Source organism: Elephas maximus, chromosome 3 (genome assembly GCF_024166365.1).
Source record: "Elephas maximus indicus isolate mEleMax1 chromosome 3, mEleMax1 primary haplotype, whole genome shotgun sequence".
Classification (NCBI taxonomy): domain Eukaryota; kingdom Metazoa; phylum Chordata; class Mammalia; order Proboscidea; family Elephantidae; genus Elephas; species Elephas maximus.
In genome coordinates, this window is record NC_064821.1 from 33,505,666 (window position 1) to 33,577,754 (window position 72,089).

Here is a 72,089-nt window from a genome sequence, read left to right on the forward strand (position 1 = left end):
GGAGAATCCATTCTATGCCTCTCTCTCAGCTTCTGGTGGTTGCTGCCAGTCCTTGGTGTTCCTTGTCTTGTAGCTGCATCACTCCAATCTCTGCCTCTATCTTCACATCACCTTTTCTTTGTCTGACCTGTGTCTCAAATGTCCTCTGCCTTTCTCTTATAAGGACACTTATAATTGTATTTAGGGCCCACCTTAAATCCAAGATGATATCAAGATCCTTAATTACTTCTGCAAAGACCTTTTTTCCAGCAAGGCCATGTTCAAAGGTTCTGAGGGTTAGGACATGGACAGATCATTTTGGAGGGAACCATTCAACCCACTTTGGAGACCCACAAATTCCAGGTTCCAAGAAAGTAGTCTGGGAGCCTATAATCGACTCGACGGTGCTGGGTTTGTTTTTTTTTGGTTTAGTCTGGGAGCCTAGCACCTTGTGCTCTGGCTGTATGACCTCAGGCAAGACTCTTGACCTCCCTGGACCTCAGTTTCTGCATCTATAAAATGACCACATGGCCATTTACAGGATCAGGGTAAATAATGTGAAAACTATGCATGGTTCATAGGCTAGGAAGATGCCTGTAATGGCCATCAGCTTCACAAAGGAGTTAAGCAGCCCCTGGAGTCCTCAGTAGGACATTTCAGAGACACAGATCTCCTCATTCATAGCTGAGGAGAGTCTCAATTGGGTTGCTGCAGCCCCACAGGATCCCAATCACTCTGGCCCAGGGTAGTAAATGCCCTCCCCATACTCCCCAACAACGAGTGATTTATAATCAGTATTTAAAAGGGAATAATTGTATGTATGTGACTGTTAAGGAGCCCTGGTGGTGCAGAGGTTAGGTGCTCGGCTGCTAACTGAAAGTTTGGTGGTTCAAACCCACCAGCCGCTCCATGGGAAAAAGATGTGCAGTCTGCTTCTGTAATGATTTACAGCCTCGGAAACCCTATGGGTAGGTTCTACTCTGTCCTGTAGGGTCACTATGAGTCAGAATCAAGTGGAGGGGACAAAAAACAACAACATGTGACCGTTGTGTATTTGAGGGAAGGAGAGGGGGTACACTGCTTCTTAAATTTTAATTTACTACACACAAATCCACTGGTTATCTTGTAAATATATATATTCAGATTCAGAAGAAGGAGGAGGAGGAGAAGTAGAGGAAGAATTTGTAATTTTCTAAGCACACCTTACAGCTTAATGAGTTTCAACAGTTACTCCCCTGTGCCTCTTCCTGGAGGTCTCTTACACCTTCTCCACCCAGAAGAGGCTCAGTAAAATCATAAGCTTTGCTGTGAAGCTATCACTAACCTTCCCAGAAAGAGCTGATTACTTTTTGGATCCACTTCACCAGAATGGCATTGCCATCAAGATATTGCGTTTATTTATTTCCTTGTCTCTTTTCCTGTTTCTGAGACAGACAGGCTTAACTGTGCTGGCGGAACAAAAGAGCTGTTAAAAGATTACCATCTAGAATTTGGGCAAACAGGAACCACACCCTGTCAACATGAGATAAGGCTGAAGCAACCCACTATCTCCTTCTTAGTGTTTTTCTAGTCCCTTCCCCCTTTATAGGCTCCTGCGTGCGCAGGAGAACAAAGTGTGACTGCTGTTTAACCTTCCTTAGCCCTCTGAAGATGGTGATGTAGAGCCAAAGATCAGTGCGTTTGCGCTATATCCCATAATAAGTGATGCCAAGGACTGCCGAGAGGACTCCATCTTGAATATCAGCAGGTTCCATCTTGGATTCCAGATGCACTCAACCTAATTAACATGAGCCACCATTCTGAGAAGTAGCCACCCCTTGAAAGAAGCCCACTAAATATTCACTACTGTATTGTTTCCACCAAACCCATATAAGCCCTAGCCTTGCTTCCCTTTTTGAGTCAGTCTTTCAGAGAGGTTTATATCCCTGCTGACTCCTTTTGCTTGACTCAAGCAAAATAAAGCTTGCTGAAGATAAAGTTTTTCTTTTGTATGTATTCTTACTCAGGACAAGACAAGGACCCTTTGTGTCAGATTGGGGGTTGGTGACATTTAGACTGTGAGCTGCTTGAGAGATGGAACGATGTCTCTCTTTTCTTCATCCCCGGAAAAGAGTTTAGTGCCTACCATACAGAAATTGTTGAATAAATATTTGTTGAATGGCTAAAAGCACAAATGGTTGACTGAGGTTAAAATTTTTTTTTTTTTTTTAACAATGAAAGACAAAGGAGAAGCAGTGAAACAAGGTGAAATGCTCTTTAGAGAGGGAGGACCCATGGTTGAGAGCCAACATCAGAGGAGACGGACTGGAAAAAGATATTTTACTGGATCCAGAATCCTTTTGCAGAATCAGAGACTTTAACTTGGCAGACTTTTGTATATTTAACTTTCCTTAACTTTTATCTTTGTTGTTGTCCCTAAGTTACTACCAGTGAAAGGATACTTACTTGTACCACATATCCCCAGCACCAAAGAACACAACAGGGCATCATTAACTGAGGCCTCAGGGCATTGTAAAAATACTCCTGAGTACACAAAACTCAACACAGGCATGCCTCTATATGTATGTATCATGACTTCCATTCCAATTAATTGACAGTGCACCTGTAGATAGGAAAATTCATCTCAAGTAAGAGGGAAGAGAGATAAAGGCTCTGAGGATGCCCCCAAAGGCATGGTGTCTGTGATTGTCTACATATTTTGGGATCACAACAGATGCAGAGACTTGTCATCATGTTTTCTAGGTTTTGGGAATACTGGCAACCTATCCTGAGGCTAAGGTCCCTGGGTGGTGCAAATAGCTTGTGCTTGACTCTAACGTAAAGGTTAACTGTTCTAACCCACCCAGTGGTGCTATGAAAAAAGGTCTGGTGATCGTCTTTCATAAGGTTACAGCTGAGGAAACCCTGTGGAGAAGTTCTATTCTGTAACACATGGGGTCACTATGAGTTGGAATCAACTCAATGGCAACAGGTTTGGTTTTTGGTTTTTATGAAATACGATATTGTGAGAATTATATTACTAGTTATAAAGACAAATTAATAAAACAATAAGTGACAAAAGTGGCTTGCTCAGTGTTTGCAGGAAAAGGACTAAGTCCATTTGATAGATTTCAATGTGATAGATTTCTATACAATGATTGGGAAGTACAGAGAGCTATGTATGCATGTTGTAGAAGAATCCAATCTAGTTGAGGACATCAGAAGAGGAAAGAGAAAAACTTTTGGTGGGAGAGACAATTAAGCCACAATCTAAAGGATGAGATGTTAGCTAGATAAAGGGGCTAGGAGAAGATGTGAAAATTGTGCAGAAACCTCATTCCTGTGTGCATTTTCTCTTCCTTCTGTTTTGCTCAGCCTCGCCAAAACTGACAAGTAGAAACCTGCCAGTCTGGGATGCTAGATTATAAAATTCACTTCCAAAAAATAGAAGGAAACTCAAGATTGTCTGGACAGAGGTAGCTGGATAATATCGTTCTCAAAGACTTAAGATCATCATGAATAAAGTCGATTATGAATAAAGCTCATATAAACATTTACATTCAGATTTTTTCATGAATGAATTTTTTTTTTTTTCATTTCTCTTGGATTCCCTAGGAGTAGGAATTGCTGGGTAATACGGTAACTTTGGCAAACCCTGGTGGTGTAGTGGTTAACCAAAACGTCGGCAGTTCAAATCCACTAGCCACTCCTTAGAAATTCTACTTGGTCCTGTAGGGTCATTATGAGTCAGAATCAACTTGACTGCAACAGGTTTTGTTTCGATTTATACTATTTTGTATTCCCACCAGCAATGTATGAGTGTCTCAGCTTTTCCATATCCCTTTCTGCACTTGGTATTGTCAGACTTTTTAAAAATTATTTTAGCCACTCTAATAGATGTGTAGTGGTATCTCATTGTGGTTCTAATATGCATTTCCCTAATGATTAATGACAATGAGCATTTTTCATGTGTTCGTTTGCCATTCATAGGTTTTCTTGGTAACGTGTGTTTGTTCAAACCATTAACTGGGTTGTTTGTCATCTCATTGTTGCATTTTGAAAGTTCTTCATATATTCTGAATATAAGCTATTTTTCAGATATGTGGTTCATATTTTATCCTAGTTAATGACTTATATTTTTTTTCTCTTAGCAGTGTCTTTTGCAGAGCAATAGGTTTTAATTTTGGTTAAGTCCAGTTTATCTGATTTGTAATGGTTCAAAGGATGTGCTCTGCTCCCAGTGCTTCTTTCTTGATGGTATGATGTTCCCAACTCTCTGCTGGCATCCCTTTCCTTTTATCTCTTGTAAGATAAAGGGTTTTGCAGGCCACACCCCAGGAAAACTTCCTTTATATTGGATCAGGGATGCGACCTTAGTAAGGGTGTTACAAAAAAAACCCCACTAAGGGTGTTACAACCCTACCCTAATTCTCTTTAACATAAAATTACAATCACGAAATAGAGGACAACCACACAATACTGGGAATCAGGGCCTAACCAAGCTGACACATATTTTGGGGGGACACAATTCAATCCATGACAACTACTCACAGGCATATTGAATATCACAACTATTTGATCAACTTAAAATTGTGTGTTGTTTATATGAGAGAATAATATTACATAAATGGTTTATTGGAAGTTTTATTATACAGAAATTTAATTTTCTTTTGCAGCTCTGTTCTATTACTTTTCAATTCTAGAACTGCTCATCACATTTTCCTTATGATAGAAGAAATGTCTCTGCAAAATTTGTCTAATAACTTGTTCATTATGCAAATATTGTAAAACATAAATTCACTTAACTGTGATTTTCTGTCACAGACTTTGTATGCATGGTTTGTATTGATAAGACATTTTGTAGTATTCTTATGTTTAATAAAAAAAAGTTATAGAAAAATACAGCAGTGTACCTTATCACTTTTATAAAACAGATACAACGATAACATTTTGACTTTAAAAAGAAGAAATCTTGGCATATCAGGTAGGAAGAAAGAGCAACAGAAAGAGTGTAAATATAATTTGAACTGTGTCTGAAGGAATATTCACTGTTTCTATTTTATCTGTGTCTTCTGATTCGGTCTCTCCAGAGAATGCTCATCTCTTATCCTCAGCTTTGGCTGAGTCTTCCTCTTGGATTTTATCCCATTAGCTATCTTCTTCTGCTTCCTTTAAAGATAAAGATAAGACATTCAGGGATTATCACCCCTTTGCTCCTAAGGGTCTAGTGTTTTCCGATGAAGACAAATGACAACCTCAATCCACTAGAAGTTCTTCTAGATAACTGTGATTCTACTAAAAATAAGACCACTTCTAGCGGTAACTGGGTAGAGTTTTCCACCCAATTTGTAGACCACTTCACCTCTACTTCCTGTTCTAATTTAAAAAGAAAACGAAGGCCCACCTTTGGTGGCTGAGGCAAACAATTGCGTTAAAGTGGTCTTAGGAGATACTTTTAAAAGGAAATGGAGCCCTGGTGGTGCAGTGGTTAAGAGCTATGATGAGCTATAGCTGCTAAACAAAAGGTTGGCAGTTCGAATCCACCAGCCACTCCTTGGAAACCATATGGAACAGTTCTACTCTGTCCTATAGGGTCGCTGTGAGTCGGAATTGACTCAATGGCAACGGGTATTGAAAAAATATATTGGGACTTAGCCCACAGGCTGTAGTTTTCTGGTCTTTGATTTAGAATTCTGTATAGGAACATGGATGAATCTTGAAACAATTGTGAGTGAAAAAATTTGCCCAAAAATATATGCAGGATGATGCCGTATATATATTTTTTGTTGAGGTGAAATTTACATAACATCAAATTAATCATTTTAAAATGTATAATTCAGTGGCATTTAGTACATCTACAATATTGTGCTACCATCACCTCTATCTAGTTCCAAAACATTTTCATCACCCTCAGAGGTAACCCTGGGTAACTCTGTATTGCCCTTTTTCCCCAAGCCCTTGGCAACCACTAATCTGCTTTATGTCTCTATGGATTTATCTCTTCTGTATATTTCATACAAATGGGAGCATAAAATATGTGACCTTTTGTGCTTGTTTTTTCAAAGTAGTCCCGGTGGCACAGTGGTTAAACACTCAGCTGCTAACCAAAAGGCCTGCATTTCAAAGTCCAAACCCACCTGCTTCTCCACAGGAGAAAGGTGTGTATTCTGCTTTTGTAAAGATTACAGCCTTGGAAATTCTACGGGGAAGTTCTACTCTGTCCTAAAGGGTCAGTATGAGTAGGAATCGACTCAATGGCAGTGGGTTTGGTTGTGTTTTTTTCATTAGGCATAATGGTCTTGAGATTCATCCGTGTTGTAGCATGTATAATTGCTTCACTCTTTTTTAATGACTGAATAATATTCCTTTGTATGTAAATACTACATTTAGTTCGTCCATCCATCTGCTGATGACATTTGGGTTGTTTTTACCTTTTAGCATTTGAGAAAAGTGCTTCTGTGAACATTCATGTACAAATATTTGTTTAAATACCTATTTTTACCTCCTTTTGGTATATACCTAGAAGTTTAACTGCTGGGTCACTGGCTAAATCTATCTTTAGCATTTTGAGGAACTGCCAAACTGTTTTCCACAGTGGCTGCACCATTTTCTTTTCCCAGCACCAATGTATGAGGGTCATATATTTATTAAAGTATAAAATCATACAAAACAAACACACAAAATACAGAAAATAAAAGCAACACAGGATGCAATGCACTGGGTATTCATTCACAGTTACTGGATATCTAATGTTGAGTCCTTAAGACATACTGAACGTGGGTTCTGGGGTGGACTCTGCTCACATGTGTTTCTCAGTCCATGGCCTGATCAGAAAGGTGTGACTTACATGCATGGTACTTGGCCATAGGAGAAAAGTGAGTTCTAGAGTTCAGCTGCAAAGATTCCAAAAAGCCCTCTGAAGCAGATCACAATTAAACCAGAGCCTATGACCCTGTGATACCTTTTCCTCACACCATATCTGTGTCTCCAACAAAAGGCTGAGGATTCTCTTCCTGGACTGTGCTTTATGGAAAGTTCAGTTGCTTGGACATTGAGCAACAGTTGGATACTTAGTCTAAGGAACTTTAATGTTTTATTTAACAAATATGTGTTGCAAACCTGAGATGTGCCAAACACTTTTCTAGATACAGAACAATCAAAATTTTGTTCCCACCCATTTGTTGGCAACATGAGGGCCCATAGAAAGCAAGCTGCCAATATTATACCTCACTATGCATTACTAGGAACCCTGGTAGCACAGTGGTTAAGAACTCTGCTGCTAACCAAAAGGTCAGCAGTTCAATCCACCAACTGCTCCTTAGAAATCCTATGGGACAGTTCTACTCTGTCTTTTAGGGTCGCTATGAGTCAGAATAGACTCAATGGCAACAAGTTTGGATTTTAAAGCACTGATTTTCCTATTTATCTCTTAGCGACAACCTTTTCCCTCCGTTAAAGCTTCCGGAGCACCAGCTCACTCTAGTCCCAGTGTCTCAACAATATCACATCATTGTTACTATTTTTTATTTGAAAGGGACTGGGTGCCCTTTCTAGGCAGACTGGGTTAGGGAATGGATTTGAATTCTTGAGGCTGATCACAACCAGTTACCTGTGTCCAAACAAGCCTGGTTTCTTCTTATTTGTTTCAAGGGAGATTTGCAGTCTAGCATCCCAGATTGGCAGGTTTCAACCTTGTCCGTTTTGGTAAAGCGAAAAGAAATAGATTCAAGAATGAGAATTTTCCCCAAATTTCACATTTTCTCCCACCCTGTTCTTCTGGCTAACATTGCCCCATCCTTTAGCTCTTGGCTTAAATGGCTTCTCCTCAGAAAGGTTTTCCCTCTCCTCTCCTAATATCTTCAAGTAGATTGGATACTTCTGCAATATGCATACACAGCTCTCTGTACTTTCCATTCATAGTGTAGAAATCTGCCAAATGGACAATTCCCTTTCTGTAAATCCTTAACATGTCACAAGTATCTCTAATTTGAATCATCAAGTCATCCTTATAACTAATAATAATTTGAACATATTAATACTTTGTTATATGAAATGTTATATTTTTAGCATATTATGTTATATGATGATATTATGAAATAAACTTTGAGCACTATGTATGAACCAGTCTTATAGCAGAACCTATTCCCTTCTAGATAGAAATCTAAAATTGTGACAACCAGTTTCTTCATCTGTTATGACCTGTAGATGTGCAGATGCTCTCTGAAACCGTCCTGTAATCCTCTCCCCCAGTACCCTACCGACAGGAATGGACTTTTTTTTTTAATTCAGGGTCTACTGTCAATTAATTGAAACTGAAGTCGTGGTAAAAATACATTGGTGAGCCTGTGTGAGGTTATACCTGGTCAGAAGTATTTTCATAAAACCCTGGTACCTCAGTGAATGATGTTCAGCTGTGTTCTTCAGCTCTTTGATGAAGGAAATGCTCCCAGAGAGAGGGATGAAGCAATCATTATGGGTTACCCTGTATGCTAGAGACACACCGAAACTGAGGTAACCACCTCCTGGGATGAAGGGGTCCAATAGGGTAAGAGATCTAAGGGAGCTGCAAGCTGTATCCCAAGGGTCAAAACTGGAAAAAGTTTGCATTTTGTTCTCTCCTAACTCTAGAGAAATAAATGTCTCAGCGAGTGAAAAACAAAAGAATACTTCATTAATGAGGCACATGGGAATTCATCCCTTAAAGCCATGGAATTGTGAATACCTCCACTACACTGTCTAAACTCTACTTGACTAATTTCAGACGATGAGAAAACATCATGTCTCTTCTAAAGGCCTCATGAGTTGTTCCATCTCCCTGGCCATCCTGGGGGCACAGCTTCTAACTTTAGCATTGGGGACAAGGAAGAAACAGCATTGGTGACTTCAGACTCTTCCCTGATATTACCTGCAGGAGCTGCAGCATCTTCACAGGTGCTGGGGAATGGGGTATGAGTGAGGGCGCTCTCTCTTATTGGTAGTAACTGTAGGGGTTTCAACAGGAATAGCAAATAAATAACAAAAGTTGTGCCAAGTTAAAGCCCCTGATTCTGGAGGGTGATTCTGGATATATTAAAATGTCTTCTCTTTCTAATCTGTCTCCCCTAGTGTTGGCTCTCATTCATGGGACCTCCTTCTTTCAACAGCACTTGTCCCTGTTTCACCGCATCTCCCTTCCCCACCATTTTTGGAAGTATCTGTTTAACCTCATTCAACTCTTTGTTCATTTGAGTAACTCACAAAACATTTATTCAGCACTGAATTATATTCTGGAAACAAAGAAATAGGTAGACATTGTTCCTTCTCTCAAGGATCTTGCAGTCTACACAGGGGAACAGCCACATAAATAAAGACATGCTGTATCCTGAGGGGGCACTACAATCCTGGTGAAGATGATCATACGGTTGCCCTTTTCCTGGGGAGTTTAGCGAAGGCTTCACAGAAGAGCTTAAAATCTACTAAGCTTTGGAGGAGAAGTTGGAATTTTTTTCAGGTGAAGGAGGTTTAAGAATACTCCAGGAAGAGGCAGCAGGGGAGTAAATGTTGTGATTAATTAAACTGTAAGGTATACTTAGGAAATTACACATAGTAGTTGATATCTGGAGCTCTGGTGGCGAAGAGTTTGGTTAATGTCTGATGAGCAATGAGGGCAGGGAATGAAAAGGGGAGCATGAGCCTGACCAGGTAGGCAGCAGCCAGATAACAGGGAGCCTTATATTTTGGCTGCAGTGTTGACAATTCTGAAATGAGTGGGGAGTCAGTGCAGAGTTCATGGCAGAGGATGTCCACGATCAGGTTTGCACTGTGGTGCCGTTGCCCTGGTCAATGTGAAGAACAGACTATTGCTGTTGTCAAAAGCACAGAGAGATGAGCAGTGGAAACAGGACAGTGGAAGTGGGAATGGAGAGGTAGGGAAGGGATCTGTGAGAGCTTGAATCATAATGCATCCAAAAATCCACTGATTAATAGGAGGCACGATGCTGGACATTTTATATTCATTGTTTTATTCAATTCTTTAATTCTTCTATGAAATTGGCATCACTATTCTGATTTTAGGGATGAAGAATATGAGACTTACAGCAGTGATTTTGCTTGTCCAAGGTGTGTAATGGAGTCTGGGTGAAGCCCACAGTTTGCTGTTTCCTAGGTGTTTGCATTTGACTAATACTTTTGATTTCCAATGTACTTTAATTTTTGAACTGTTTTATAGTTACGGAAAAATTATTAATATAGTACAGGCAGTTCCCATAAACCCCATATCCAGTCCCCTATCATTAACATCTCCCACATTACAGTTAGTTGTCATATCTCCTTAGACACCCCTTCCCTTTGACAGTTTTTCAGATTTTCCTTGTTTTTGGTGACCTTGATAGTTTTGAGGAGTACTTGTCAAGAATTTTGTAAAATGTCTCTCAGTTGATATTTGTCTGATATTTTTCCTCATGATTAGATCGAAGTTATGGGCTTTTTTGGGGAGGAAGACCACAGAAGTAAAGTGCCATTTTCTTCATATCATATCAAGCATAGCTACTATCAATGTGACTTGTCACTGTTGCTAATGATCTTGTTCACCAAGCTGAGGTAGTGTTCATCCGGTTCTCTCCATTGTAAAGTACTCTATCTCCCCCTTTCCATATTGTACTCTTTGTAAGGAAGTCACTAAACGAAGCCTACTCTTCAGAAATGAGGAATTATACTCCATTTCTTTGACAGCAGAATATCTTCATAAATTGTTGCAATTTCTTCGCAAAGGAGATTTGTTTCTTTATATTCACTCATTCATTTATTCAATCTTTTTTTTATAACAGTATGGGCTCGTGGATATTTACTTTATACTTGGGTTGTAATCCAATTCTCTTTTTGTTTAAATTGTTCCAACTTTGGCCATTGGGAGGTCCTTTAGTCGACTCCTGTGTCCCTTTGGTATATCTCCATCATGGACTTTTTTTTTTAAGCTTTTCATTACTTTCTGGCATTACACAGTGCTCTGGCTCTTCTGATGTATATTGTCTATATACCACCCCAGTTCTAAATCAGACATTTCTTCAAGAAGGCCTGGTTCCTATTGTTGGAGAATGGTATTAGAAAACAAAATACGGGCTCTATGTGTTTTTTTTGCTACTGCCACCTGTAGGGCCTGTCAGCTAATGGAACAAGAAAATATACGTCTATGTATTCACTTGTGTATATACTTGTTGTCATTAAGGCAGTTCTGACTCATAGTGACCCCACAGCAAGTCTATAGGGCAGGGTTGAACTGCCCTTTAGGGTTTCCAAGGTTGGAAGCAGAGTGCCACATCTTTCTCCTGTGGAGGGGCTGGTGGGTTCGAACCACCAGCTTTTCAGTTAGGAGCCAAGAGCTTAACTGCGGGGCCACTAGGGCTCCTTTGTGTATATACACATACCTATAAATATTTCTGTATATAGCCATCTGTATCTATACTAAGATAAATATGGGTTCATACCGATGTATCCAACTCTAATTTATTGCCACCTCGATTACCCCAGCTTCTTCCGCTTGGTTATCTGTAAACTCCCACTCTGAAAGTGAGAAACCTCGATCCCATCATCTGCCATGCATTTACTCAATTGTTCAATTTCAGTATACACGTACAGAAGTATCAGAATTGTTAACTCACAGCATTTGTGTACAATATTTTTTTGCCTTTAGTTTTACGGACTCCACTCAGTTTCAAAATTATTTAGTTCAAACCCTGTTACCTGACTGTCTTCATTGACATCGTTTCATATATTTTTTTATAATTTTTATTGTGCTTTAAGTGAAAGTATGCAAATCAAGTCAGTCTCTCACACAAAAACCCATATACACCTTGCTACACACTCCCAATTTTTTTTTAATAATGAGGCAGCCCGCTCTCTCCCTCCACTCTCTCTTTTTGTGTCCATTTTGCCAGCTTCTAACCCCCTCCGCCCTCTCATCTCCCCTCCAGGCAGGAGATGCCAACATACTCTCAAGTGTCCACCTGATCCAAGAAGCTCACTCCTCACCAGCATCCCTCTCCAACTCATTGTCCAGACCAATTCATGTCTGAAATGCTGGCTTCAGGAATGGTTCCTGTGCTGGGGCAACAGAAGGTCTGGGGGCCATGACCACCGGGGTCCTTCTAGTCTCAGTCAGACCATTAAGTCTGGTCTTTTTAAGAGAATTTGGGGTCTGCATCCCACTGTTCTCCTGCTCCCTCAGGGATTCTCTGTTGTGTTCCCTGTCAGGGCATTCATTGGTTGTAGCCAGGCACCATCTAGTTCTTCTGGTCTCAGGATGATGTAGTCTCTAGTTCATGTGACATTTTCTGTCTCTTGGGCTTGTAATCGCCTTGTGTTCTTGGTGTTCTTCATTCTCCTTTGATCCAGGTGGGTTGAGACCAATTGATGCATCTTAGACGGCTGCTTGCTGGCATTTAAGACCCCAGATGCCACTCTTCAAAGTGGGATGCAGAATGTTTTGGTAATAGATTTTATTATGCCAATTGACTTAGAACCCAAAAATCCCAAACCCAGTGCCGTCGAGTCGATTCCGACTCATAGCGACCCTATAGGACAGAGTAGAATTGCCCCATAGAGTTTCCAGGAGTGCCTGTTGGATTCGAACTGCCAACCCTCTGGTTAGCAGCCGTAGCACTTAACCACTATGCCACAAGGGTTTCCAATTGACTTAGATGTCCCCTGAAACCATGGTCCCCAGACCCCTGCCCTCGCTAGGCTGGCTTTTGAAGCATTCAGTTTATTCAGGAAACTTCTTTGCTTTTGGTTTAGCCCAATTGTGCTGACCTCCCCTGTATTGTATGCTGTCTTTCCCTTCACCTAAAGTAGATCTTATCTACTATCTAATTAATGGATGCCCCCTCCTACCCTTCCTCCCTCCCTCCTCTCGTAACCACTAAAGAATGTTTTCTTCTCAGTTTAAACTATTTCTCAAGTTCTTATAATAGTGGTCTTATGCAATATTTGTCCTTTTGGAACTGACTAATTTCACTCAGCGTAATGGCTTCCAGGTTCCTCCATGTTATGAAATGTTTCACAGGTTCCTCACTGTTCTTTATCGATGTGTAGTATTCCATTGTGTGAATATACCATATTTATCCATTCATCCGTTGATGGGCACCTTGGTTGCTTCCATCTTTTTGCTATTGTAAACAGTGCTGCAATATACATGGGTGTGCATATGTCTGTTCGTGTAAAGGCTCTTATTTCTCTAGGATATATTCCCAGGAATGGGATTGCTGGATCGTATGGTAGTTCTATTTCAGGCTTGTTAAGGAAGCGCCAAATCGATTTCCAAAGTGGTTGTACCATTTGACATTCCCACCAGCAGTGTCTAAGTGTTCCAATCTCTCCGCAGCCTCTCCAACATTTATTATTTTGTGTTTTTTGGATTAATGCCAGCCTTGTTGGCGTGAGATGAAATCTCATGTTTCATATGTTTTTAATGCAGTTAGGTTGTTTTGTCACATTCTGCATTCTATTCTGGATTCCCTTACCTCCTGAATGGTTATTTTTATTTTTATGCACTAAATTTGACGTTTAATGGGTCTTGACAAGTGCGTAATGTTATGTGTCCACAATTACAGTATCACATAGAGTAGTTTCACTCCTCTAAAAACTCACCTGTGCTTCATCTATACAACCTTCACTTTCCTGCCTTTTTCAGAATGCCATATAATTGGAATCATACAATATGCAGTCACACAATATGTAACCATTTCAGATTGGCTTCTCTCTCTTAGCAATAAGCATTTAAGATGCATCTTTTTTTGTGGCTTAATAGCTCATTTCTTCTGATTGCTGGATAAAATTCTATTGTATAAAAAAAATTAAAAAAACTAGTGCCATAGAGCTGTACCATATTTTGTTTACCCATTCACACTACTACAGGACGTCTTGCTTACTTCCAATTTTTGCAGGTTATGAATAAAGGTGCTATAAAAACCTGCATAAAAGTTTTTGTGTGAATGCAAGTTTTCAACTCACTTGAGTAAATATTTAGGAATGCAATTATTGGGTTAAACGGTAAGACTATGTTTAGCTTTGTAAGAAACTGCAACTCTCTTCCAATTGGCTGTACCATTTTGTGTTCCCAATAGCAATGAATGAGAGTCCATTTTGATCCACATTCTTGCCAGCATATGATGCTGTCTGTGTTTTGGATTTTAGCCATTGTTATGGCACTAGTTTTTTTTTTTTTTTTTTTTTAATAGGTGTGTAGTGATATTTCATTAGATTTTAAATTTGCAACTCCCTAATTACAAATGATGTTAAACATATTTCCAGAAGCTTATTTGCCACCCTTATATCTTCTTGGATGAGGTGTCTGTTTGGATCATTTACTCATTTTTAATTGGTTTCTTTGTTTTCTTATGGTTGAGTTTTAAATGCTTCGTCTGTGTTGGATACAAGTCCTTTATCAGATGTGTGTTTTGCAAATATTTTCTCCCAATTGTGGGTTGTCTTTTGATTCTTAACGTTGCACAGCAGAAGTTTTTAATATTGATATAGTCAAACTTTCATGGATCATGCTTTCAGTGTTGTATCTAAAATCTCATTTTCCAACTTAGGGCTACTTAGATTTTTTTCCTGGAAGTTTTCTTGTTTTGCATTTTTACATTTTGATCTATGATCCATTTTGAGTTAATTTTTGTGAAAGTTGTAATGTCTGTTTTTTGATTAATTTTTTGCATATGAAAATCTAATGGTTGCAGTACCATTTGATAAAAAGCGTGTGCCTTTTCCATGGAATATCCTTTGTTCTTTTACCAAAAGATCTGTTTGCTATATTTGTATGGGTTTATTTCTGTTCTTTCTACTCTCTTCCATTGATCTGTGTGTCTGTTCTTTCTCCAATATAATACTGTCTCGATTATTGTAGCTTTATGGTTTTTTTTATCTTGAAATCAGGTAATGTGAGTTCTTATATTTTGTTCTCCTTCATCAGTATTGTGTTGGCTCTTCTAGATATTTTGCCTTTCCATACAAATTTTGGAGTCATTTTGTCCATATCTATAAAATTGCTCACTTGGATTTTGAGAAGGGTTTGCTTAAATGTGTAGATGAAGTTGGGAAGGATTGATATCTTCATGATATTGTTTATTCTTCCAATTCATAAACACAAAATATCTCTCCATTTATTTAGTTCTTCTTTGATTTGTTTCATCAGTGTTTTGTAATTTTCAGCCTATAGATTTACGTATTTTGTCAGATGTATGCCTAAGTATTTTTATTTTTGAGTGTTATTGTAAATTTTATAAAGATATATATACACACACACACACATATATATATACATATATACACATATGTATACATATATACACACACACATATATATATGAAAAGCCTGGTGGTGTAATGGTTAAGTGCTACGGCTGCTAACCAAAAGGTCAGCAGTTCAAATCTACCAGGTGCTGCTTGGAAACACTATGAGGCAGTTCTACTCTGAACCATAGGGTTGCTATGAGTTGGAATTGACTTGATGGCAAAGGGTTTCTATGTGTATATACACATACACGTATATTTTATGTATATGTGTATATATATATGTATTTAAAATTCAAATCCTAATTGTTCATTCCTGGTATGCACAAAATCATTGTCTTTTGGATATTTACCGCGTATACTGTCATCTTGCTCTCCTTTCTTACTAGTTTCAGGAGTTTTCTTTTCTTTTGTTGTGGTTGTTGATTCTTTGGGATTTTCTACATACACAATGATGTCTTCTGTGAACAAGACAGTTTTATTTCTTCCTTCCCAATCTGTAAACCTTTTGTTACTTTTGCTTAACTTGTTGCACTGTTAGCATTTGCAGTACCATGTTAAGTAGAGGTGATAAGAAGGAGCATCCTTGCTTTGTTCCTGATCTAAAGGGGAAAGTGCTCAGTTTTTAACCATTGAGTGTGTTGCTATCTGACCCTATAGGACAAAGTATAACTGCCCGTAGGGTTTCCAGAGAGTGGTTGGTGGATTCTAACTGCTGACTTTTTGGTTAACAGCTGAGCTCTTAATCACTGTTCCACCAGGGCTCCGAGTTTTTTGAATTTTATCAGATGCTCTTGTGCTTCAATTGATATGGCTGTATGATTTTTTTTTTCTTTAGTCAGTCGATATAGGGTATTGCCTTAATTGATTCTCAAATTTCAAACCAGTCTTTCATACCTGGGATAAACCCCACTTGATTGTGTTGTATAATTCATTTTACGAATTGTTGAATTCAATATGCTAATATTTGATTGAGGATTTTTGCATCTATGTTCATGAGAGATATTTGTGTGTAGTTTTCCTTTGTTATAATATCCGTATGTGGTTTTGATATTAGGGTAATGATAACTTCACAGGTTGAGTTAGGAAATGTTTGTTCTGCTCTTATTTTCTGGAAGAGATTGTGGAGAATTGGTATCATTTCTTCCTTAAAAGTTGGTAGAAGTCACTAGCATTTCTCTAATATACTAAATAGATATTGTTCCTTATACCAAAACACCTCCAAACTCATTGGATTTTGAAGAATTAATTGAAAAGCATTTGTTTGAATTCTTTGCCAATTTATCTATGTGTGTTTCAATTATTTACTTTTGAAGTATATTTGTAAGTTATCTTTACAGTGTCACAGGAACCCTGGTGGCACGGTGGTTAAGAGCTACGGCTGCTAACCAAAAGTTCAGCAATTTGAATTTACCAGCTGCTTCTTGGAAACCCTATGCGGCAGTTCTACTTTGTCTTATAGGGTCACTATGGCTCGGATCCCACTCGACAGCAACAGTTTTTTTTTTTTTCTTTTTGTAAATGGTGTATGATTCCCTTTGAGTCTTAAAGATTGAAAATACTTATCTAGTTGGGTAATTCCACTATCACTATTTTTCTGAGTGTTGTGAGGACTAGCACTAGGGACTGTAAGCCTGCCAGCACCCAAGGAAGTTGCTTCTCCATCCTGCCCTCTCTGAATTCTATGTAGCTTAATCTTCTTCCCTCCTTTCATTCTTTTCTCTCTCTCTATAGGCTGGCTTTCTTGCCTTCTCTACACACATGGCGGAAGATCAACACAGAAAATCTTAACCTCGGACCTGAGCAGTCCTTGAGATCCCCACAGCCAGGACTACCCCATCGGACTCCCTGAATTACAAAACTCAGCTCTCAGGGGAATGAAGCTGACTGGCTCATCTGCAGAGTGCCCTCTGCCGGTTCAATGAACTGGGCCTTAGGAGCAGGAGTACACAAATACACCATCAAAGTTGCCTGTGGAGAGGGTAGGGGAATTTATCAGTGAATGCAACACAAGTTGAGCAGATATCTCAAGCTGTCTTCCAAAATCCAAAAATACAGACATTACACCAAATGGAGAGAAAATGTCTTTTATGGAAGGATGAATTATGTGTCATTGATATGCATTACATTGGTATATGCAAATAATAAAATAGGTGATATAATACAATATAGAGTTGTCATTGTTGTTAGTTTCTGTAGAGTTGATTCCAACTCATGGTGAGCCCATGAGTGCAAAGGAGATTTCCTTCATAGGGTTTTTAAGACTGTGACCTCTCAGAAGCAGATCACCAAGCTGGTGTCCCAAGGCAACGCTGGATAGGTTTGAAGTGCCAAACTTTTGGCTAGAAGTTGAGTGCTTAACCGTTTGCACCATCCAGGGACTCGATATAATATAATAGAATGTAATGTAATGTAGGGTAACAGAAAACGGACTGTAGGATCTCATGTCATGAAGTCTTCTACAGTGTCAGGATAATCTGATCTCTTGTTTCCCCTCTGCTCTTAACTATAACCTTAACCCAGCTTCCTTTTTCCACTTCACTTACGTCGTCGTCTTTGCTGTTGCCAGTTGGAATGCACCTGGTTCGGAGGCTTTGGACTGCCTGTATCTCTGCCCAAAATGCTCTTTTCACAGTTTTCTGCTTTGCTGGGATCTTAACTGCCTTCAGATTTTCTGCTCAAATGCCCTTATGTGAGCTGACTATACAAAAAAAGTGCTTCTTTTTCTCTGTATAACTTACTTTTCTGCATTATTCTACTTCATAATTGCAAATTATCTACTGATTTATTAATAGTCTATTGATCCTTACCACCAACACACATGTCCTAGAATAACTTTTAAGGCAGGGGATTTTTAAAATTATTTTTTACTGCTGTTTCCAGTGCCTTCGACGACACTTGGCACAAAAGAATTGGTCAAAAGTATTTGTTGAATGAAAAAAACCAAGTCTTGGAGAATTTCTAGAGAAATATGTTGCCTTGGGAAAAAGTTTATGGCTAAGTATACATTGCTCTTTTCTCTTTTCCAGGAGTTTCATCAGTTACATGGAATCAGGAAACCAAACACGTGTTTCAGAATTCATCCTTTTGGGACTCTCAGAAGAGGCAGAGCTGCAGCCCCTCCTCTTTGGGCTATTTCTGTCCATGTACCTGATCACCTTCATTGGAAACCTACTGATCATCCTGGCCATCATCACAGACTCCCACCTCCACACACCCATGTACTTCTTCCTCTCTAACCTCTCTTTTGCAGACATCTGTTTTATTTCCTCCACTGTCCCAAAGATGCTGCTGAACATCCAGGTGCAGAGCAAAGTTATTACCTATGAGGGCTGCATCACCCAGATGTATTTTTTCATGCTCTTTGGAGGATTAGACATTTTCCTTTTGACAGTGATGGCCTATGACCGGTTTGTGGCCATCTGTCACCCTCTGCACTACAAGATCATTATGAACCCTAAATTCTGTGGCTTCTTGCTTCTGACATCCTGGTTATTAACTGTTCTGTGCTCTCTGTCACATGGTTTAATGGTTTTAAGATTGTCTTTTTGTACAGAGTTGGAAATCCCCCACTTTTTCTGTGAACTTAATCAGGTAGTCCAACTTGCTTGTTCTGACACCTTCCTCAATGACTTGGTGATGTATTTTACAACTGGACTTGAGGGTTTTATTCCACTCACTGGAATCCTTTTCTCTTACACTAAGATTATGTCCTCCATTTCGAGAATTTCATCGGCTGGAGGCAAGTACAAAGCCTTTACCACTTGTGGGTCTCACCTCTCGGTTGTCTCCTTGTTCTATGGTACAGTACTTGGAATATATCTCAGTTCTGCTGGTACCCAAACCTCCAAGGCCAGAACAATAGCTTCAGTGATGTACACTGTGGCCACCCCCATGTTAAACCCCTTTATATACAGTCTTAGAAACAAGGACATAAAGCAGGCTCTGAAAAAAGTTTTCAGCTGAGAAATATTCTCTATATAATGGAATCATTTTTCTCAAGATTAGAGAACTGCTCATGAACAACAGAGCTCCAAATCACGAAGACCTAAATCATGATACTTCATCACTTCCTAAATCTGCATTATTTTCAGAATTCGATCTCCTTGATTTTAACACATTATAAACAATTGTTTCAACGTATTTCTTTCAAAACTTTTTATTAACACCAAAATCTTCCCTTCAGCAAGCAATTCATTCAGGGTGAGTGGAGATGACTCATTATGAAACAGATCTTTCACTGCTAGCCATGCAGTACCAGGGAACAGCATCACCATTGTCCTCAATGCCAACAAGTTGGGATATCAATTTCCAGATTCTTTTTTTGGAAAGTCTGTTTCTTCTAATCAGTTCTGGTATGAAATGTTTGACTTCTATGGGTTATTTTTTATAAACAGAAATCTTGTTAAGTATTTTGAGCAGAAACTTTGTACACGTGTACTTATTAAATTATGGAAAGGACTTATTAAATTATGTCCTTGAAGTATTGGGAATGACTCTTAGAACAACACTGAAAACCAAACCAGTTAAGAGCGTTGGTGCCTTCTCTATCATCAGGAAGGAGGTGGAATCAAGAAGTCTCCACTGAAATTATTGGCTCCACAAACACAATGCATTTTTTGCAATGCAGGTAGTAGGAATCTTTTGTTATAATTGTTAGCTCAAGACTCACTGTGCCTACTAGATCTGCACATGTTTAACAAAGGGTAGACACTTCACTCCTTGACACCCATGATGGTACTGACATGGAAATTTGCCTTCATTTAATTCTAAATAGCCCAATTCTCTTCAACTATGTTTGGCCACATGATTGGCTGATACAAGGCATCTGCCTCACTTTTGGTCTCTGATTCTTTCCTGTACATCTGGCTAATATCCCAGTAATCACATGTGAAACTCTAGGTTTTAGTGATCCCGGGAAATATGGTTCCCAGTTATCATCCTCTGCAGTACAGGAACACAAAGCAAAGGAGGGAGGAATGCATGCTGAGTGCCAGCCTGCTCTATCGCTACACAGTTAAGATGTAGACTCAATAATGAATGCCAAACTTCCTATACTTTGTATATGTATTTTAGGATAGGCTGATTCTATCTCTTTCAAAGTTTCCTAAGACTTCATTCTGTTTCCATTCTAATATATACAGCTAGTTCATAACTTCTTTAGAAAGGATGATTTGTAGGGCATGAAGTAAGTGAACGATAGACTGTTATAAGTTTGCCATATATGCTTAGGTTTTTTTTTTTATAAATTATATTGTGATAAAATATGTATAAATTAAAATTAGCCATTGGTCAACCACAAAAAGACAAACAACCCAATCAAGAAGTGGGCAAAGGATATGAACACACATTTCACTAAAGAAGATATTCAGGCAGCCAACAGATACATGAGAAAATGCTCTCGATCATTAGCCATTAGAGAAATGCAAATTAAAACTACGATGAGATTCCATCTCACACCAGCAAGGCTGGCATTAATCCAAAAAACACAAAATAATAAATGTTGGAGAGGCTGCGGAGAGATTGGAACTCTCATACACTGCTGGTGGGAATGTAAAATGGTACAACCACTTTGGAAGTCTATCTGGTGTTATCTTAAACAGTTAGAAATAGAACTACCATACAACCCAGAAATCCCACTCCTCGGAATATACCCTAGAGGTACAAGAGCCTTCACACAAACAGATACATGCACACCCATGTTTATTGCAGCTCTGTTTACAATAGTAAAAAGTTGGAAGCAACCAAGGTGTCCATTAACGGATGAATGGGTAAATAAATTGTGGTATATTCACACAATGGAATACTACGCATCGATAAAGAACAGTTACGAATCTGTGAAACATTTCATAACGTGGAGGAACCTGGAAGGCATTATGCTGAGCGAAATGAGTCAGAGGCAAAAGGACAAATATTGTATAAGACCACTATTATAAGATCTTGAGAAATAGTAAACCTGAGAAGAACACATACTTTTGTGGTTACGAGGGGGGGAGGGAGGGAGGGTGGGAGAGGGTTTTTTATTGATTAATCAGTAGATAAGAACTGCTTTAGGTGAAGGGAAAGACAACACTGAATACATGGAAGGTCAGCTCAATTGGACTGGACCAAAAGCAAAGAAGTTTCTGGGAAAAATGAATGCTTCAAAGGTCAGCGGAGCAAGTGCGGGGGTCTGGGGACCATGGTTTGCGGGGACTTCTAAGTCAATTGGCAAAATAATTCTATTATGAAATCATTCTGCATCCCACTTTGAAATGTGGCGTCTGGGGTCTTAAATGCTAACAAGCGGCCATCTAAGATGCATCAATTGGTCTCAACCCACCTGGAGCAAAGGAAAATGAAGAACACCAAGGCCACACGACAACTAAGAGCCCAAGAGACAGAAAGGGCCACATGAACCAGAGACCTACATCATCCTGAGACCAGAAGAACTAGTTGGTGCCCGGCCACAATCGATGACTGCCCTGACAGGGAGCACAGCAGAGGACCCCTGAGGGAACAGGAGATCAGTGGGATGCAGACCCCAAATTCTCATAAAAAGACCAAACTTAATGGTCTGACTGAGACTGGAGGAATCCCGGTGGCCATGCTCCCCAGACCTTCTGTTGACACAGGACAGGAACCATCCCCGAAGACAACTCATCAGAAATGAAAGGGACTGGTCAGCGGGTGGGAGAGAGACGCTGATGAAGAGTGAGCTAATTATATCAGGTGGACACTTGAGATTGTGTTGGCAACTCTTGTCTGGAGGGGGGATGGGAGGATAGAGAGAGAGGGAAGCCGGCAAAATTGTCAAGAAAGGAGAGACTGAAAGGGCTGACTCAAGAGGGGGAGAGCAAGTGGGAGTAGGGAGTGAGATGTATGTAAACTTATATGTGACAGACTGATTGGATTTGTAAACGTTCACTTGAAGCTTAATAAAAGTTATTAAAAAAAAATTAGCCATTGGAACCATTTATAAGTGCACAATTCAGTAGCATTAGTTACATTCACAATGTTGTGTAACCATCACCACTCTCCATTTCGGTAACTTTTTCACCATCCGAAACTCAAATTCTGTACCAATTATGCAATAATCAATCTCCATTCATACCTCACCTTTGCATTCTCAGTTCCACTGTAGCATTTCCTTCTTCATGTCTCTATGGCTTTGACCCAAGGTGACATTTTCATAGGGTGAGCTTGATCATGGACACCCTCACTATAAACACTTCATTGACTCTCCCCTACTTTTGGAATTATCAATCCTGTAACTAAAACAGAAGTTTCTCTATTATCCAGTTTGCCTACTTGGCCAAGTTTAGTTTTCACTTTTCGTCACCTGATCTTCATTGTTGATCAGCTATTGAGAGCTATTAGTAGCTTCCTAAGCACATCTTGTTGTTGTTGTTAAGTGCCAGTAAGTTGATTTCTACTCAAAGTGACCCCATGTGACAGAGTAGAACTGCCCCATAGGATTTTTTAGGCTGTAATCTTTACTGAAGCAGATCTCTAGGTCTTTCTCTAGGTGAGTGTCTACATAGGTTTGAAAAGCCACCCTTTAGGTTAGCAGCCAAGCGCTTAAAGATTGCGCTGCCAGGGAGCATTCGAGTTTCATTAATCCTACACTTTCTTCTCTGATGCCCATTCCTGGAATTCTTTCAATACTTATGCATCTGGACAAACTGTATCTCCATCTATAAGGCTCAGTACAATTATCAGCTTCTCTATAAAGCTATCATGAGTTTCCAAGGAAGTGTGGGCTACTTTTTGATTCCAGTTCACCAGGATTTGTGTGCCCCTTCAGGGTTTTTCATTTGTTTATTTCCATGTCTTCCCCTGTTTAGACTGTGAGAGAAGGAACAATATCTTAGACATTTCTTTATTTCTAGAAAATAATTTAGTATCTACCATACAAAAAAAAAAAAAAAAAAACCATACAGTAACTGCTAAATAAGCGTTCACTGAATGACTAAAAAACCAAATGGCTGAATGAGATTAAACATATACAACAGTGTGAGAGAAAGCAGGAGCAGTGAAACAAGGGGAAATGTTGCTGAGAGTGGGGAGTCCCATGACTGAGATTCAACATTGGAAGTTGGATAATAATATGCTTTAATGTACACAGAAACTTTTTCCAGAATCAGGGATGAGTTAATCATTACGGGGCACACTGCAATTATACAGAACCCACCTAAAGATAGGTGTCTTCCTCCTGGGAGGAAGGAGACCAATGGGATAAGAGATGTACATGGAGCTTCAAATCTCTAACCCAAGGATCAAAACTGGCACAAGTTTACATTCTGGTTTTCTGTCCTATTTCCATAGAATTAAATTTCTCAGTGATTAGAGAGACAAAAGACTACTTTATTAATGAAGTCCATGGGAATTCAGCTACTGAAGCCATAGGAACTAAATGCTTCCACTATACCCTCTCAAATATACTTTATTTATCCCAGGTGATGAGAAAACACAATTGTGTCTTCTGGAGATCTTATGAATGGTTCCATCTCCCACCTCTTCTTGGGCATAGTGCTCTCAAGTTCATTAATCATCCAAGGAAGATTGGTCAACTGCATTGGTCAACTCCAACTCATCCCTGATAATACCTGGGTGAGCTGCAGCATGTTCCCAAGTGCTGAATAATGTGATATGGAGTGAGGAACCCGTTTGATTGTTAGTAATTTTAGGGACATCAGCAGGAAAAACAAGTTAAATAAAGCTTAATGATACAAAGTCTCTCCAAGCTAAAGTCCCTGAATCTGAGTGGCAGTTCTGTGTACAATAAATATCTTCCCGGTCTGATTTGTCTCCTTTGGTGTTGGTTCTCAGTGATGGGGCCTCCCTCTCTCAAGAGCATTTCTCCTTGTCTCATTGCTTCTCCTTTCTTTCCCAATGTTGGAAATATCTGTTTAACCCCCCTCAACCATTTGTTCTTTCAGTCCAACAAATATTTATTCAGTAATCAGTGTATGAAACCCATTGCCACTGAGTCGATTCTGACTCATAGTGACTGTGATGCTTAAGATTGTGTGTTAATTAGGCCGGTCCATGATTCTCAGTGTTTTGGAGGTAGTATAATGTTTTGATCACTTCCCTGTTGAGATCTGATACATGATCACCCGATAATGGGATCTACTGTGAGTAGCCGATCAGTTGAAATTGAGTTTCCTTGGGCATGTGGCCTGCATGGAATATAAGGGGGTATTCAGGCAAGGCTCAGGGACTTTTTTCTCGTGCTGGATCCTGCGGCTTGCTCCTGTTTGTCTGACCTCCGGTTCTTGGGACTTGAGCTAGCAGTATACTTGTGGTCTTGCCTGCCGATCTTGGGATTCATTGATCTTAGAAGCCTGTGATCAAGAATCCTGCTCTCTGACATGCCAATCTTGAGTTCACCAGCCCTTGTGCGTTCTTGAATCAGAAGCCTCTATCCTGACTCATGGACTTGCGATGTTTCAGCCTCTGCAACTTCATGAGCCATTCCATGATATAAAGCTGCCCCACAGGGTTTCCAATAAGCAGATAGTGAATTCGAATTGCCAACCTTTCGATTAGCAGCAGAACATGTAACCACTATGCCACCAGGGCTCACTGTATGGTAGGCATTAAATTATAAAGAAATGAGTAGAACACAGTTCTTCTCTCGAGGGGCTTAGAGTCCAAACAGGGAAAGAGATATAGAAATAAACGCAATATCCTGAGGTTGTGCTCTAATCCTGGTGAAATGGGTCACAAGATATTTGACTCTTCCTGGGGCTCATAGAGCGTCTTATAAATTTATTGAGCTTTGATGGAGGAGCTGGAGTTCTTCCAGGTGGAGAAGGAGTAAGAGCACTTCAGGAAGTGACATCAGAGAAGTAACTACTGGGGTTAATTCAACTGTAAGTTATGTGTAGGAAATTCCAAATAGATTTTAGTATTTTAAGAACAATGGAGACAGGGAATGAAAAGTGAAACATGCACCTGGCTAGGTAGACAGCAGGAAGAAATGATGAGGTATAAGAACTGAACAGAGGATTTCAAACGGCGGCTCAAGAAGACAAAGTAGGATATTATAATGACACGTGCAAAGACTCGGAGACAGAAAACCAAAGGGAAGAACACGCTTGGCATTTCTCAAGCTGAAAGAACTGAAAAACAAATTCAAGCCTCAAGTTGTAATAGGATTCTATGGGGGAAAATATAAAATGATGCAGGAAACATCAAAAGAAGATGGAAGGAATACACAGAGTCACTATACCAAAAAGAATTGGTTAATGTTCAACCATTTTAGGAGGGAGCATATTATCAGGAACCAATGGTACTGAAGGAAGAAGTCTAAGCTGCACTGATGAAAAACAAGGCTCCAGGGACTGACTGAATACCAGTTGAGATGTTTCAACAAATGGATGCAGAGCTGGAAGTACTTGCCTATGCCAAAAAAATTGAAAGTATGTTACCTGGACAACTGACTGGAAGAGAACCATATTTATGCCTATTCCCAAGAAAGGTGATCCAACTGGATGCAGAAATTATTGAACAATATCATTAATATCACACACAAGTAAAATTTTGCTGAAGGTCTTTCAAAAGCAGCTGCAGCTGTACATCGACAAGGAACTGCCAGAAATTCAGGCCAGATTCAGAAGAACCAGGGATGTTGTTGCTGATGTCAGATGGATCTTGGCTGAGAGCAGAGATACCAGAGGATGTTTAACTGTGTTTTACTGATGATACAAAAGAATTGGACTGTGTGGATCATAAAAACTTATGGGTAACATTGTGAAGAATGGGAATTCCAGAACACTTAATTGTGTTCATGAGAAACCTGTACATAGATCAAGAGGCAGCTGTTCAGAAAGAACAAGGGAATACTGTGTGGTTTAAAGTCATGAAAGGTGGGTGTCAGAGTTGTATCCTTTCACCATATCTATTCAATCTGTATGCTGAGCAAATAATCCAGAAACCTGAACTATATGAAGAAGAACAGGGCATCAGATTTGGAGGAAGATACATTAACAACCTGCATTATGCAGATGACACAATCTTGCTTGCTGAAAGTGAAGAGGACTTGAACACTTACTGATGAAGATCAAAGATCACAGCCTTCAGTATGGATTATGTCTCAACATAAAGGAAACAAAAATCCTCACAACTGGACCAATAAGCAACATCATGATAAACGGAGAAAAGATTGAAGTTGTCAAGGATTTCGTATCACTTGGATTAACAATCAGCACCCATGGAAGCAGCAGTCAAGAATCAAAAGATGCACTGCATTGGGAAAATCTGCTACAAAAGACCTCTTTAAAGTGTTGAAAGGCAAAGACGTCATCTTGAAGACTAAGTTGTGCCTGACCCAAGCCATGGTGTTTCAAATCACCTCCTATGCATGTGAAAGATGGAAGATGAATAAAGAAGACCAAGGAAGAACTGAGGCCTTTGAACTGTGGTGTTGAAGAAAAACATTGAATATATCATGCACTTCCAAAATAACGAACCAATCTGTCTTGGAAGAAGTACAAACAGAATGCTCCTTAGAAGCAAGGATGGCGAGACTGTGTCTTACATACTTTGGACATGTTGTCAGGAGGGATCAGTCCCTGGAGAAGGACATCATGCTTGGTAAAGTACAGGGTCAGAGGAAAAGAGGAAGACCCTCAATGAGATGTGTTGACACAGTGCTTCCAACAATAGGCTCAAACATAACAACAATTGTGAGCATGGCACAGGACTCAGCAGTGTTTTGTTTTGTGGTACATGGGGTCACTATGAGTCAGAACCGACTTGACAGCATTCAACAACAACAACAGGTAGACAGCAGCCTTATAACGAAGAGTCTTATATTTTTGGCTACGGGAGAATACTTAATTGTGAAATTAGTGGAGAGTCAGTGTAACTTCCACGGCAAGTGATTTCTGTGATCAGCTCATCTTTTGGAAAGGTCACCTCATGCCAATATACGAATATATTACTGCTGTTGTCAAAAGACATAATGAGATTCTGAGGAATTGAATTGGTACATTGACAGAGGGTGTGGGGAAGTCGGGAATGAATCTATGAGGGGCCAAAACATATTGTGTCTATACATTCCCTGATTAATACCAAAGAAAATGTCAGACATTTTATATTCATTGTTTTCTTTAATTCTCTCAATTCCTCTTTGAAATTGGTATCACTATTCTGATTTTATGGATAAAGAATGAGAGAAATAAGCAGTGACATTGCTTATCCAAGGCTTGTAGAGGATCCTGGAGTCAGACTCAGAACTCACTGTTTCCAAGGCTTTTGTATTTCAGTAATATTTTTAACTTTAATACACTTTCAATTTTGAATAGTTTTATATTCCTAGAAAAATTTTGCAGATAGTACAGTCGGTTCCTATAAACCCCACACACAGTTTCCTCTATCATTAACATCTCTCGTCCAGAATACCACATCTCATTTAGTGATCATTTTTTTTGGAGGTTCCTTTTGGCTGTGACAGCCTCTCAGACTTTTCTTGTTTTGGTGTCCTTGCTCATTTTGAGGAGAGCTGATCAGACGTTTTCTAAAATGTTCCTTGAGTGGGATTTGTCTGATTGTTTTCTCATCATTTTATTGGGGTTATAGATTTTTGGGAGGAAGGTCACAAAGGTAAACTGCCATTTTCTTCAGATAGTATCAAGAGTACATATTATCAACATGACTTATCACTGTTAGTGTTGATTTTGAACATCTGGCTGAGGTAACATTTGTCTGCATTGTCCATTGTGAAGTTATTCTTTATTACCACCTTTCCATACTGTACTCTTTGTAAGGAAGACACTCTGTGCAGCCCACACTTTAGGAATGGGAAGTTATTCTCCACCTCCATGAGAGTGGAATAACTGCATAAATTGTTGGAATTCTTCTGCACTGGATATTTGCTTCTTATTAAGTGAATCTGTTTTTTATATTAGTGTGCTTGCTTGAAGCACTTAGTGATGAAGATCAAAGACTACAGCCTTCGGTATGGATTACACCTAAACATAAATAAAACAAAAATCCTCACAACTGGATCAAGGAGAAACATAATGATAAATGGAGAAAAGATTGAAATTGTCAAAGATTTCATTTTATTTGGATCCACAATCAACACTCATGCAAGCAGAAGTCAAGAAATCAAATGATATATTGCATTGGGCAAAAAAAGTATTTAAAGTTTCGAAAAGCAAAGTTGTCACCTTGAGGTCTAAAGTGTGCCTGACCCAAGCCACTGTATTGTCAATTGCCTCATATGCTTGGGACAGCTTGACAATGAATAAGGAAGATTGAAGAACTGATGCTTTTGAATTATGGTATTAGCAAAGAATATCGAATATAGAACGGGGTGCCAAAAGAATGAATAAATGTATCTTGGAAGAAGTACAGCCCAAATGCTTCTTACAAACGAGAATGCCAAGACTTTGTCTTACTTACTTTGGACGTTATCAGGAGGAACCAGTCCCTAAAGAAGGCCATTATGATTGGTAAAGTAGAGGGTCAGTGAAAAAGAGGAAGACCCTCAACGAGATGGATCGACATAGTGGTGGCAACAATGGGCTCAATTATAGCAACAATTGTAAGGATGGGGCAGGACTGGGCAGTTTTTCCTTCTGGTGCATATACGGTCACTACGAGTTGGAACCGACTCGACAGCACCTAACAACAACAACAGACTCATGGATATTTGGGTTATACTTCGGGTTATTTTGTTCCTCGAATTGCTCCATCTTTGGCCACTGGAAACTCTTTCAGTTGACTCCTAAGTCCCCTTGACGTATTTCCTTTATTGTGGGTTTTTCCTCTTTTAAGCAATCATGGCTTTCTGACACTACATGATGTTTCATGCTCATCTTGTGTATTTCCTGCCACAGTCCTTGAATCAGTCGTTTCCCCAAGAAGTCTTGATTCCTTTTATTGGACAATGGTGTTAGAAGAGATCTGGGCTCTAGCTGTGCTCACTGCTGCTGGTACCTCTAGGCTCTCTCAGCTGACAGAGCAAGGAAATATATATGTGTATACTGAACACACAATGAGATGGGTTGACACAGTGGCTGTAACAATGGGCTCAAACATAATGACCATTGTGAGGATAGGACAGTTTGAGTAGTGTTTGCTTCTGTTGTACACAGGCGGCTAGGAGTGGGAACCAACTCAAGGGGACCTAACAACAACAATATACTTACCTGTGTATATATACGTATCTATGAATATTTCTCTATTTAGCCATTTTTTTAAACTAAATATTAAGGTAAACATGACTTAATACTGGTATCTCCAATTCTAATCTATTATCATATGGATTATTCTAGCCTCCTAGCTTTGTTCACTGCAACAGTGAAAAATGTGGTTCCCATCATCTACCATGCATTCATTTTTTAAAATATTTTTTATTGTGCTTTAAGTGAAAATTTACAAATCAAGACAGTCTCCCACACAAAAACCCATATACACCTTCCTGCACACTCCCAATTACTCTCCCCCTAATGAGACAGACCACTCTCTCCCTCCACTCTCTCTTTTTGTGTCCATTTTGCCAGCTTCTAACCCCCTCCGCCCTCTCATCTCCCCTCCAGGCAGGAGATGCCAGCATAGTCTCAAGTGTCCTCCTGATCCAAGAAGCTCACTCCTCACCAGCATCCCTCTCCAACTCATTGTCCAGTCCAATCCCTGTCTGAAGAGTTGGCTTCGGGAATGGTTCCTGTCCTGGGCCAACAGAAGGTCTGGGGGCCATGACCACCAGGGTCCTTCTAGTCTCAGTCAGACCATTAAGTCTGGTCTTATAAGAATTTGGGGTCTGCACCCCAATGCTCTCCTGCTCCCTCAGGGGTTCTCTGTTGTGTTCCCTGTCAGGGCATTCATCGGTTGTAGCCAGGCACCATCTAGTTCTTCTGGTCTCAGGATGATGTAGTCTCTAGTTCATGTGACCCTTTCTGTCTCTTGGGCTTGTAATCGCCTTGTGTCCTTGGTGTTGTTCATTCTCCTTTGCTCCAGGTGGGTTGAGACAAATTGATGCAGCTTAGATGGCTGCTTGCTAGCGTTTAAGACCCCAGGCACCACTCTTCAAAGTGGGATGCAGAATATTTTCTTATTAGATTTTATTATGCCAATTGACTTAGATGTCCCCTGAAACCATGGTCCCCAGACCACTGTCCCTGCTACGCTGGCCTTCGAAGCATTCAGTTTATTCAGGGAAACTTCTTTGCTTTTGGTTTAGTCCAATTGTGCTCACCTCCCCTGTATTGTGTGTTGTCTTTCCCTGCACCTAAAGTAGTTCTTATCTACTATCTAATTAGTGAATGCTCCTCTTCCACCCTCTCTCCCTCCCCCCTCTCGTAACCAGTATAGAATGTTTTCTTCTCAGTTTAAACTATTTCTCAAGTTCTTATAATAGTGGTCTTACAGAATATTTGTCCTTTTGCAACTGACTAATTTCACTCAGCATAATGGCTTCCAGGTTCCTCCATGTTATGAAATGTTTCACAGGTTCCTCGCTATGCTTTATCGATGCGTAGTATTCCATTGTGTGAATATACCATAATTTATTTATCTATTCGTCCGTTGATGGGCACCTTGGTTGCCTTCATGTTTTTGCTATTGTAAACAGTGCTGCAATAAATATGGGTGTGCATATATCTGTTCTTGCAAAGGCTCTTATTTCTCTAGGATATATTCCAAGGAATGGGATTGCTGGATTGTATGGTAATTCTATTTCTAGCTTTTTAAGGAAGTGGCAAATCGATTTCCAAAGTGGTTGTAGCATTTTACATTCCCACCAGCAGTGTATAAGTGTTCCAATCTCTCCACAGCCTCTCCAACATTTATCATTTTTCGTTTTTTGGATTATCGCCACCTTGTTGGAGTGAGATGAAATCTCATTGTAGTTTTGATCTGCATTTCTCTAATGGCTAATGATCGTGAACACTTCCTCATATATCTGTTGGCCACCTGAATGTTTTCTTTAGGGAAGTGTCTATTCATATCTTTTGCCCATTTTGTAATTGAATTATTTGTCTTTTTGCAGCCGAGTTTTTGCAGTATCATGTAGATTTTAGAGATCGGGCGCTGATCAGAAATGTCATAGCTAAAAGCTTTTTCCCAGTCTGTAGGTAGTCTTTTTACTCTTTTGGCAAAGTCTTTGGATGAGCATAGGTGTTTGATTTTTAGAAGCTCCCAATCATCTAGTTTTTCTTCTACATTCTTTGTAATTTTTTGTATACTGTTTATTCCATGTATTAGGGCTCCTAACATTGTCCCTATTTTTTTTTTCTATGATCTGTATCATTTTAGATTTTATATTTAGGTCTTTGATCCATTTTGAGTTAGTTTTTGTGCATGGAGTGAGGTATGGGTCTTGTTTCATTTTTTTTGCAGATGGATATCCAGCTATGCCAGCACCATTTGTTAAAAAACTGTCTTTCCCCCATCTAACTGTTTTGGGGCCTTCGTCAAATATCAACTGCTCATATGTGGATGGATTTATGTCTGGATTCTCAATTCTGTTCCATTGGTCCATGTATCTGTTTTGACTACCGTGGTGGTATAATAGGTTCTAAAGTCAGATAAAGTAAGGCCTCCTACTTTGTTCTTCTTTTTCAGTAATGTCTTATTTATCCGGGGCCTCTGTCCCTTCCATATGAAGTTGGTGATTTGTTTCTCCATCTCATTAAAGAATGTCATTGGGATTTGGATCGGAATTGCATTAAATATATAGATCACTTTTGGTAAAATAGACATTTTTATAATGTTAATCTTCCTACCCATGAGCAAGGTATGTTCTTCCACTTATGTCTCCCTTGGTTTCTTGCAGAATTGTACTGTAGTTTTCTTTGTGTAAGTCTTTTACATCCCTGGTAAGATTTATTCCTAAGTATTTTAACTTCCTGGGGGCTACTGTAAATAGCATTGATTTGGTGATTTCTTCTTCGATGTTCTTTTTGTTGGTGGAGAGGAATCCAACTGATTTTTGTATGTTTATCTTGTATCCCGATACTCTGCTGAACTCTTCTATTAGTTTCAGTAGTTTTCTGGAGGATTCCTTAGGGTTTTCTGTGTATAATATCATGTCATCTGCAAACAGAGATACTTTGACTTCTTCCTTGCCAATCAGGATGCCCTTTATTTCTTTATCTAGCCTAATTGCTCTGGCTAGGACTCCCAGCACAATGTTGAATAAGAGTTGTGACAAAGGGCATCCTTGTCTGTTTCCCGATCTCAGTGGGAATGTTTTCAGTCTCTTTCCATTTAGGGTGATGTTGGCTGTTGGCTTTGTATAAATGCCCTTTATTATGTTGAGGAATTTTCCTTCTATTCCTATTTTGCTGAGAGTTTTTATCATGAATGAGTGTTGAACTTTGTTAAATGCCTTTTCTGCATCAATTGATAAAATCATGTGATTCTTGTTTTTTGTTTTATTTCTGTGGTAGATTACATTAATTGTTTTTCTAATGTCAAACCATCCCCGCATACCTGGTATGAACTCCTCTTGGTCATGTTGAATTTTTTTTTGTTTGATATGTTGTTGAATTGTATTGGCTAGAATTTTGTTAAAGATTTTTGCATCTACATTCATGAAGGATATAGGTCTATAATTTTCTTTTCCTGTGGTGTCTTTACCTGGTTTTGGTACCAGGGATATGGTGGCTTCATAGAATGAGTTTGGTAGTATTCTGTCCTTTTCTATGCTCTGAAATAGCTTTAGTAGTAGTGAAGTTAACTCTTCTCTGAAAGTTTGGTAGAACTCTGCATTGAAGCTGTCCGGACCAGGGCTTTTTTTGTTGGGAGTATTTTGATTACCTCTTCAATCTCTTCTTTTGTTATGGGTCTATTTAGTTGTTCTACCTCTGTTTGTGTTAGTTTAGGTAGGTCGTGTGTTTCTAGGAATTCATCTATTTCTTCTAGGTTTTCAAATTTGAGTATAACTTTTCGTAGTAATCTGATGTGATTCTTTTAATTTCAGTTGGGTCTGTTGTAATATTGCCCATCTCATTTCTTATTTGGGTTATTTGCTTCCTCTCCTGTTTTTCTTTTCTCACCTTGGCCAGTGGTTTATCAATTTTGTTGATTTTTTGGAAAAAAACAGATTTACTAAGGGTCTTGTTAATTCTTTCAATAGTTTTTCTGTTTTGTGTTTCATTTACTTCAGCTCTAATTTTTATTATTTGTTTTCTTCTGGTGCCTGTGGGTTTCTTTTGTTGCTCTCTTTCTATTTGTTCAAGTCGTAGGGATAATTCTTTGATTTTGGCTCTTTCTTTTTTTTGGATGTGTGCATTTATTGATATAACTTGACCTCTGAGCACCACTTTTGCTGTGTCCCAAAGGTTCTGAAAGGAAGTGTTTTCATTCTCATTGGATTCTATGAATTTCTTTATTCCATCATTAATGTCTTCTATAAACCATTCTTTTTTGAGCAGGGCATTGTTCAGTTTCGAAGTGTTTGATTTTTTTCCCCTGCTTTTCCTGTTATTGATTTCTACTTTTATGGCCTTATGGTCAGAGAAGATGCTTTGTAATATTTCAGTGTTCTGGAATCTGCTAAGACTTGCTTTATGACCTAATATGTGGTCTATTGTACAGAATGTTCCATGTGCACTAGAAAAGAAAGTATTCTTGGTTGTTGTGGGGTGGAGTGTTCTCTATATGCCTATGAGGTCAAGTTGGTTGACTGTGGCATTTAGATCTTCCATGTCTTTATTGAGCTTCTTTCTGGATGTCCTGCCCTTCACCAAAAGTGGTGTGTTGAAGTCTCCTTCTATTATTGTGGAGCTGTCTATCTCACTTTTCAACGGTGATAGAGTTTGTTTTATGTATCTTGTAGCCCTGTCTTTGGGTGCATAAATATTTAATATAGTTATATCTTTTTGGTGTATTGTCCCTTTAATCATTATACAGTGTCCTTCCTTATCCTTTCTGATGGATATAAATTTCAGGTCTATTTTGTCAGAAATTAATATTGCCACCCCTGCTCTTTTTTGGTTGTTTTTTCCTTGATATATTTACTTCCGTCCTTTGAGTTTGAGTTTGTTTGTGTCTGTAAGTTGTGTCTCTTGTAGGCAGCATATAGATGGATTGTGTTTTTTAATCCATTCTGCCACTCTCTGTCTCTTTATTGGTGCATTTAGTCCATTTACATTAAGCATATTTATGGATAGATATGAATTTAGTGCTATCATTTTGATGTCTTTTTTTGTGCATTCTTGATATTTTCTTTTTCCCACTTGATTTTATGTGCTGAGTAGATTTTCTTTATGTATTGTCCTTTCCTCATATTTGTTGTTGTTGATTTTGTTTTTGCTGAGTCTCTATTTTTTTCCTTGTATTTTATTTTGATCGGTAGGATAGTTTCTCTCCTTTATGGTTACCTTAATATTTACCCCTATTTTTCTAAATTTACAACTAACTTTTATTTCTTTGTATCGCTGTATCTTCCTCTCCATATGGAAGGTGTACGATTACATTCCTTAGTCTGTCTTTATTATTTTATTGTTGCCATCTTTTGTATAATAACATTGCTGTTACCATGTTTTGGGTTTTTTTTTTTTTTTAACACTCTTGCTTCGTTTTTTTTGGAATTCCCTGTCTAGGTTGACTTCTGATTGCTCTGCCCAGTGTTCTAGTCTTGGGTTGATACCTGATATTATTGATTTTCTAACCAAAGAACTCCCTTTTGTATTTCTTGCACTTTTGGTTTGATTTTTATGAATTCCCTGAAGTTGTGTTTATCTGGAAATGTCTTAATTTCACTTTCATGTTTAAGAGACAGTTTTGATGGATCTATGATTCTTCACAGGCAGTATTTTTCCTTCAATTTTTTAAATATATCATCCCATTGCCTTCTTGCCTTCATGGCTTCTGCCAAGTAGTCCGAGCTTATTCTTATTGGCTCTCCTTTGTAGGTGACTTTTCGTTTATCCCTTGCTGCTCTTATAATTTTCTCTTTATCTTTAGTTTTGGCAAGCTTGATTACAATATGTCTTGGTGAGTTTCTTTTAAGATCTACCTTATGTGGAGTTCGATGAGCATCTTGGATCTCTTCTCATTTTTCACAATATCAGGGAAGTTTTCTGCCAACAAGTCTTCAACTTTCTGTTATCTTCAATTTTCTGTTATCCCTCCCTGTTCTGATACTCCAATCGCTGAAAGGTTATTTCTCTAGATAGAGTCCCACAGGATTCTTAAGGTTTCTTCATTTTTTTAAATTCTTTTATCTGATTTTTCTTCAAATATATTAGTGCCAAGTGATTTATCTTTGAGTTCAGAAATTCTAGCTTCTCCTTGCTCAATTCTGCTTCTCTGACTTTCTATTGAATTACCCACGTCTGTGATTTTATTGTTAATCTTCTTAATTTCTGATTGTTATCTGTCTATGGATTTTTCCAGCTTATTAAACTTTTCATTATGTTCCTAAATAATCTTTCTGATTTCTTCAGTTGCTTTATCTGTGTGTTCCTTGGCTTGTTCTACGTATTGCCTCATTTCCTTCCTGATGTCTCGAAGGGTTCTGTATATTAAACTTTTGTATTCTGCATCTGGTAATTCCAGAAATGCACTTTCATCTAGAAGATCCCTGGATTCTTTGTTTCGAGAGCCTATTGAGGTGAACGCGGTCTGTTTCTTTACGTGACTTGATATTGACTGTCGTCTCCAAGCCATCTGTAAGTTATTGTATTAGTTTAGGGTTACTTACTGTGTCATAGCTTCTTGCTTTGTTTTGTTTTGGTCTACCCCTATGGGTTGCTTGAGTGAGCTAGCTTGATTATTTTAACCTTTGGAGCTCTGGTGTCCTGTCCCCAGCTGGTTAGAATGGTTATCAAGTATATCAGTCTAGGAGTCCATTCAGTTTTCTTGTATGAATTCAGCTCAGGTTTCCAGGTAGTTGATATCAAGTGTGTGGTACAGCTTCTTTCCTACAGTGTTAGAGGGGCAGGGGTGATTGGTGTATATACTGGTATCTGATTGCAGGAGGTGGTCATGCTCTGAACAAGGCAGGGGTTGAGAACTGACCCCCAAGTGTCTCTGAGGAAAACGTGTCCCTGTTCCCTAGAGGGTGCTGGTGGGTGGGTTCTGCAGAGGGACCGTGGGCACCCAAAGTTTTTGGTTGTAAGGACTGGCATGTACCAGTTATCTTTGGACCCCTATCATGGGTGGCAGGGTGACCTGAGTGGAGCTACCAGTCCTTAGGTCCCTGATGTGGGTAGGTGAGGACCTTGTTTAATAGGCAAAGCAACATCAAACGTCAAATGCCCACCTCTCCACCGCACAGCTGAAATGGTTGGAGTTTTCCAACAAGGGCCTATTCTCCCAAAACGGGTCCACACAGGCCCATGCAGAAGGGAAAGGTGCTGAAGGTCCACGGACAGTTTAGGCCTGGACAGGAGCCGCTTCTGCCCTGAGCTGCCCCGGTTAATGGGGCTTGCAAATTACCTTTTCACGCCAGTTACAAATTTTTTCCTTTCCCAAGGCAGGGAGGATGGCTCTAGGTGTTCACCAGGGTCTATCTCGGGCCCAAGGATTCAGCCACTCAATCCGGCTGGGGGTGGGGGGGGCATGGTAAAATATACGCAAGTACTTACCTTTTGCCGAGAGTGCTGCTCTTCCCAGGTTCCGGAGGTGTGAGTGGGCTGTGTGGCTGGCTGCTTCTCCCTGAGGAACTGTGGCCGAACTCTAGTACCAGCCTGCCGCCACCTCTGCAGCTCTGGGAATGGTGCCTGAGGGCTCCTTGCGATTCAGGTCTGGTAACTCCTCTCCACTTCTGAACAGCTTCTTCTTCCCCCTACCCCTCAGTTCATTGCCTAAGCTTGCCTTTGATGCTCAGGGCTCCCAGCTTGTCACAAATATACTCCTTTCATTTACTTTTTTTTGGGTGTTTGTTGTAAAGAGGGCTCGACAGAAGCGTCTGTCTATTCCACCATATTGTCTCTCCCTCCCCCATCCATACTTTTTACTGCTCAATTTTAGTATACATGTATAGAGGTATCACAATTGATTACCCATGCCCCATGACAGATAACTTAATCAAATAAAGGGCGGTTTTTATGTACAGTTTCTTTTGCCTTTGGTTTTAGAGAATCAGCTTATTTCTAAAACTACTTAATTTAGCACTTTTTTTTGCCTGCCCACTGCCTTGGTGGGGATGTTTCATGCTTTTGTAATATAGTTAGGTTGTTTTGTTCCTGCCCCTCCCCTGAACCTCCTAAGTGATTTTAAAATTTGCGTACATTAAGAATGACTCTTTGTTTTATAAAGTTCAATGGCTTTTGAACATTGCATAATGTCATGTGTCCAGAGTTACAGTATCATAGAGAATAATTTCATGCAACTAAAAAATCCCTTGTGTGTTACTAGTTCGACCCTCCCCCCCCCCAGCCTGTGATCTTCTTATTGTTTCTATACTTTTGTCTTTTGTAGAATGTCATATTATTGGAGTTCATATTGCTCCACATTGTCACCAGCAATTCATATTCTCATTTTTCTGCTTTGTAGCCATTCTAATAGATGTATATTTGTATGTCATTGAGGTTTGAATTGCAAATACTTAATGACTAACGAGAATTCCAGAACACTTAATTGTGCTCTTGAGGAACCAGTAGATAGACCAAGAGGCAGTCATTTGAACAGAATAAGGTTTAAAATTAGGAAAGGTGGGCATCAAGGTTGCATTTTTTCACCATACTTGTTTTATATGCATGCTGAGCAAGTAATATCAGAATCTGGGTTATATGAAGAAGAACGTGGCATCAGGATTGAAGGAAGACTCATTAATAACTTGCATTAGGCAGATGACATAACCTTGTTTGCTGAAAGTGAAGAGGACTTGAAGCACTTAGTGATGAAGATCAAAGACTACAGCCTTCAGTATGGATTACACCTCAACATAAAGAAAACAAAAATCCTCACAACGAGACCAATGAGCAACATCATGATAAATGAAAAAAAAGACTAAAGTTGTCAAGCATTTCATTTTACTTGGATCCACAGTCAACACACATGGAAGCTACAGTCAAGAAACCAAATGACGCATTGCATCAGGCAAATCTGCTGTAAAAGACCTCTTTAAATTGTTAAACGCAAAGATGTTACCTTGAAGACAAAGGTGCGCCTGACCCAAGCCATGGTGTTTTCAATCACCTCAAATACATGCAAAAGCTGAACAATGAATAAGGAAGACCAAAGAAGAATGGATGCCTGTGAATTATGGTGTTGGCAAAGAATATCGACTCTACTCTGGACGGCCTAAAGAATGAACAAGCCTGTCTTGGAAGAAGTCTTGCCAGAATGCTTCTTAGAAGCAAGGATGGCAAGACTTCATCTCATATACTGTGGACATGGAGAAGGATATCATGCTTGGCAGAGTGTCAGTGAAAAAGAGGAAGGCCCTCAACTAGATGGGCTGACATAGTGGTTGCAGCAATGGGCTCAAGGATGACAAGAATTGTAAGGATGGCACGGGAATGGGCAGTGTGTCTTTCCAGTGCACATAGGGTTGCTATAAGTTGGAACTGACTTGATGACACCAAAACAGCAACCTAACAATTTCATATGTTGGAGCCCTGATGGTGCAATCGTTGAACATTTGGCTGCTAACCAAAATGTCAGCACTTTGAATCCACCAGCTGCTCCTTAGAAGCCCTTATGGGCATTTCTAATCTGTCCTATAGGGTTACTATTAGTGAAATTGACTTGACGGTGATGGGTTTTGTTTTCTTTTTGGTATTTCATATTTTGGGGTGATATTGCAAATGCTATTTTTTTTTTTTAAATTTCAAGTTCCAGTTGTTTGGAGTTGTGTAGGGCAGTATTGACCTTTACATATTTACCTTGTACCCTATGGCTGCATAAACAATTGGTGATCAAAGAAAGTTTTATTTCTCTCCCAATTTGTATAACATTTATTTTCTTTTCTTGTATTATTGCACTATCTAGGAATTCTAGTATGATGTTGAATATGATGGGTGAGATGTACCTCCTTGTCTTGCTCCTAATTTTTGTGAGGAAAACCTCCAGCTTCTCAGCATTAAGTGTGATTTTATCTTTGTTTTTTTTGTAGATTTATATCAAGTTGATGTTCTCCATTCTTGTTTTCTGAGAATTTTTTTAATCAAGAATGGATATTAGATTTTGACAAATTCTTCTTTTGCCTCAGTTGATATAATCATAAGGCTTTTATTCTTATCCTGTTGATCAGTGGATTCCATTGATTGGTTTTTGTATATTGAACCAGTCTTGCATATCTAGAATAAATCCTAGTGTTGTACATGCATGTATGTTCATGAGAGATATTGGTATGTAGTTTTCCTTTCTGGTAATGCCTTTATCTGATTTTGATGTTAGAATAATGCTAGCTAGTATCAAAGAATGGGTTACAAATTATTCCATCTTCTTTTATTTTTTGGAAACATTGTGAAGAATTGGTTTCACTTCTTCCTTAGGTTTTGAGACAGCTTTATTAGTGCACCTTAAAACTAGAAGCTTCCCATGTATCCATAAGCAAGAGAATGGATAAATAATTTTTCATTTATTTATACAATGAGTGGTTTTCTGCAATAAAAGGAAATTAACTATTGTTACACACAAAAATACATGAAATGACCTAAAAGTATCACATTGAGCAAAAGAAGCCAAGTACAAAATAGTACATAATTTATGATTCTATTTATATAAGGTTAGAGACAGGGAAAACTAAGGTATGGTGATAAGAATCAGAATAGTGGTTTTCTTGGTAGTAGGAAGTATTTCCTAGAATGATGCATGAGGTAATTTTTTTTAGGTGATGGAAATGTTCCGTATCTGGATGAATTGGTTGTTACATGGTTGCATGTATTTGCAAAACTCAGTGTACTATACATTTAAAAGCTGTGAATTTTAATGTATATAACATTATGTTAATTAAAAAACAAACCATGAGATAAAAACCATGGCATTACATATTAAACAAACATAAGAAGACTCTAAGTACGTAGAGAGGAAGGTGTACTGGCTAGGGACATAAAGTTCCAAGGATCAACATGGTGAGTTCCTTGAGTTTTCTTTTTGCATTGTGTATGCAGGACTGGGTGCTTGAGAAGAGAAGAACCCAGAAATGATTTTCCCAAAGAAATCTGCTGTCCCTTACACCAAAAACAGGAAAATCTCAACTTGCATGAGAAAAGACAATCAACAGAAGCCACACTGAAACAACTCAGATGTTGGAATTACATGAAAAGGATTTTAAACAGCCATCATGAATCACAATGAATCATCATGAAAATGCTTCAATGAGCAATTATAAAGAGCTTGAAACAAATGAAATAATAGAAAGTTTCAACAAAGGAATAGAAAGTCTAAGCAAAGAGATAGAAGATACAAAGAAGGACAAAATGAAAGGATCTTTTACAACTGAACAATAGAATAATTGCAATAAATACTTACTGCATGGATTCAACACAGACTAAAGAGAAGAAAGTCAAAGAATCATGGAACATGAAGATAAAAACCAAAAACCTGTTACCATTCAGTTGATCCTGACTCATGCAGTAGAACTGTCCCATAGGGTTTCCAAGGATCTGCTGGTGGATTTGAACAACTGACCATTTAGTTAGCAGCTAAATGCTTAATCACTGAGCATACAAATCACCTAATCTGAATAAGAGAGAAAATAGACTGAAAAATCCCAGACATAGAGAAGAAAGAGTGTGGGGTTCAAAGAATATTTGAAAAAATAATGGCTGAAAATTTCTCAATTTTGCCAAAAGATACAAACCTACAGTATTAAGAAGCTAAGCAAAGTCCAAATAGAATAAATAAAATTAAAGTCTAATTAAATTTACATTAAACTTCTGAAGTCATAAGACAAAGAAAATAAATTCTGAAAGCAACAAGAGAGAAATGACACCTTACCTTTAGGGCAAAAACAATTCTGATGACAGCAGATTTCTCCTCAGAAACCAAGGAAGTCAGAAGGAAGTGGCATGACATTTTTCCTATGTTGAAAAAACTGTTAACTCACAGGGAAAACATCTTTCAGGAGTGAAGGGGAAATTAAGACCTTCTCAGATGAAAGAAAACCAAGAGAGTTTCCGCCTCTAGATCCACCCAAAAAGAATGCCTAAAGAAGAAACAAAATACTTATAAAGAAGAAATACTGGGATCGTGGCGTGCTTTCCTCTGTCTTGCTCCAGTGGCCCTTGGCCTGCATGTGGGACCTTCATTGAAGTTCATCACCCAGTGAGTTACAGCAGCACTCCCTCCCATGGGCAGCTTGTTAGCAAAGCAACCAATCAAGAATTGTGACACTACATGTGTCTTCAGTTCCAGAAATGATAATTGACCACAAACGGCAAGAAGTTATCAGAGATCCTTCTATTTGATAACCATTCCATACACTGAAAGGCCCAGGAATGGGGAAACGCCAGGGTGGACTATAATTTCATTTCTGTTGAACAGTTCAAAGCACTGGAAGAGAGTGGATGTTATTAATTTAAATATCTCAAGAAGAGATCATCCTGGATTATGTGGGTGCACCCTAAATCCAATGACAAGTGTCCTTATTTTGGAGAAAAATTGCAAATACAATTAATCTCAAGATAGGATTATCCTGAGTTATCCGATGGGCCCTAAATCCCATTAGAAATGTCCACATAAGAGAAAGAAGAGAAGAAAGGGAGGGAAGGATGCCATGTGAAGATGGAGGTAGAGATTGGAGTGATGCAGCTAGAAGCCAAGGAATTCCTGGAGTCACTAAGAGGCAAAGGATCCTCCCCAGAGCTGTTGGACGGGGACTGGCTTTGCCGACACCTTGATTTCAGACTTCTGGCCTCCAGAGCTGTGAGAGAGTAAATTTTTGTTGTTTTAAGCCACCAAGTTTGTGGTAATTTGTTATGGCAACCTTAGGAAACTAATACAGTGTATTTGGCAACTGGTTTTTAAAAAAGCAAGAGGGTGAAAAAACAAGTTCATCTCTACTAATAAAAAATGTAAGAAATGAAGGATGTTTTGCTTTGTCTTTTTAAGTTTCTTTTTTTTTTAGATTGTCCAGGTTACCTATGATTCCAAGAATTACCACTATTTTGAGGGGTGCATTTATTATCTGAGCTAAATATTGCCAGTTTTAGACCTTGGGTTTCAAGCATTCAGTCAACACAGTTAAATAATATAGAAGAAAGATATTACTGATTCTCAGAATAATTGGTACAATATCAATTCAGACACAAAGAAGTATTTTTTAAAGAAAATTATTGGCAAAAATTCATATACTACTCATAGGCAATATGGAATATCACAGATATTTGATGAACTTAAAATCATATTTTTTTATATGAGAGAGAGTTTTATAGAAATGATTTATTGGAAGTTGTATTATACAGAAATTTAAATTTCTTATGCAGCCCTGTTCTATTATTTTTCAATACTAGAACTGCTCATCTGATTTTCCTTATGATAGAAGAGATGTCTCTGAAAAATTTGCCTAATAGCTTGTTTATTATGCAAACGTAGTAAAACATAAATTCACTTAGGTGTGATTTTCTGTCACTCAGACTTTATGCATGGTTTGTATTGATAAGAAATTTTGTAGTGTTCTTGTTTTCTTTTTAAGGGTATAGCTTTTCTCATATCTTTTTTAAAAAATTTATTGTGCTTTAAGTGAAAGTTTACATTTCAAGTCAGTCTTTCATACAAAAATTCATAGACACCTTGTTATATACTCCTAATTGCTCTTCTCCTAATGACACAGTACACTCCTTCCTCCCCTCTCTCTTTTTTTTGTCCATTCTGCCAGCTTCTGACCTCCTCTGCCCTCTCATCTCCCCTCCAGATAGGAGATGCCAACATAATCTCATATGTCTACTTGATCCAAGAAGCTCATTCTTCACCAGTATAATTTTCTATTCCATTGTCCAGAGCAATCCCTGTCTGAAGAATTGGCTTTGGGAATGGTTCCTGTCTTGGGCTAACAAGGTCTGGGGACCATGACCACTGGGGTCCTTCTAGTCTCAGTCAGATCATTAAGTCTGGTTTTTTTTTATGAGAATTTGGGGTCTGCATCCCACTGCTCTACTGCTCCCTCAGGGATTCTCTGTTGTGTTCCCTGTCAGAGCAGTCACCGGTTGTAGCCGGGCACTATCTAGTTCCTCTGGTCTCAGGATGATGTAGTCTCTAGTTCATGTGGCCCTTTCTGTCTCTAGGGCTTGTAATTACCTTGTGTCTTTGGTGTTCTTCATTCTCCTTTGTTTCAGGTGGGTTGAGACCAATTGATGCATCTTAGATGGCCGCTTGCTAGCATTTAAGACCCCAGACGCTGTTCTCCGAAGTGGGATGTAGAATGGTTTCTTAATAGATTTTATTATACCAATTGCCTTAGATGTCGCCTGAAACCATGGTCCCCAAATCTCTGCCCCTGCTCCACTGGGCTTCGAAGCATTCAGTTTATTCAGGAAACTGCTTTTGGTTTAGTCCAGTTGTGCCAACCTCTCCTGTATTGTATGTTGCCTTTCCCTTCCCCTAAAATAGTTTTTATCTACTGTTTAATTAGTGAATATCCCTCTCGCTTCCTCTCTCCCTCCCTCCCCCCTCTAGTAACCATCCAAGAATACTTTCTTCTGTTTAAACTATTTCTCGAGTTCTTATAATAGTGGTCTTATACAATATTTGTCCTCTTGCAACTGACTAATTTCACTCAGCATAATGCCTTCTAGATTCCTGCATGTTATGAAGTGTTTCACAGATTCATCCCTGCTCTTTATCACGGGGTAGTATTCTGTTGTGTCAATATACCATAATTTATTTATCCATTCATCTGTTGTTAAGCATCTTGGTTTCTTCCATCTTTTTACTATTATAAACAGTGCTGTAATGAACATGGGTGTGTATATATCTGTTCGTGTAAAGGCTCTTATTTCTCCAGGATATTTTCCAAGGAGTGGGATTGCTGGATCTTATGGTAGTTTTATTTCCAGCTTTTTAAGGAAGTTCCAAATTTATTTCCAAGGTGATTGTACCATTTTACATTCCCACCAGCAATGTATAAGTGTTCCAGTCTCTCCACAACCTCTCAGACATTGATTATTTTGGGTTTTTTGGATTAATGCCAGCCTCGTTGGAATGAGATGGAATCTCATTGTAGTTTTTATCTGCATTTCTCTAATGGCTAATGATCGTGAACATTTCCTCATGTATCTGTTAGCTACCTGAATGTCTTCTTTAGCGAAGTGCCTGTTCATATCCTTTGCCTATTTTTTCATTGGGTCGTCTTTTTGCAGTTGAGTTTTTGCAGTGTCATGTAGATTTTAGAGATCAGATGCTGATCAGAAATATCATAGCTAAAAACATTTTCCCAGTCTGTAAGCAATCTTTTTGCTCTTTTGGTAAAGTCTTTGGATGAGCATAAAGTCTTTGGATGAGCATAGGTGTTTGATTTTTAGGAGCTCTCAGTTATCTAGTTTCTCTTCTGTACTGTTAGTAACATTTTTTAGACTATACCATGTATTAGGGCTCCTAACATTGTCTTTATTTTTTCTTCCATTATCGTTATCATTTTAGATTTCATATTTAGGTCTTTGATCCATTTTGAGTTGACTTTTGCGCATGGTGTGAGGTGTAGGTCTTGTTTCATTTTTTTGCAGGTGGATATCCGGTTATGCCAGCACCATTTTTTAAAAAGACTGTCTTTTCCCCATTTAAATGACTTTGGGCCTTTGTCAAATATCAACTGCTCATATGCGGAAGGATTCATGTCCAGATTCTCAATTCTGTTCCTTTGGTCTATGAATCTGTTGTCGTACCAGTACCAGGCTGTTTTGACTACTGTGGCGGTATAAAAGTTTCTAAAATCAGGTAGAGTGAAGCCTCCCACTTTGTTCTTCTTTTTCAGTAATGCTTTACTTATCCGGGACCTCTTTTCCTTCTATATGAAGTTGGTGATTTGTTTCTCCATCTCATTCAAAAATGTTTTTGGAATTTGGGTTGGAATTATATTGTATCTATAGAACACTTTTGGTAGAATAGACATTTTTACAATGTTAAGTCTTCCCATCCATGAGCAAGGCATGTTTTTCCAGTTATGTAGGTCTCTTTTGGTTTCTTGCTGTAGTATTTTGTAGTTTTCTTCGTATAAGTCTTTTACATCTCTGGTAAGACTTATTCCTATGTATTTGATCTTCTTAGGGGCTACTGTAAATGGTATGGATTTGGTGATTTCCTCTTCGATGTTCTTTTTGTTGGTGTAGAGGAATCCAACTGATTTTTGTATGTTTGTCTTGTATCCTGATACTCTGCTGAACTCTCTCTTAGTTTCAATAGTTTTCTTGAGGATTCCTTAGGGTTTTCTGTGTATAAGATCATGTCATCTGCAAATAGAGATAGTTTTACTTCTTCCTTGCCAATGTGGATGCCCTTTATTTCTTTAGCCTAATTGCGTTTGCTAGGACCTCCAACACAATGTTGAATGAGAGTGGTGATAAAGGGCTTCCTTGTCTGGTTCTCGATCTCAAGGGGGAATGCTTTCAGACTCTCTCCATTTAGGATGATGTTGGCTATTGGTTTTGTACAAATGTCCTTTATTGTTGAGGAATTTTCCTTCTATTCCTATTTTGCTGAGCGTTTTTATCATGAATGTGTGTTGAACTTTGTCAAATGCCTTTCTGTATCGATTGATAAAATCATGTGATTCTTGTCTTTTGTTTTACTTGTATGATGGATTACATTAATTGTTTTTCTAATGTTGAACCATCTCTGCATACCTCGTATAAATCGCACTTGGTAACGGTCAATTATTTTTTTTCATATATTGTTGAATTCTGTGGGCTAGAATTTTGTTGAGGAGTTTTGTATTTAAGCTCATGAAGGATATAGGTCTGTAATTTCCTTTTTTTTTTTTGTGGTGTCTTTACGTGGTTTTAGTATCAGGGATATGTTGACTTCATAGAATGAGTTTGGGAGAATTCTGTCCTTGTCTATGCTCTGAAATACTTTTAGTAGTAGTGGTGTTAACTCTCCTCCGAAAGTTTGGTAGAACTCTGCAGTGAAGCCATCAGGGCCAGGGCTTTTTTGTTGTTGTTGGGAGTATTTTGATTACTTTTTCAATCTCTTCTTTTGTTATGTGTCTATTTGGTTGTCCTACCTCTGTTTGTGGTAGTTTAGGTAGGTAGCGTGTTTCTAGGAATTCATCCATTTCTTCTAGGTTTTCAGATTTGTTAGAGTACAATTTTTCTTCCGTAGTAATCTGATATGATTCTTTTAATTTCAGTTGGGTCTGTTGTACTGTGGCCCATCTCATTTCTTATTCGGGTTATTTGCTTCCTCTCCTGTTTTTCTTTTGTCAGTTTGGCTAATGATTTATCAATTTTGTTAATTTTTTCAAAGAACCAGCTTTGGTCTTCCTAATTCTTTCAATTGTTTTTCTGTTTTCTATTTCATTTAATGCTGCTCAATTTTTTTTTTTATTTGCCTCCTTCTGGTGCCTGAGGGTTTCTTTTGTTGTTCTCTTTCTATTTGTTCAAGTTGTACGGATAGGCCTTTGATTTTGGCCCTCTCTTCTTTTTGTTTGTGTGCGTTTATTCATACAAATTGACCTCTGAGCACTTCTTTCGCTGTGTCCCAAAGGTCCTGATAGGAAGTGTTTTCATTATCATTGGATTCTATGACTTTCTTTATTCCATCCTTAATGTCCTCTGTAACCCAGTCTTTTTTTGAGCAGGGTATTGTTCAGTTTCTAAGTGTCTGATTTCTTTTCCCTGAATTTTCTGTTATTGATTTCCACTCTTAAAGCCTTATGGTAAGAGAAGATGCTTTGTAATATTTCAATGTTTTGGATTCTGCTAAGGCTTGCTTTATGACCTAATATGTGGTCTATTCTTGAGAATGTTCCATGTGCATTCGAAAAGAAAGTATACTTCACTTCTGTTGGGTCGAGCATTCTGTATATGCGTATAAGGTCAAGTTGGTTGGTTGTGGCATTTAGATCTTCTGTGTCTTTATTGAGCTTCTTTCTGGATGAGAAGCCTGTCCTTCACTGAAAGTGGTATGTTGAAGTCTTCTACTGTACTTATGGAGCTGTCCATCTCTCTTTTCAATGATGTTGGATTTTGCATTGTGTATCTTGTAGCCCTGTCATTGGGTGCATAAATATTTAATAAGGTTGTATCCTCCTGGTGTATTGTCCATTTAATCATTATATAGTGTCTTACCTTACCCTTTGTGGTGGATTTAGCTTTAAAGTCTATTTTGTCAGAAATTAATATTGCCACTCCTGCTCTTTTTTGATTGTTGTTTGCTTGATATATTTAATTCCATCCTTTGAGTTTGAGTTTGTTTGTGTCTCTAAGTCTAAGGTGTGTCTCTTGTAGGCAGCATGTAGACGGATTGTGTTTTTTAATCCATTCTGCCACTCTCTGTCTCTTTATTGGTGCATTTAGTCCATTTGCATTAAGCATCATTATGGATAGGTATGAATTTAGTGCTGTCATTTTGATGTCCTTTTTGTATGTTGTTGACAGTTTCTTTTTCCCACTTAATTTTTTGTGCTGAGTAGATTATCTTTATGTATTGCCCTTTCCTCATATTCATTGTTGTTGATTTTGTTTCTGCTGAGTCTCTATATTTTTTTTTCTTGTATTTTATTTTGATGAGTAGGATAGTTTCTTTCCTTTGTGGTTACCTTAATATTTACCCCTATTTTTCTAAACTTAAAGCTAACTTCTATTTCTTTGTATCACCTTGTCTTCCTCTCCATGTGAAAGATCTATGACTACATTTCTTAGTCCCTCTTTATTTTTTTTTATGTTGTCTTCTTTTACATAACAACATCAGTGTTTCCCTGTTTTGAGTGTTTTTTTTTTTTTTATCTTGATTTATTTTTGTGATTTCCCTGTCTGGGTTGACTTCTGATTGCTCTTTCCAGTGTTCTAGGCTTGGGTTGATACCTGATATTACTGATTTTCTAACCAAAGAACTCCTTTTAGTTTTTCTTATAGTTGTGGTTTAATTTTCCAAATTCCCTAATCTTCTGTTTATCTGGAAATGTACTAATTTCACCTTTATATTTGAGAGACAGTTTTGCTGGATATATGATTCTTGGCAGGCAATTCTTTTCATTCAATACTTTAAATAAGTCATTCCATTGCCTTTTTGCCTGGAAGGTTTCTACCAAGTAGTCTGATCTTATTCTTATTGACTCTCCTTTGTAGGTGACTTCTTGTTTATCCCTAAAAAAAAAAACAAAAAACAAAAAACAAAACTAGCTGCTCTTAAAATTCTGTCTTTATCTTTGGTTTTGGCAAGTTTGATTATAATATGTCTTGGTGACTTTCTTTTAAAATCTACCTCATATGGAGTTTGACGAGCATCTTGGATAGATATCTTCTCGTCTTTCATGATATCATGGAAGTTTTCTGCCAACAAATCTTCAACAATTCTCCCTGTTTTTTCTGTTATCCCTCCCTGTTCCAGTACTCCAATCACTGGTAGTTTATTTCCCTTGATAGAGCCCCACATGATTCTTAAGTTTTCTTCATTTTTTAAAATTCTTTTATCTGATTTTTCTTCTAATATATTAGTGCCAAGTGCTTTATCTTCACATTCAGAAATTCTGCCTTCCACTTGCTCAAATCTGCTCCTCTGACTTTCCATGAGTTACCTACTTCTGTAATTTTATTGTTAATCTTCTGAATGTGTGGTTGCTGTCTATGTATGGATTTTTCCAGCTTATTAAATTTTTCCTTATATGTCTGAAAAATCTTTTTAATTTCTTCAATTGCCTTATCTGTGTGTTTCTTGGCTTGTTCTGCATATTGATTGCCTCATTTCCTCCTGATGTCTTGAAGGGTTCTGTGTAATAATCTTTTGTATTCTGCCTCTGGTAATTCCAGAAATGCATTTTCATCTAGAAGATCTCTGGATTCTTTGTTTTGAGAACTCATTGAGGCTATCATGGTCTGTTTCTTTATGTGACTTGATATTGACTGTTGTCTCTGAGCCATCTATAAGTTATTATATTAGTTTATTTTATGTTTGCTTACTGTGTTGTAGCTTCTTGCTTTTTTTTTTTTTTTGACATGCCCAAATGGGTTGCATGAGTGAGCTAGCTTGATTTTTTTCACCTTTTGAGGTCTGACGTCCTGTCCCCAGATGGCTAGAGCTCTTATCATGTATATCAGTCTAGGAGACCATTCACTTTTCTTTTATGAACTCAGCCCAGGTGTCCAGGTAGCTGATCATCAAGTGTGTGGTATAGGCTCTGTCCTACAGTCTTAGAGGGACAGGGGTGATTGGTGTAGTTACTGCTATCTGGTTGCAGCAGGGTGTCACACTCTGAACAAGGCAGGGGGCTGAGAATCATCTCCACGTGTATCTGAGGAAAGCATGTCCCTGTTCCCTACAGCATCCAGGTAGGTGGGTTCTATAGATGGAGCATGGTCACCCAATGTTTTTTGTTGTAAGGCCTGGGAGGTACCAGTTATCCTTGGACCACTTTCATGGGTGGCTGGGTGACCTGAGTGGAGCCACAAGTCCTTAAGTCCCTGATATGGGTAGGTGAGTATCCTGTTTAATATAGAAAGTGGTGTCAAGCATCAAACACCCACCTCTCCACCGCACAGCTGAAACAGTTGTAGTCTTCTAACAAATGCCTATTCTCCTGAAATAGACCCACACAAGTCCATGCAGTGGGGAAAGGTATTCAAAGTCCGTGGACTCTTTATGCCTTAGACAGGAGCTGCTTCTGTCCTGAGCTCTCCTAGTTGGTGGAGCTGGCAAATTATCTTTTCCCCTAACTGCAAATTTAGTCCTTCTCCAAGGCCAGATATGATGGTTCTAGGTGCTCAACAGAGCCTATCTCAGTCCCAGGGAAATCAACAGCCACTGAAGCTGGCTTGGGCGTGGGGGTGCAGTAAAATATATGCAAGTGCTTGGCTTTTGCCAAAAGCACTGTTCTTTTCTGGTTCTGAAGGTGTGAGTAGACTGTGTGGCTGGCTGCCTTTTCCCGCAGAAACAGCGGCCAACTGCTACTAACAGCCTGCTGCAGACATTCTCGGGAATGGTGCCTGAGGGATCCTGGTGATTCAGGTCCGGCAACTCCTCTCCACTTCTGAACCATCTCTCCCTCCCCCTGCTGCTCAGTCTGTTTTCTAACTTTGCCTTTAATGTTCAGGGCTTCTAGGCTTTCATAAATAAAAGAGGTTCACTTGTTTTTTTGGGTCTTTTTTGTATAAGGGAATCTCAGGAATTGTCTGGCTATTCCACCGTCTTGGCACTGCTTCCTAGTGTTATGTTTAATGAAAAAAAATCATAGAAAAATGTAGCAGTGTACCTTATTACTTTTATAAAAGTGATGACATTTTGAGTTTTGAAAGAAAGAACCCTGGCATATCTGGTAGGAAGAAAGAGCAACAGAAAGAGTGTAAATATAATTTGAGCTGTCTCTGAAGGAATATTCACCGTTTCTACTTTAGGTGTGTTAGTCTGCTTTTGTAAAGATTACAACCTTGGAAACCCTAGAGGGAAGCTCTACTCTGTCCTACAGGGTCACTAGGAGTAGGAATCAACTCAAGGGCAATGGGTTTGGTTGTGCTTTTTTTTATTGGGCATAATGTTTTCCAGATTCATCCATGTATTGTAATTACTTCACTTTTTTTAAATGACTGAGTAATATTGCCTTGTTTGTAAATACCACATTTGGTTCACCCATTGACCTGCTGCTGATGGACGTTTGGATTGTTTTTACCTTGTAGCATTTGAGAATAATGCTTTTATGAACATTTGTGTACAAGCTTTGTTTAAATACCTGTTTTTAATTGTTTTTGGTATATACCTAGGAGTTGAATTGCTGGGTCACTTGCTAAATCTATATTTAGCATTTTGAGGAACTGCCAAACTGTTTTCCACAGTGGTTGCACCATTTTCTTTTCCCAGCACCAATAGATGAGAGCCATATATTTATTAAAGAATAAAATCATATAAAACAAACAAAATGCAGAAGATAAAAGCAACACAGGATGCAACGCACTGGGTATTCATTTATACTTACCATTTTTGTTGTTGTTAAGTGCTTTCAAGTTGGTTCGAACTCATAGTGACCCTATGCACGACAGAACAAAACACTGCCTGGTCCTGCTCCATCCTTACAAGTGTTGTTATGCTTGAGCTCATTGTAGCCACTGTGTTAATCCACCTTGTTGAGGGCCGTCCTCTTTTCCACTGACCCTGTACTTTGCCAAGCATGATGTCCTTCTCCAGATCTCTTCTGACAACATATCCAAAGTATGTAAGACACAGTCTCACCATCCTTGCTTCTAAGAAGCATTCTGGTTGCACTTCTTCCAAGACAAATTTGTTCATTCTTTTGGCAGTCCATGATATAGTCAATATCCTTCTCCAACACCACAATTTAAAGGTGTCAATTCTTTGATCTTCCTTATTCATTGTCTAGTTTTCACATGCATATGACGTGACTGAAAATACTATGGCTTGGGTCAGGTGCACCATAGTCTTCAAAGTGACATCTTTGCTTTTCAACACCTTAAAGAGGTCCTTTGCAGCAGATTTACCCAATGCAATGAGTTGTTTGATTTCTTGACTGCTGCTTCCATGGCTTTTGATTGTGGATCCAAGGAAAATGAAATCCTTGACAACTTCAATCTTTTCTCCATTTTTCATGATGTTGCTTAATGGTCACTTGCCTATGGCAAGAAATATGGAGGACAGCTTACTGGACAACTGACTGGGAGAGATCCATACTTATGCCTATTTCCAAGAAAGGTGATCCAACTGAATTTGGAAATTATAGAACAATATCATTAATATCACATGCAAGCAAAATTTTGCTGAAGACCATTCAAAAACGGCTGCAGCAGTATATCGACAGGGAACTGCCAGAAATTCAGGCTGGTTTCAGAAGAGGACATGGAACCAGGGATATCATTGCTGATGTCAGATGGATTCTGGCTGAAAGCAGAGAAAACCAGATGGATGTTTACCTGTGTATTATTGACTATGCAAAGGAATTTGACTGTGTGGATCGCTACAAATTATGGATGACATTGCAAGGAATGGGAGCTCCAGAAAACTTAGTTGTGCTCATGAGGAACCTTTTCGTAGATCAAGAGGCAGTTGTTCTGACAGAACAAGGGGATACTGATTGGTTTAAAGTCAGGAAAGGTGTAGGTCAGGGTAGTATTCTTTCACCATACCTATTCAATCTGTATGCTGAGCAAATAATCTGAGAAGCTGGAGTATTTGAAGAAGAACAGGGCATCAGAACTGGAGGAGGACTCATTACCAACCTGCTTTATGCAGATGACACAACCTTGCTTGCTGGAAGTGAAGAAGATTTGAAGCACTAACTAATGAAGATCAGAGGCCATAGCCTTCGGTATTGATTACACGTATAGTGACTGGGTATCTTTTAATGTTGAGTCCTTGAGGCATACTGAACCCAGGCTCTGGGGCAGGGTCCACTCACATGTGTTTCTCAGTCCATGTCTGGTCAGAAAGGTGTGATTTACATGGATGGTACGTGTTCATAGGAGAAAAGTGAATTCTGGAGCTAAGCTGTAAAGTTTCCAAAAAGCCCTCTGAAACAGATCACATTTAGACCAGAGCCTATGCCCTTGTGAAACCCCCTCACACCATATCCATCCTCTCTAACAAAAGGTTGAGGCTTCTCTTCTTGGTCTGTGCTCTGTGGAAATCTCAGTTGCTCAGGAATTGAGTAACAATTGGATACTTAGTCTAATGAGTTTAATGTCTCATTTAACAAATACATGTTGCAAACCTGAGATGTGCCACACACTTTGTTAGAAATAGGGGAATCAAAATTTTGTTCCCACCCATTTCTTGGCAACGTGAGGACTCATAGAAAGCATTACACCTCACTATGAATCAGTAGGAGACCTGGAGGCACGGCGGTTGAGAGCTCAGCTGCTAACCAAAAGGTCGGCAGTTCAAATTCACCAGCCACTTCTTGGAAACCCTAAGGGACAGTTCTACTCTGTCCTATAGGGTTGCTATGAGTGTGAATCAACTCGACAATGAGTTTGGAGTTTAAATCACTGATTTTCCTACTTATCTCTCAGTGTTAGCCTTTTCCCTCCATTAAAGCTTCCTGAGCACCAGCTCACTCTAGTTCCAGTGTCTCAACAATATCACATCATTGTTACTATTTTTTATTTGAAAAAGGACTGGATGCCTGTTCTAGGTAGACTAGATTAATGAATGGTTTTGAATTCTTGAGCCTAATCGCAACCAATTACCTGTGTCCAAAAAAGCCTGAGTTTCTTCTTATTTGTTTCAAGGGAGTTTTGTAGTCTAGCATCCCAGATTGGCACGTTTCAACCTTGTCTGTTTTGGTAAAGTGAAAAGAAATAGATTCAGGAATGAGGATTTTGCCCAAATTTCACATCTTCCTACACCATGTTCTTCTGGCTAACACCTCCCCATCTTTTAGCTCTTGGCTTAAATGGCTTCTCCTCAGAAAGGTTTCCCTCTCCTCTCCTAATATCTTCAACTAGATTGGATCCTTCCGCAATATGCATACACAGCTCTCTGTACTTTCTATTCATACTGTAGAAATCTGTCAAATGGACTTACAAGCTTTCTGTAAACACTTGTCACATGAGTCACTAATTTGAATTATAAAGTCATCCTTATAATGAATAATAATTTGAATATATTAATCCTTTACGTTATATGAAATGTTATATTATTAGCATATTATGCTATATGACGTATTTTGTTATATGATGATAAGAAATAAATTTTGAGCACTATGTATGAGCCAGTCTTATAGCAGAACCTATTCCCTTCTAGATAGAAATCTAAAATTGTGACAACCAGTTTCTTCATCTGTTGTGACCTATAGATATGCAGACACTTGCTGGGACTGTCCTATAATCCTCTCTAATGATAGGGATGGCGTTCCTCTTATTCAAGGCCTACTCTACGGGGCAGTTGTACTCTGTCCTATAGGGTTGCTATGAGTCGGAATCAACTCGACGGCACTGGGTTTGGTTTTTTGTTTGGTCAATTAATCAAAATGGGGATCATGGGAAAAATACATTGGTGAGCCTGTGTGAGGTTGTATGTGGTCAGAAGTAATTTCATAAAACCCTGGTACCTCAGTGAATGATGTCCAGCTGTGTTCTTTAGCTCTTTGGAGAAGGAAATGGTCCCCCAGAGAGGGATAAAGCAAACATTATGAGTTACCTTAGAGACACACTTAAATCGAGGTGGCCACCTCCTGGGATGAAGGACTCCAACAGGACAAGAGATCTAATGGGGCTGCAAGCTTTATCCCAAGGGTGAAAACTGGCACAAGTTTGCATTTTGTTTCTCTCCTAGCTATCTCTCAGCTAGTGGAAAACAAAAGAATACTTCATTAATGAGGCACATGGGAATTCATCCCCTAAAGCCACGGAATTGTAAATACCTCCCCTCCACTGACTCAAGTCTACTTGACAAATTTCAGGTGAAGAGAAAACACCATTGTGTCTTCTAGAGGCCTCATGAGTTGTTCCATTTCCCTGGTCTTCCTGGGGGCACAGCCTCTAACTTTAGCATTGGGACCAGGAAGAAACAGCATTGGTGAACCCAGACTCTTCTCTGATAATAGCTGAATGAGTTGCAGCATCTTTACGGGTGCTGAGGAATGGGGTATGAGTGAGGACTCTTTCTTATTCGTAGTAACTGTAGCAGTATCAACAGGAATAGCAAATAAATAACAAAGTTCTGTGAAGCTAAAGCCCCTGATTCTGCAGGGTGATTCCATATACATTAAATTATTTTCTCTCTAACCTATCTCTTCTGGTGTTGGGTCTCATTTACGGGGCCTTCCTCTCTCAATAGCATTTGTCCTTGTTTCGCCCTATCTCCTTTCCCCACCATTTTTTGAAGTATCTGTTTAACTTCATTCAACTCTTTGTTCCTTTAATAATTCACAAAACATTTATTCAGCACTAAATTATATTCTGGAAACAGAGAAACGAGTAGACATTGTGTTTCTCTCAAGAATCTTACAGCCTACACAAGGTAATAGCCATATAAAGAAACATGTGCTGTATCCTGAGGGGTACTACCATCTCAGTGAAGATGATCATACAGTTGCCCTCTCCCTGGGGAGTTTAGTGAAGGCTTCACAGAGGAGGTTGTAATCATACTAAGCTTTGGTGGAGAAGTTGGAGTTTTTCCAGGTGGAGAAGGGGTAAGACTGCTCTAGGAAGAGGCAGCAGGGGATCAAATGTTGAGATTAATTGAACTGTAAAGTGTGCTTTGGAAATTACATATAGTAGTTGATATCTGGAGCCCTGGTGGCCCAGCGGTTAAGCGTTTGGTTGATATCTAAAGAAGAATTGAGGGCAGGGAATGAAAAGTGGAGCATGAGCCTGGTCATGTAGGCAACAGCCAGATAACAGAGGGTATTACATTTTGGCTGCAGGATTGATGCTTAATTCTGAAGTGAGTGGGGAGTCAGTGCAGAGTTTAAGGCAGAGGATGTCCACGATCAGGCTTGCCCTGTGGAGCAGTCACCTGGTCAATGTGAAGAACAGATTATCGCTGTTGTCAAACCACAGAGAGATGAGCAGTGGAAACAGCACAGTGGAAGTGGGGATGGAGAGGTGGGGAATGGATCTGTGAGGACTGAATCATAATGCATCCAAACATCCACGGATTAATACTAGGCACAACGTTGGACATTTTACGTTCATTATTTTATTCAATTCTTTAATTCCTTTATGAAATCAGTGTCACTATTCTGATTTTAGGGATGAAGAATATGAGACTTACAGCAGTGATTTTCCTTGTCCAAGGCATGTAGTGGAGTCTGGGTGAAGCCCACAGCTTGCTGTTTCCAAGGTGTTTGCATTTGACTAATATTTTTAATTTTTAATACATTTTATTTTTTGAACATTTTATAGTTACAGAAAAATTGTAAATACAGTACAGACAGTTCCCATAAACCCCACGCCCAGTCCCCTATTACCAACATCTCCCTTCCAGAATCCCACATTACAGTTAGTTGTCGGGTCTTCTTAGATACCTCTTCACTCTGATGGTTTTTCAGGTTTTCCTTGTTTTTGATGACCTTGATAGTTTTGAGGAGTTCTGTAAAATGTCTATCAATTGGTATTTGTCTGTTATTTTTTCTTCAGAATTAGATTGAAGTTTTGGGTTTTTTTTTGGAGGAAGATCACAGAAGCAAAGTGCCATTTTCTTCATATCATATCAAGCATAGCTACTATCAACATGACTTGTCACTGTTGCTATTGACCTTGTTCACCAGGCTGAGGTAGTGTTCATCTGGTTCTCTGCATTGCAAAGTTAATCTTCTTTCCCCTTTCCATACTATACTCTTTGTAAGGAAGTCACTAAAGGAAGCCTACTTTTCAGAAATGAGGAATTATGCCCCATCTCCTTGCCAGTAGAATAGCTATGTAAATCATTGCAATTTCTTCCCAAAGGAGATTTGTTTCTTTATATTCATTTTTTCATTTAATAATTTTTTTTTTAGTATCAGTATGGGCTTGTCGATCTTTGCTTTATACCTGGGTTGTAATCCGATGTTCTTTTATTTATCTTTTTGTTTCATTTAATCCAACTTTGGCCATTGGGAGCTCCCTTAATTAGCTCCTGTGTCCCTTTGACATACCTCCGTCATGGAGATGGTTTATTTTTATTTTTTAAAGCTTTTCATTATTTTCTGCATTACACAGTGGTCTGGATCTTCTTGTGTATATTGTCTATATTCCACCCCAGTTCTAATCAGACATTTCTCCAAGAAGGACTGGCTCCTATTATTGGCAAATGGTGTTAGAAAACAAAATATGGGCTCTATGTGAGCCCATATTTTGTTTTTTACTTTTTGCTACTGGGACCTGTAGGGCCTGTCAGCTAAAGGAACAAGAAAATATATGTGTATATATTCACTTATGTATATACTTGCTGCCATTAAGTCCGTTCCGACTCATAGTGACCCCACAGCAAGTCTATAGGGCAGGGTAAAACTGCCCTATAGGGTTTCCAAGGTTGGAAGCAGTCTGTCACATATCTCTCCAGCAGAGGAGCTGGTGGGTTCAAACCACCAGCCTTTGTCTTAGAAGCCAAGAGCATAACTACTGGGCCACTAGGATTCCTTTGTATATATACACATAAAAATATTTCTATATGTAGCCATCTGTATGTATCTATACTAAGATAAATATAGATTCATACCAATGTATCCAACTAATTTATTACCACCTTGATTATCCCAGCTTCTTCTGCTTGATTATCTGTAAACTCCCGCTCTGAAAGTGAGAAACTTCATTCCCATCATCTGCCATCCATTTACTCAATTGTTCAATTTCAGTTTACATGCACAGAAGTATCAGAATTGTTAACTCACAGTGTTTGTGTACAGTATTTTTTTGCCTTTAGTTTTACTGACTCCACTCAGTTTCAAAAGTACTTAGTTCAGTCCTTTTTACCCGACTCTTTTCATTGATGTTGTTTCATGTGTTTTTAATACTGTTAGGGTGTTTTTTCACATTCTGCATTCCATTCTGGATTCCCTTACCTTCTAAATGGTTATTTTTCTTTTTATGCACTGAATTTGACTCTGTTTTGTGAAGGTGAATGTGTCTTGACAAGTGCATAATGTTATGTGTCCACAATCACAGTATCACACTGAGTAGTTTCACTGCTCTAAAAGAGATCACCTGTGCTTAGACTATTCAACCTTCACTTTCCTGCCTTTTCAGAATTGTCACATAATTGAAATCACACAATGTGGAGCCATACAATATGTAAAAGTCAAGAAAAGTGTGCATCAGTGTTGTATTTTTTACCATACCTATTAAGTCTGTATGCTGAGCAAATAATTCGAGAAGCTGGAGTATATGAAGAAGAACAGGACATCAGGATGGGAGGAAGACTCATTAACAACCTGTGTTATGCAAATGACACAACCTTGCTTGCTGAAAGTGCAAAGGACTTGAAGCACTTACTAATGAATATCAATGGCCACAGCCTTCAGTATGGATTGCACCTCAACATAAAGAAAACAAAAACCCTCACAACTGGACCAATCAGCAACATTGTGATAAATGGAGAAAAGATTGAAGTTGTCAAGGATTTCATTTTACTTGGATCCACAACCAACAGCCATGGAAGCAGCAGTCAAGAAATCAAAAGACACATTTCATTGGGTAAATGTGCTTCAAAGGAACTCTTTAAACTGTCGAAGAGCAAAGATGTCACCTTGAAGACTAAGGTGCACCTGATCCAAGCCATGGTATTTTCAAGCACATTATGTGCATGCGAAAGCTGGCCTTGAATAAGGAAGACCGAAGAAGAATTGATGCCTTTGAATTGTGCTGTTGGCGAAGAATATCGAATACACCATGGACTGCCAAAAGAATGAACACATCTGTCTTAGAAGAAGTACAACCAGAATGCTCTTTAGAAGCAAGGATGGTGAGACTGCATCTTACATACTTTGGACATGTTGTCAGGAGGGATTAGTCCCTGGAGGAGGACCTCATGCTTGGCAAAGTACAGGGTCAGCGGAAAAGAGGAAGACCCTCAACGAGGTGGAATGAGCTCGAGCATAACAACGATTGTAAGGATGGCTCAGGACTGGGCAGTGTTTCACTCTGTTGTGCATAGGGTCACTATGAGTCGGAACCGACTGGACGGCACCTAACAATAACAACAACAACAACAGTATGTAACCATTTCAGATTGACTTCTTTCTCTTAGCAATAAGCATTTAAGATGCATCCCTATTTTGTGGCTTGATAGCTCATTTCTTTTGATTGCTGGATAAGATTCTGTTGTATAACCCAGTGCCATAGATGTACTATATTTTGTTTTTCCATTCACACTACTAAAGGACATCCTGATTACTTCCAATTTTTGCAAATTATGAATAAAGATGCTATAAAAATTTGCTTGCAGATTTTTTTGTAAATGAATAGTTTCAACTCACTTAAATAAGTGCCAAGGAGTTTAATTATTGGATCGAATGGTAAGGTTATGTTTAGCTTTGTAAGAAACTGAAACTCTCTTAAGTGGCTATCCTGGTTTGCGTTCCCGTTAGTAATGAACGAGAGTTCATATTGTTCCACATTCTTGCCAGCATTTGGTGGTGTCAGTGTTTTGGATTTTAGCCATTGTAATAGGTGTGTAAAAAAAAAAAAAAAAAAAAATTTTTTTTTTAATAGGTGTGTAGTGATATTTCATTAGAGTTTAAATTTGCAATTCCGTAATTACAAATGATGTTGAGTATATTTTCAGAAGCTTATTTGCCACCCTTATATCTTCTTGAGTGAGGTGTCTGTTTGGATCTTTTACTCAATTTTTAATTGGTTTGTTTGTTTTCTTAGTGTTGAGTTTTAAATGTTTTGTCTGTATTGGATACAAGTCCTTCATCGGGTGTGTGTTTTGCAAACATTTCCTCCCAGTTGTGGGTTGTCTTTTGACTCTAATCAGTTGCAGAGCAGAAATTTGTAATATTCATGAAGTCAAACTTTCATGGATCATGCTTTCACTGTTGTATTTAAAATCTCATTTCCCAACTTAGAGCTACTTAGATTTTTTCCTTTTTTTTTTTTTTTTTCTGGAATCTTTGTCATTTTGTATTTTACATTTAGATCTATGATCTATTTTGATTTAATTTTTGCTCAAGGTGTAATGTCTGTGCTTTGATTAATTTTTTGCATATCAACATCCAATTCTTGCTGTACCATTTGTTAAAATAGTGAGCTTTTTTTAAAAAAATATCCTTTGCTCTTTTACCGAAAGATCAGTTTGCTCTATCTGTATGGGTCTATTTCTGTTCTCTCTACTCTTTTCCATTGATCTTTGTGTCTACTCTTTCTCCAATTTAATACTCTCTCGATTATTGTAGTTTATCTTGAAATCAGGTAATGTGAGTCCTTATATTTTGTTCTTCTTCAGTATTGTATTGGCTCCTCTAGATATTTTGCCTTTCCTTATAAGCTTTGGAGTCATTTTGTCAATATCTATAAAACAGGTCACTTGGATTTTGAGAAGGGTTTGCATTAAGTGTATAGATTCAGTTGGGACAGATCGAAGTCTTCACAATATTATTTATTCTTCCAATTCATGAACACAAAATATCTCTCCATTTATTTAGTTCTTTGGTTTGTTTCATCAGTGTTTTGTAGTTTTCAGCCTGTAGGTTTTGTATGCATGTTGTCAGATGTATACCTAAGTATTTTATTTTGGGGCGTTACTGTAAATTATATATATATATATACTCGGGGTAGTAGTTAAGAGCTATAGCTGTTAACCAAAAGGTCAGCAGTTCAAATCCACCAGGTGCTCCTTGGAAACTCTATGGGGCAGTTCTACTCCGACCTTTAGGGTCACTATGAGTTGGAATAGACTCCAGGGCAAGAGGTTTATATGTATATTTAAAATTCAAATCCTAAACTTTCATTCCTGGCCTCATGGATGGAAATATGTTGTCCCCAAAATGTGTGTATTAATTGGGCTGGGCCATGATTCCTGGTATTGTGTAATTTTCCTGTATGTTTTAAATCCTGCCTGTATGATGTTAATGAGGGAGAATGGACAGCAGTTGTGTTAGTGAGGCAGGACTCAACCTACGGGATTGGATTGTGTCTTGAGGCAGTCTTTTGAGATATAAAAGCTAGAAGCAAGCAGAGAGACAGGGGGACCTCTTACTACCAAGAAAGAAGCATCGGGAGTGGAGCGCATCCTTTAGACCCGAGGTTCCTGAGTAGAGAAGCTCCCATTTCAGGGGAAGATTGATGAGAAAGACCTTCCTCCAGAGCCAACAGAGAGAAAGACTTCCCCGTAGCTGACACTATGAATTTGGTCTTCTAGCCTACTAGAATGTGAGAAAATAAATTTCTCTTTGTCAAAGGTATCCACTTTTGGTACTTCTGTTATAGCAGCACTAGATGACTACTTGTCTTTTGCATATTTACTTTGTATACTGTCATCTGAAGAAAAAATTCAAGCCTTGAGTTGCAATAGTGAAGGATTCCATGGGGAAAATATTAAATGATGCAGGAAGCATCAAAAGAAGATGGAAGGAATACACAGAGTCATTATACCAAAAAGAATTAGTCGAAATTCAACCATTTCAAGAGGTGGTATATCATCAGGAACTGATGATACTGAAGGAAGAAGTCCAAGCTGCTCGGAAGGCACTGGCAAAAAACAAGGCTCCAGAAATTGATGGAGTACCTATTGAGATGTTTCAACAAACAGATGCAACGCTGGAGGTGCTCACTCGTCTATGCCAAGAAATATGGAAGATAGGTTCCTGGCCAACTGACTGGAGGAGATCCATATTTATCCCTATTCCCAAGAAAGATGATCCAACTGAATGTGGAAATTATAGAACAATATCATTAATATCACATGCAAGCAAAATTTTGCTGAAGATCATTCAAAAACGGCTGTAGCAGTATATCGACAGGGAACTGCCAGAAATTCAGATGGGTTTCAGAAGAGGACATGGAACCAGGGATATCATTGGTGATGTCAGATGGATGCTCATTGAAAGCAGATAATACCAGAAGGATGTTTACCTGTGTTTTATTGACTATGCAAAGGCATTCAACTGTGTGGATCATAACAAACTATGGATAACACTGCGGAGAATGGGAATTCCAGCACACTTAATTGTGCTCATGGGGAACCTTTACATAGATCAAAAGGCATTTGTTTGGACAGAACAAGGGGGTACTGATTGGTTTAAAGTCTGGAAAGGTGTGCATCAGGGTTGTATTCTTTCCCCATACCTATTTAATCTGTATGCTGAGTAATACAAGAAGCTGGACTATATGAAGAAGAACGGGGCATCAGGATTGGAGGAAGAGGCATTAACAACCTGTGTTATGCAGATGACACAACCTTGCTTGCTGAAAGTGAAGAGTACTTGAAGCACTTACTAATGAAGATCAATGACCACAGTCTTCAGTATGGATTACACCTCAACATAAAGAAAACAAAAATCCTCACAACTGGACCAATGAGCAACATCATGATAAACGGAGAAAAGATTGAAGTTGTCAAGGATTTCATTTTACTTGGATCCACAAACAACAGCCATGGAAGCCGCAGTCAAGAAATCAAAAGACCCATTGCATTGGGCAAATCTGCTGCAAAGGACCTCTTCAACGTGTTGAAGAGCAAAGATGTCACCCTGAAGACTAAGGTGTGCCTGACCCAGGCCAAGGTATTTTCAGTCGCATCATATGCATTTGAAAGCTGGACAGTGAGTAAAGAAGACCGAAAAAGAGTTGATGCCTTTGAATTGTGGTGTTGGTGAAGAATATTGACTATACCATGGACTGCCAAAAGAATGAACAAATCTGTCTTGGAAGAAGTGCGGCCAGAATGCTCCTTAGAGGCAAGAATGGCGAGACTGCATCTTACATACTTTGGACATGTTGTCAGGAGGGATGAGTCCCTGGAGAAGGACGTCATGCTTGGCAGAGTACAGGGTCAGAGGAGAAGAGGAAGACCCTCAACAAGGTGGATTGACACAGTGGCTGCAACGATGGGCTCAGGCATAGCAACAATTGTAAGGATGGCGCGGGACCAGGCAGTGCTACGTTCTGTTGTGCATAGGGACGCTATGAGTCGGAACCGATTCGACGGCACCTAACAACAACAACTGTCATCTTGCTCTCCTTTGTTATTAGTTTCAGGAGTTTTGTTGTTGTTGATTTTTTGAGATTTTCTACATAGACGATGATGTCTTCTGTGAACAAGACAGCATTTTTTTCTTCCTTCCCAATCTGTGTACCTTTTATTTCTTTTGTTATCTTGTTGCACTAGCTAGCATTTGGAGTATAATCTTAAATAGAAGTGGTAAGAGGGAACATCCTTGCTTTGTTCTTTATCTAAAGCGGAAAGTGTCTAGTTTTAACCATTGAGCATGTTGCTAGCTGACCCTATAGGACAGAGTAGAACTGCCCTTAAAGTTTCCAAGGAGTGGCTGGTGGATTCGAACAGCTGACCTTTTGGTTAACAACTGAGCTCTTAACAACTGTGCCACCAGGGCTCCAAATATTTTGTAGATGTTCTTTATCAAGGCAAGGAAGTTCCATCTATTTTAGTTTTCTGAGAATTTTTATCATGAATGGATTTTGAATTTTATCACATGCTTATTGTGCTTCAATCGATATAATTTTTTTTTTCCTTAGTCAGTTGATGTAGGGTGTTGCATTAATTGATTTTCAAATTTTGAAGTAGTCTTTCACACCTGGGATAAATCCCAGCTGGTGGTGTTGTATAATTCTTTTTCTGCATTGTTGAATTCAATATGTTAATATCTGATTGAGGATTTTTGCATCTATGTTCATGAGAGAAATCGGTGTGTAGTTTCCTTTGTTACAGTGTCTGTATCTGGTTTTGGTATTAGGGTAATGATGACTTCACAGGATGAGTTAAGAAATGTTTCCTTTGCTGTTGTTTTCTGGAAGACATTGTGGAGAATTAGTATCATTTCTTCCTTAAGAGTTGGTAAAGTTCACTAGCACTTCACTGATATATTAGTACCTGTTTCTTATACCAAAACACCTCCCAAACTCACTGGATTTTGAAAAAAATAGTTAAAAATCTTTGTTCGAATCCTTTGCTAATTTTTCTATGTGTTTATTTCAATTATTTACTGAAGTATATTTGTAAGTTATCTTTGTAGTGTGAGTATAGGATTCCTTTTGAGTTGTAAAGATTGAAAACATTTATCTAGTTGGGTAATTCCACTATTATTATTTTTCTGGTTATTGTGGGGACTAACACTAGAACTGTAAGACTGCCAGCACCCAAGGAAGTTGCTTCCTCATCTTACCCTCTCTGAATTCTATGTAGCTTTTAATTATCTTTCCTCCCTTTAAAGCCCTGGTGGCGCAGTGGTTAAGAGCTCAGCTGGTAATCAAAATGTTGGCAGTTTGAATCTACCAGCAGATCCTTGGAGACCCTATGGGGCAGTTCTGCTCTGTCCTACAGAGTTGCTATGAGTCAGAACTGACTCTTTTGCAGCAAGTTTGATTTGGTTGTGGTTATAGTATAGTATAGTATATTATAATGGATAGTATAGTATAATATAATATATTATAATATGCTATAACATGTTGTACCATGCTATAATATAATGTATTGGATGTAACATAATATATACATATAAATGTAAAGAATAACAAATGAACAGTAGACTTCCATGTTATGGAGCCTTCTACAGTGTCAGGATAACCTGATCCCCTGTTTCTTCTCTACGGTTAACTACAACCTCAATCCAGCTTCCTTCTTTCACTTCACTTACTTCATCCTCCTTGCTGTTACCAAATGGAATGCTCCTGGCTCGTGGACTTTGTGCTGCCTGTATCTCTGCCCAAAATGCTCTTCTCACAGTTTTCTGCTTGGGTAGCATCCTTACTGCCTTCAAATTTTCTGCTGAGAGACCTCTTATCAGAGGTGACCATACAAAGGAACATTTCTTTTTCACTGTATAACTTACTTGTCCTGTATTATTTTACTTCATAATTGTAATCCCTACAAATCATTTACTGATTCATTCCTAGTCTATTGACCCCCATCCCCAACACACATATCCTAGACTAGCATTTAAAGGAAAGGATTTTAAAATTAACTTTTACTGCTGTTTCTGGTGCCTTAAACAACACTTGGCACAAAAGAATTGGTGAAAAATCTTTGCTGAATGAACAAAACAGAGTCTTGGGGGAATTTCCAGAGAAAAATATTGCCTTGGGAAAGTTTGGGATTAGAGGCAAGGATATCTAGTTGGTTCAACAAGAAGATAGAACATTTGGGATTCCAAGAAATTGTCAGCAAAAAGGCACAAGATCTATGGATAATGTATTGAATTAATTAAACATGTTTAAAATATAAACAACAACATATCTGTTAAGCTGTCATGAACTGCTTATGGCTAAGTTTGCATTGCTCTTTTCTCTTTTCCAGGAGTTTCATCAGTTACATGGAATCAGGAAACCAAACTCATGTTTCAGAATTCATCCTTTTGGGACTCTCAGAAGAGGCAGAGCTGCAGCCCCTCCTCTTTGGGCTATTTCTGTTCACGTATCTGGTCACCTTCACTGGGAACCTGCTCATCATCCTGGCCATCATCACAGACTCCCACCTACACCTGCCCATGTACTTCTTCCTCTCCAACCTCTCTTTTGCAGACATCTGTTTTATTTCCTCCACTGTCCCAAAGATGCTGCTGAACATCCAGATGCAGAGCAAAGTTATTACCTATGAGGGCTGCATCACCCAGATGTATTTTTTCATGCTCTTTGGAGGATTAGATAATTTCCTCTTGACAGTGATGGCCTATGACCGGTTTGTGGCCATCTGTCACCCTCTGAACTACACAGTCATCATGAACCCTAAATTCTGTGGCCTCTTGCTTCTGACATCCTGGTTATTGACTGTTCTGTACTCTCTATTACATGGTTTAATGGTTTTACGATTGTCTTTTTGTACAGAGTTGGAAATCCCCCACTTTTTCTGTGAACTTAATCAGGTAGTCCAACTTGCTTGTTCTGACGCCTACCCCAATGACTTAGCGATGTATTTTACAACTGGACTTGTGGGAGTTATTCCACTCACTGGGATCCTTTTCTCTTACAGTAAGATAGTGTCCTCCATTTTGAGAATTTCATCTGCTGGGGGCAAGTACAAAGCCTTTACCACTTGTGGGTCTCACCTCTCAGTTGTCTCCTTGTTCTATGCTACAGGGCTTGGGGTATATCTCAGTTCTGCTGCTACCCAAACCTCCATGGCCAGAACAATAGCTTCCGTGATGTACGCTGTGGCCACCCCCATGTTAAACCCCTTTATATACAGTCTTAGAAACAAGGACATAAAGCAGGCTCTAAAAAAACTTTTCAGCTGAGAAATATTCTCTCCATAACAGAATCATTTTTCTCAAGGGTTACTCATGAACAACAGAGCTCCAGATCATGAAGACCTAAATCATGATGCTTTCATCATTTCCTAAATGTGCATTATTCCCAGAATTCAATCTTCTTGATATTAATACATTATAAACTATCGTTTCTTGTATTTCTTTCAAAAAAAATTTTTTTACACCAAAATCTTCCCTTCAGTAAGTAGGCAATTCATTCAGGGTGACTGGAGATGAGTCGTTATGAAACAAATATTTCACTAATAGCTATGCAGTACCAGGAAAGCATGATCCCATGGGAACAGCACCATCATTGTCCTCAAACCCAACAAGTTGAAATATCAGTTTCCAGATTCCCATTTTGGAAAGCCTGTTTCTTCTAATCAGTTTCTGTTATGAAATATTCAGCTACTATAGGTTATTTTCTTTAAACAGAAGTGTTGTTAAATATTTAGAGCAGAGAATTTGTACACATGTACTTACTAAATTATAGAAAGGGCTGAAGTATTGGGAATGACTCCTAGAACAACACTGAAAACCAGACCAACTAAGACCATTGATACCTTCTCTATCATCAGGAAGGTGGTGGAATCAAGAAGTCTCTACTGAAATTATTGGCTCCACAAACACAAAGCAGTTTCTGCAATCCAGATAGTAGGAATCTTTTCTTACAATTGTTAGTTCAAGACTCACTGTGCCTGCTATATTTGTACTTGTTTAACAAAGGGTAGGCACATCACTTCTTGACACCCATGATGGCACTGACATGCAAATTTGGTTTCATTTATTCCAAATAGCCCAATGCTCTTCAACTAGGTTTGGCCACATGATTGGCTGATACAAGGCATCTGTCTCACTTTTGTCCTCTGATTCTCTCCTGTATCTGGTTAATATCCCAGTAATCACATGTGAAACTTAAGGTTTTAGTGATCCTGGGAACAAGAGTTTCCCAATTATCATCCTCTGCAGTACAGGAACATGAACCAAGGGAGGGAGAAATGGATATTGAGTGTCAGTCCACTCTACCCCTACATTGTAAAGATGTAGACTCAATAGTGGGTACCAAACTTCCTATAACTTGTATGTATTTTAGGATAGGGTGATTCTATCTCTTTCAAAGTTCCCTAAGTCTTTGTCCTCTTTCCATTCTAATATATACTGGTAGTTCATACTTTCTTTTGAAAGGATGATTTGTAGAGCATGAAATAAGTGAATGACAGAGACTGTTAACATTTGCTGTATATTCTTAGGTCTTTTTTTTTTACAAACTATATTTTGATAAAGTATGTGTGAAGTAAAATTGGCCATTGTAATAATTTTTAAGTGCACAATTTAGTAGAATTAATTACATTCACAATGTTGTGTAGCCATCACCACTATCCATTTCAAAAACTTTTTCAGCATCCAAAACTCAAATTCTTTACCCATTATGGAATAATCAATCTCTGTTCATACCTCACCTCTCCAACCTCAATTCCTCTGTGGCATTTCCTTCTTCATGTCTCTATAGCCTTGATAGCAGCAACAGTGTCTTCTTCACACTGACCCAAGGTGACCATTTCATAGGGTGAGCTTCATCATGGATATCCTCGCTATAAAAAATTCATTGACTCTCACTAATATTTTAATTAATTGTCAATTCTGTAGCTAAAACTTGTCTCTTGGTTATCCAGCTAGCCCTCTCAGCCAAATTTATTTTTCTCTTTTCGTTACCTGATCCTCATTGTTGATCAGCTACTGAGAGCTATTTGTAACTTCCTAAGCACATCTTGTTTTTGTTGTTGTTAAGCACCATTAAGTTGATTTCTACTCAAAGTGATGCCATGTGACAGAGTAGAACTGCCCCAAAGAATTTTTAAGCTATAATCTTTACTGGAGCAGATCTTTGGTCTTTCTCCAGCAGAGTGGGTACGTAGATTTCAATTGCCAACCTTTAGGTTAGCAGCCCAGAACTTAACGATTGCATGGCCAGGGCACCTCCCACATTTTCCTTTCTGATGCCCGTTCCTGGAGATCTATCAATGCTTATGCATCTGGACAAGCCGTATCTCCATCTGTAAGGCTCAGTACAATTATCAGCTTCTCTACAAAGTCATCATCAGTCTCCCAGGAAGAGTGGGCTACTTTTTGGTTCCAATTTACCAGGATTTGTGTGCCCTTTCAGGGTTTTTCATTTGTTTATTTCCATGTCCTCCCCTGTTTAGACTGTGAGAGAAGAAACAATATATTAGATATCTCCTTATTTCTAGAAAATAATTTAGTATCTACCATACAGTAACTGCTAAATAAATGTTTACTGAACGACTGAAAAAAAATGGTTGAATGAGGTTGCACAGGTACAACAATGGGACAGAAAGGAAAAGTAGTGGAACAAGGAGAAATGCTGCTTAGAGTGGGGAGTCCCATGACTGAGATTCAACACTGAAAGCTGGATAATAAATATGCTTTAATGTACACAGAATCTTGTTTGTTTCTGAATCAGAGATGAGTTAATCATTACGGGGCACCCTGCAATTATAGAGACCCCATCTAAAGACAGGCATCGTCCTCCTGGGAGAAAGGAGACCAATGGGATAAGAGACGTACATGGAGCTTCAAACCTCTAATCCAAGGATCAAAACTGGCACAGGTTTACATTCTGTTTTTCTGTCCTATGTCCATAGAATTAAGTTTCTCAGTGATTAGAGAGACAAAAGACTACTTTATTAACGAGGTTCATGGGAATTCAGCTGCTAAAGCCATGGGAACTAAATGCTTCCCCTAAAAAAAAAAAAAAAAACAAACCAAGCCCAGTGCCATCGAGTTGATTCTGACTCATAGTGACCCTATAGGACAGAGTCAAACTGCCCCCATAGTTTCCAAGGAGTGCCTGGTGGATTCGAACTGTCATCCCTTAGGTTAGCAGCCGTAGCACTTAACCACTATGCCACCAGTGTTTCCGTGCTTCCCCTGTGCCCTCTCAAATATACTTCATTTATCTCAGGTGATGAGAAAACACAATTCTGTCTTCCAGAGACCTTATGAATGGTTCCATCTCTCAGCTCTTCTTGGGTGTAGAACTCTCAACTTCATCAATCATCCAAGGAAGAAACTGTATCGGTGAACTCCAGCTCATCCCTGATAATATCTAGGTGAGCTACAGCATATTCCCAGGTGCTGAGTAATGTGATATGGAGAGAGGAACCCCTTTTATTGTTAGTAATTTTAGGGGCAAGAACAGGAAAAACAAGTTAAAAGTTTAATAATGCAAAGTCTTGCCAAGCTAAAGTCCCTGATTCTGGATGGCAGATCTGTGTGCAATAAATATCTTCTCTCTCATATTTGTCTCCTTTGATGTTGGCTCTCAGTTATGGGGCCTCTCTGAGAGCATTTCTTCTTGTCTCACTACTTCTCCTTTCTTCCCCATTGTTGGGAATTTCTATTTAACCTCCTTCAAACATTTGTTCTTTCAGTCCTTCAACAAATATTTATTCAGTAGTAACTGTGTAAAACCCGTTGCTAGCCAGTCAATTCTGACTCATAGTGACTGTGATGCTTAAGATTGCATGTCAACTTGGCTGGGCCATGATTCTGAGTATTTTGGCAGTAGTATAATGTTATGATAACTTGCCTGTTGAGATCTGATATGTGATCACCCCCATGATGGGATCTACTGTGAGCACCCAGTCAGCTGAAAGGGAGCTTCCTTGGGCATGTGGCCTGCATCGAATATAAGGCAATACTCTGGCAAGGCTTGGTGGCATTCCGCTTGCACTGGATCCAGCAGCTGGCTTTTGTGTGCCTAATCTGCGGCTCTTGTGCCTTGAACTGGCAGCTTACCTGTGGTCTTGCCTGCTGATCTTGGGAATCACTGATCTTTGAAGACTGTGAGCAAGAGCTCTGCTCTAACTTGCCATTCTTGGGTTTTCCAGCCTCTGTATCTTCTTGAACCAGGAAAAGCCTCTATCCTGACTCATGGACTTGTGATGTTCCAGCCTCTGAAACCACATGAGCCACTTCCTTAATAAAATTCTCTCTCTATGTATATATGTATTTATATGCTTTGTTGGTTTTCCTTCTCTAGAGAACCTAGCCTAAGGCACTGACCCTAAAGGACCCAGTACAACTACTCCACAGGGTTTTCAAGGAGCAGCAGGTGAATTTGAACTGCCAACCTCTTGGTTAGCAATGGAATGTTTAACCACTGTGGCACCAGGGCTCACTGTATGGTAGGCATTAAATTGTAAAGAAGTGAGTAAACCATAGTTGTTCTCTTCAGAGGCCTAGAGTCCAAACAGGACAAGAGATATAGAAATAAATGCAATATCCTGATGTTGCAGTGTAATCCTGGTGAAATGGATCACAAAAGATTTGAGTCTTCCTGGGGGGCATAGAGTATCTTATAATTTTATTGAGCTTTGAAGGAGGCGTTGGAGTTCTTCCATGTGGAAAAGGAGTAGAGCACTTCTGGAAGTGGCAGCAGGGAAGTAAATATGGGGGCTAATTCAACTGTAAGGTGTGTATGGGAAATTCCAAATAGAATTTAGTATCTTAAGAACAACCAAGGCAGGGAATGAAAAGTGAAACATGAACCTGGCTAGCTAGACAGCAGCCTTATAATGAAGGTTCTTACATTTTCACTATAGGATGATACTTAATTCTGAAATTAGTACAGTCAGTTCCTGTGAACTCCACATACAATTTCCCCTATTATCAACATGTCCCATCCAGAATACCACATTATATTTAGTGATCATTTGTTTTGGAGGCTCCTTTTGGCTGTGACAGTTCCTCAGACTTTCTTTGTTTTGATAGACTGCCAAAAGAATGAACAAATCTGTTTTGGAAGAAGTAGAGCCAGAATGCTCCTTAGTAGCGAGGTTGGTGAGACTTCATCTCACTTATTTTGGACATGTTGTCAGGAGGGCTCAGTCCGTGGAGAAGGACTTCATGCTTGGTAAAGTGGAGGTTCAACGACAAAAAGAAAGACCCTCAATGAGAAGCACTGACAGAGTGGTTGCAACAATGCACTTAAGCATAACAAGACTTAGGAGGATGACACAGAACTGGGTAGTGTTTCTTTCTGTTGCACATAAGGTCACTATGAGTCAAAACAGACTTCATGACACCTAAACAACGACCTAAGAATTTCATAATTTGGAGCGCTGATGGTAGAGTGGTTAAGCATTTGGCTGCTAACCATAATAATGTCAGCAGTTTGAATCCACCAGCTGCTCCTTAGAAACCTATGTGGCAGTTCTACTCTGTCCTATAGGGCTGCTACCAATGAAATTGACTCGATGGCAACGGGTTTTGTTTTGTTTTTGGTATTTCATATTTTGCGGTGGTATTTTTTTTTTTATAGTAAATGGTATTGTCTTTTAAATTTCAAGTTTCAGTTGTTCATTGGGGTTTTGTAGGTCAGAAATTGACTTTTACATATTTGCCTTGTACCCTCATTTTGAGTTGTGCCACATGAGCAAATGAAGGTCCCAAAGGCTTTATCTACGTCATTAAGGTTGACTCTACTTTGAGGAGGCAGCTCTTCCCCAGTCATCCTTTGAGTGTCTTCCAACTTGGGGGCTCATCTTCCAGCACTATATTAGACAAAGTTCTGCTGCTATTCATAAAGTTTTCACTGAGTAATGTTTTTCAGAAGTAGGCTGCTGGGTCCTTCCTCCTAGTCTGTTTTAGTCTGGAAGCTCAGCTGAAACCTGTCCTCCATGGGTGACCCTGCTGGTATCTGAATACCAGTGGCATAGTTTCCAGCATCACAGCAACACACGCGGCTCAAAATGAGAAGAAACACCTGCAAACATCCATTAATAACCAGAACCAGGAATGTACGAAGTATGAATCTTGGAAAATTGGAAATTGTCAAAAATAAAATGAAAATCATGAACACAGATATCCTAGGCATTAGTGAGTGGAAATGGACTGGCATTGGGCACTATGAATTGGATGGTCATATAGTCTATTATGCGGGGAAAGACAACTTGAAGAGGAATGGTGTTGCATTCATCATCAAAAAGAACATTTCAAGATC

At 38.9% G+C, this 72,089-nt stretch overlaps 2 protein-coding genes across 2 annotated transcripts; both read left to right on the plus strand.

Moving 5' to 3' along the window:
• The first annotated feature begins 18,270 nt into the window (after nucleotides 1-18,270).
• Nucleotides 18,271-21,455, plus strand: LOC126072265 (olfactory receptor 7A17-like). The gene is made up of 2 exons (XM_049877152.1): nucleotides 18,271-19,179; nucleotides 21,429-21,455. The coding sequence occupies exons 1-2, from the start codon at nucleotides 18,271-18,273 to the stop codon at nucleotides 21,453-21,455; spliced, it is 936 nt and encodes a 311-aa protein (XP_049733109.1).
• A 43,676-nt stretch (nucleotides 21,456-65,131) lies between these two features.
• On the plus strand, nucleotides 65,132-66,052 carry LOC126071216 (olfactory receptor 7A17-like). Its single transcript, XM_049875460.1, has 2 exons — nucleotides 65,132-65,578; nucleotides 65,864-66,052. Exons 1-2 carry the CDS (start codon nucleotides 65,132-65,134, stop codon nucleotides 66,050-66,052), a joined length of 636 nt encoding a protein of 211 aa, XP_049731417.1.
• The last annotated feature ends 6,037 nt before the right edge of the window (nucleotides 66,053-72,089 follow it).

What these genes read in the sequence shown, in the direction of transcription:
- LOC126072265 (XM_049877152.1), top strand. Translation starts at nt 18,271, where the DNA reads ATGGAATCAGGAAACCAAACACGTGTTTCAGAATTCATCCTTTTGGGA. An exon ending in TAAAGCAGGCTCTGAAAAAA is followed by an intron (nt 19,180 to 21,428) that starts GTTTTCAGCTGA and finishes GGGACTTCTAAG; the next exon opens with TCAATTGGCAAAATAATTCT.
- LOC126071216 (XM_049875460.1), top strand. Translation starts at nt 65,132, where the DNA reads ATGGAATCAGGAAACCAAACTCATGTTTCAGAATTCATCCTTTTGGGA. An exon ending in TCTTGCTTCTGACATCCTGG is followed by an intron (nt 65,579 to 65,863) that starts TTATTGACTGTT and finishes TGTGGGTCTCAC; the next exon opens with CTCTCAGTTGTCTCCTTGTT.